Below are 61,681 nucleotides of genomic sequence, written 5' to 3'. Positions count from 1 at the left end.
GACTCGATGTTTTCTCTAAACAAAAAATCATCTTAGTTGAAACTTATTTATAAAATCCAATCAGTATTATGCATATTATTATTAGTATTATAGTTATAATTCAGTTAAAAACAAAGTAAATAATAATAATTCCTTCGAACTACTATTTTATATACTTAGTTTTAGTAAATGAAGTGCTATTCCGCAAGAATTAAGAACGCATCTCACTCGTGAAATGTCGTAACTCACTTACGGTGATACGTACTCTATCCTTTAAATACTGGATGTCGCATATCACTATTTAACGTTTAATAAACGTGTTCCACGGTGATGTTCGAATATATTCTTACATAGTAGCTCTACAGATAGCTGAATGTCAATTTCACTAAATGTAAATCGCTCAACTTGGTTATATTTTTGATTTCACTTAACTTATACATTCAAAACATAAAGCTAAGTAAAAATTATTATACAAGCACGTTTAAAAAATTAAATTATATATCACATCGGTATTTTTACAAGAGTTTTAAATATAATTCGACGGTTGAAATGTAATTTTTACATCACACAAGTCCTATATTAAATTAAACACTTTTAAAAGTAATTAAATTTCCTTTGTAAATATTTATTTTACTTAAATATAGCTCATGTTATAATCAATAATTTAATTTATATTAAAATTCACGCTTATTTCAAAGTCAAGAAATTAAATTCTGTTGTAGAATAGTCATTTCTACACCAAGAACATTCCCTCCAACCTTTTTCGCTTAAATTCAAACTATTATTAATATATAATTAGAATATTTAATTAATTTTAAATTTTAATAATTAATTTTAAAATAAATTGAACGTTTATTAATACTTGTTATGAATTAAATGTAATGAGATCGTCTAACTAGTTTGTAAAATAACTAATTATACAGCTTATAAAAACTTCGCGAAGTATTCTATATCGCTCAATACACACAGATCTTATAAATATTTATTTACATTTAAATAAATATTTTATTACGAAATAAAGAATATGTTTAATTTTAAAAGAAAAATATTTTCGCAACAATGAATTATTTATATGTAGTTTATGTTTTATTATTTGCATTTATTTTTTTACATAACGAAGTATTGTATAATATTTAATTCTTACGTTTTACTTATATTCCTCTTATTTTTTTTTTTTAAGATAAATTATTTGTAAAACAGATAATTATTATTTAATAGATAATATCAATGTAACGGATTAATTAATTAGATTAAATTTATGTTTAGCTTTATTAGTAATTGGGTGTGAACAAGGCGCCATTACCATTTGCGAATCGTTTAATATTAATATTCGTCTATTGGCTGTTAGATTTGGAGAAACGATTGCAATACTTCATTTTTGTTTTGGACAATTGAATAACTTGATATTATAGCTTTTCGATTACGCGAATCTCGATTAAGCGAAAGGTAATGAGCACACTGTTGCTGTTGTTGTAAGTCTGATCCAGTCAAATTGTTGTCATTTCATGGATTTCAATAAAGTTGTCATTGTATAAAGTTTTATATGTCTTTCATTTACAAAATAATATTCCTATATAATATATTCTACATTAACTGTTTACGCCTGCGGCTACACTCGCTTGCGAGTGACGAGAGAGAGGTGCAAGTGTTAGGTACATTTTCCCGGGATGAAAAGTAACATAGTATAATCTATCTCTGTGCTAAATTTTATTTGGATCTGTTCAGCCGTTCTGGCGTGACATCCATACATACAAATGTCGCGTTTATAAAGTTAGTAAGTAAATTGTAAATTAATCGTAATTTTTCATATTATTATTTATTAAACTCGTCATTATAAACTTGGTGGTAGGGCTTTGTGCAAGCCCGTCTGGGTAGGTACCACCCACTCATCAGATATTCTACCGCCAAATAACGATACTCTGTATTGTTGTGTTCCGGTTAGAAGGGTGAGTGAGCCAGTGTAATCACAGGCACAAGGGACATAACATCTTAGTTCCCAAGGTTGGTGGCGCATAGGTGATGTAAGGAATGGTTAATATTTCTTACAGCGCCTTTGTCTACGGGCCGTGGTGACCACTTACCATCAGGTGGCCCATATGCTCGTACGCCAATCAATGCCATAAAAAAAAAAAAATTACCTCTACCAAATGAAACAGAATCGAGAAGAAAAGTCGTTCAACAAAGTATTTTTCTGTTTAATAGGTATTTTATTTAAGTACTAGTAACGAGCACTTTGAAACGCAATTACAAGCCATACTAAATTTTATAATTTTATTTATCAATAACCCCGGCAGCATGTTAGTCTTTTTTTAAGCAGCGATAAATGTTAATAATCACCGCGATCAATAATACGCGAGAAAAATATAAAATTCCAATAATAATACACTTTGCAACCAATTTATTTAATACTTAAATCAAAACCGCGACATATAAGATTATTGATGACTAGTGTGTCTCCCGCGAAACTTCGCGTTTATTTAAAATATTTTTTAGGAATATCGAAATCTTATCTACATTCGGCGCCAAAACGATGAAAACTTATTTAACTGAAATCTTTAATGTCAAATAGTATACAATATTTTAGCTAGAATAGGTTTCATTGATTGAATTTTTCGATAACAATTTACTTTAATTTTGTTTACGTTTTTAATTTTTTTTATATATAGCCGTGGTACTACCGCTCTCTAAAATTAATTATTTTTTAAATCGTAGCAATTTAGTAAATTGCAATTAATTGCATTGCATTCTTAAGAATCGTCATTAATTTTCTGCACATCTACGGCTGGTGCTCTTCAATATGAGACCATAACCGATTTTTTATGTGCAGCGATCGTCCCATAATCACTGGGACAAAAATCGGCTTACGCTATTAATATATAAGGATTAATATTGATGGATCTAAATATATTATCATTAGCAAACCTTACATTTCAAATGTCACTGATCATGATTATTAATATTATATCTACTATTCTTCAGATAACTCGTTCGAAAACTATTTGATTGTTAGAATCAAAATAAACTAAGCGATGTTGACATTTGCTTATCGATAGCATTATTTAAACTAATGTAAAATAAATAGATTGATATTTTGTTGAAACTATTTTTTATACATTATGACGATTTATGGAAAACTATGTTTATAGATACGAGATACTTCAGGAGATTAGACATAATCTCACGAGCTTATCTTAAGATTGTACTGCATTATACTCTATCAAATAATTTTCATAGTAATATTAGCTACTGTCTTCGATAAAAGATTTATTTACTCTTTAAGTAAAGTATATGTTATGTCCACTTTTAAACGCACGATGTAAGGTCGACTTACGAATTAGATAAAATATTTTTATCTCCGAATGCACCAATACCTTGTCGCGTAGGTAATATTTAAAAAAAAAGCGTGCGATCGTCTGTCACAGAGGCATAAGTTTACTTTTTGGCGCGAAGTTTGGGTGTCATTCCATATCGTTTTTGGTGTTTATTATTATTTATTTTAAGTAATTCACGTTGTTGTTGACTGTAATTTGTAATTATGAAGTCAGATATTTATTATTATAATCTTTATAAAAGTAATTTTCTATCTGCTCGCTGTGCATACACACCGTCTTCACCACGCCAATTCATATATTTCATTTTCCCGCGCTTCGCGATGTGTCACACACTCGAGATGACAGATGGATCAATGCACAGATAATATATATTTATAAAAAATATATTTTTTCTACTAATTAATATGTTATTGTAGACCTGTGTACACTACACAATATGTATGTATAGATGGACGTCACTCTTAAGACGACTTCAAAGAGGATTAATTCTTTGACGTGAAATACCTACATATGTGGTGGTGCGCTTTAGGGTAAGACGATCTCATGTGCCGTGACGGCAAGCGATATGACTCAAACTTTCTTATGTGTGCGTGGCCCGTATACTATATACTTCGTTGTTATATTTAAATAATAATTAAAAAATACATAATATTTTAATTTATTGGTCATATTTAATTAACTAAATTCTATATAGATATGATTATAACTATCGATAGCTATGTTACACACATGCTTATATTATAGTTTATATGTATATAATTAGAAGTATAATTACGTTGAACGATTCTTAACGATTGTTAATGATTTTTTTAATTAATAGTTAAGATCTTAAAGGTGTTATTTGAATTTGGAGAACCAAATCTGTAACATATTGAAATTAATGAGTAAGCCTTAATCTGTATTACTGCTAGTTAAATTATAATCAAATTACAAAATTAATCGAATTATTGATCGTGGAAAGTAAGAAAACGTAATGCGCCACTTATTGTCTGTATATCACACGGTATCTTCTACGATTATAAAGTTGTTTTGATAATTATAAAATATTACTGAATAGTCTATACTTGGAGGAGATTTCCATATTTTTAGGATGCGATTAAAAATCCTAAGGAGGCGACTGATGTTGGAAACCATCACCGCTTATTGTGTGAATGTTACGCGATATTTATGTCAAACGTAAGACAATCCTGATTTTTTTTATGTAATAAGCTGTAGCTTAAAGAAATCCACCTAAAGGGGTAAAAAATCAGTGTAATACTTGGGAATAGGTGCGTCTAATCACACTTTTTTTATATTTATTAACATAAGAATTGATAACATTAAGTGCTTAAATATATACAAATATAAATTAAAAATAGCTACTGTATAAATTTTGACCGCGTGCAATGGTGGCAAGAATGTTAGCAGCATTTCCCCGTTGAATCGCAATTCCGATCCTCTGGGCTAAAAACGAACCAGCCCTCCTGTCACCAATGGAGGCAATAATGCGAGGTGTTATACTTTTGATGAAGCTTTTTGCACCATTACTCCAAGGGCCAAGTGTTGTATGAACCAAGTGTGTAGAGATTTTAGTGCAAACATTTGGTACCGATATGCAATCCGTCACTACCGGAGATAATTCAGGTGCAGGATCAACGGCTTCACATGATTTCCAAGGCATGAGAATGTAAACACTACCACATCACTATTACTGAGAATATCTTGACAGAATATTGAACCGGGATTTCAATCCAGGATCTCTGACAGGACATTAGACTCGGAGTAATGCTCGATCGGGTAAAGATTTTTTTTTGTAAGATTGAATGAGGAAGGTAAGTGGACGAACAAATGGGGCACCTAATAGAAGTGGTCACTCACCCTTAAAACCGGAACACAAGAATACTAAGTATTGCTGTTTATAATAAATGATAAGTGAGTAATAACTACACAGACGGGCATTTATAAAGCCTACTACCACCTCTTTCAAAATTACTCCTTCAATGACGACAACCAAAGACGCCATTTTGAATTGTAGGCACCTAGTACCAAGGTGATTTACTGGCTATTAGTGATTGCTTAGGAAAACAAGTTTTCATTGTGTGGTTTGTTTCGGAAAACATCCTATTATGTGCGAACCTTAAAAGTACGATAATTAATTGAATCCATAATATTTTCTTTTTTTAACAGTTATTCAAAATAAATTACGTGTTTTACATTTTTTTTACATTAGCAGCCTGTAAATTTCCCACTGCTGGGCTAAGGCCTCTTGTCCCTTTGAGGAGAAGGTTTGGAGCATATTCCACCACGCTGCTCCAATGCGGGTTGGTGGAATACACATTTGGCAGAATAGACACATGCAGGTTTCCTCACGATGTTTTCCTTCACCGCCGAGCACGAGATGAATTATAAACACAAATTAAGCACATGATATTCAGTGGTGCTTGCCTGGGTTTGAACCCGAAATCATCGGTTAAGATGCACGCGTTCTAACCACTGGGCCATCTCGGCTCTTTTTACTATAACATTTCCGTATAACATACGTTATAAAGTACAAAAATACGAAATAAATTATTTATATTTAATAAAACAAAAATCTTGTAAGAATGGTAGATACAATTGAAATCTCAAATCGATAAAAATTCCCCTGAAAAAATGACAAGTTTCAACTGCACGTTAAATAACAAGGATATCTCAGTCAACCTCGAAACAGAAATAGCAGCCCTAGTTATTAGAAGTACATTAGCTATCTGTCACCAAGGCATTTGATTGCGCGAGCATAGTGTGTTTTTACGTCATAATTACATACGAATTAATCCTTTGATCTTTTAATTACGCGTCATATAGTCATATAAAATAATATATCGAATAAGGTCACTTAAATAAACGTAAACAATTAAAATGAGTAGCATTATATAAATAGCGTTATTTTCAGTTTATCATGAATTTTTTTAACTTATTACTTTAATCTTTATTGTAATTGGTCGATATCAGGTGCAATAGGCGACCAATGGGTGTTTAGGAATTGGTTGGATTAGTTAATCTGACTTTAACCAGAATCTCCGTACCTAATGTCTTGCATTTCTTTATAAGGTTGCAATATATACCCAGTAGTAGTGTTTATTTTGTATTGATACAATACCAATAATATTATTAGATCCCATGAGTAACAGACTGTCAATAAAGTCGAAGTGACGTTTTGCAGCCCGGCCTTAGCCTGCGCAGGCTCTACTAACCCTGGCTTACATGTAAAATGGTCCATATATACTTATGACGAAAAAATTTGGAAATGGACATGTCTGAGGTTCCCCGCTATTTAAGAACACAAAACGCGCTAATAAAATCTAATCATTATTGTAGAGCCATGAATTTCGTGATTTCCAAAGCGTTGACGGTTTAAGGAGTGCTATTACGTGCCATTCTAAAATCATTTTTAAACTATAACAAGAACAGAATACCAACTCATAAATGTTGTATATATTCGTAGTTATGCGTCTTATGGCCGTTTGATTATATGGCTCACATAATAACTTGCTTATAACTTCTAGGCATCTGGTTTTATGTCGTAATTATACAACACCTGTTTGAATGATTGCGTGATTAATCTTCATTAGTGAGACCAGATAGATACTAGATCAGACATTGTTTTGTTATACTTAAAGTATTATCTAAATATAAGCAACTTCCGTCGTCTAATGGCCAGTATATAAGCACTTCGGACGAATAAAAATATATTGAATTTTCCGTTGATCATATTTAGACGCAACACTGAGTTTCGAATTAAGTAGTGCTTATTTTTACAGCAGTACATCACATAATATTGTTGTTCTGACACCTCAAATTTAAATTTAAACTAGATCACTGTGATTTCTTCATTTTAATAAATTAAAAATTTAAAAAATTTAGGACTGTCAACGCACAGCCGAAACTAGTCAGTCTAGAAAGCTAAAATTTGGCCCATATTGTTATTGTTATCATAAAATCTAAGGGAGGAAAATGGAAATTTGCTTAAATCGAGACGAACAGCTAATGTGAGGTATTTCTTTTAAATATTTTCAATCGTCGCAAGTTTTTATTATACAAAAGATGGATTGAAAGAAAAGCGTCATCTTGTTATTTAAAATATTTTTATATAATAACTTTGGTTACACATTCACAGATTTTTTACTTTGAGCTTCATCAGCGTCATTGAGCAGTGGCGCCGAACCACACAGACGCAAGTTCTCCGTGTAGGGAATGATACCAACGCACACTCCCGCAATTATCACCCACACACCGCCGACGTAGAAAGTAATATCCCAGCTGTTCGTTAAATCAAAAAGAAGACCTGAAAAGTTAAAACGAAGAAAATTAATTTTCATGACCTGAAGAAATTCATTTCCTAGTATCTATTAAAAATATTTGCAATACGATTGTTATGTTGAAATGCTTCTGTCACTTTGGTCACTTTGACAAATTCAACGACGCCTTAAAGGCTATTGGATTTACAATAAATATTAAAAGGGGGTATATTTAGGATTAAATATTGTTTTTTTTTTTGTTGTTATTAATTTGAAATTAGAAAGCAGACAATTTGCTTAAATAATATAATGAATAAAGTATTAAAAAAAAGTATTTTCCTGTTGTAACTGCAACTTTTCCATAGTGGAAACTGATACCCCCAAGACCTATAGAAATCTTCGCATTGTAATGAAACTAAACATTACTATGTCATGTGTAATATGTATTAATGTGTAAAGAAAAACTTACCTCCAAGTGGAGGACCAATGAGATGTCCAAGGCCTTGACTTAGCAAGATGAGTCCATAACCAAGGGTGAAATAGTCAATAGGTACCAATTTTATTAAAATCGCTGGCGTGTAAGAATACGAGCTGGCGTAGGAGAGTCCGAATATTGTGGATATCACGGCGAGAGCCCAGTAGTTGGTTATGAAGAGAGGGTACGCGCCGATAGAGATGCCACAGATAAAAAGGCATACCGCAAATGCTTTTGTTACATCCAGCCAAGGTTGGTCACCAGCCCAGCCCAAAACCACCTGCAAGGAGTAAGCCATGTCACGATTTATTTCCGATGTCATCTGTTGTTTTTAGCATTTATGTTTAAGTTGAAAGATATTATATTTGATTTTAATAAATGGTGGTGGCATCTAATATCATGGCGGATGGGTGTCATGGCTCTAATTCCAGAAAAAAATCGTATCGTCTGTCATTTGTATAAAAGTTTGGTGGTTTAAAGTGTTTACTATATATTTTTGCGGATTTTTTTCTATTTTCCAAACTGGTATTAGGTTTAAATTAACGATAATGTTGCGAAATAATATATATTTAATAAGGTCTCAGTGGTTGGAAACACGTGAATCTTAACCAAAGATAAACGGTTAAAGTTTTCAATTGTTTAATTTGCATTAATAATCCTTGACGGTGATGAGAGTTACCGTAAAGAAATCGGAAGGTATTAGGTATGCAAGCCTACAATGGCAATACAATACAAGGTACACAAAGCGGATAGGTGTATACACCTTAAAGCAGTCCGGTGAAATAAGCTCCAAATCATCTTTTCGGAAGGATAGGAAACCTGTCCCGAGTGAGACATTACATATTTAGATTATTATATGGCATATTTATCTATCGAAATTTCAAGCACCTTGCCATTGATTAAGATGACCTCATGACGTCACGGAAGAATCTTGCCTTCAGCCTTATATCGAATCATTATTTTCTTATTTGTTTATATATTTTCGGTTCAAGGTTTCGCTGGCAATTAACACATTTTCTACAAATAATATTACTCTTAATATAGCATCATCATACAAGACAAATATAACAAAAGACTTATTAAATATTTACTGTTGAAAATAGATAAGATATACCTTTGGAAAAATCTCTATCAGATTCAGACGCAAGTCATTGAGATAAAATAGATAAAAAAATTTAATAATATTTTCGTTCTTGTTTGACATTTTTGTAATAACAATGTTATTTGTATGTTTATGTATTTATCATACAAATTGAAAGTAAGTTAGGAACAGTCCATAGATTCGCTTGGTTTACCTTTCTCTTTACTTAAGAAGAAGGTTTATGGAGATTTCATTGCTCATTGGTAGATAATTGACATTATATATTTGTAGCGAAATTTCATCTAACAAGTTACGTTCAAATTTTTTATATTGATGCAATTGTAATTAATTTTACAATTTCATGATATAAATTTAAATACATTTTTTTAGAATCAAATAAATCACGTAGCATCCAGGTGTTCCAATAAAGTCTCTCTCGTAACGTGTCGATTATCAATTGAAGGAAAATCTTTCAAACATTAATAATAATAAAAGAATATACATTTGATATAAAGGATAGATTTACACATGTGTTTTATAGGTCCGCAGCTACAACCATGATTACAAGCTAAGCAGAGTCCCTATTATATTTGGCTTAAAAGCCAAATAAATTACGATTAACAAACTGGTACTCACAATTCCAATCCCACTCGCGATTCCAACAATGCTGATCATCGTGGCTCCGCCATCCATATTCACAGTTGTCATGTAGGACTTCAGGAAGAAGTAAGGAATGATGGCCCACACTGCGAGGATGAGGGACGCCAGATTGAAAATGAGGAAGTGAAACTCGGTGAACATCTTGAAGTCGAAGGTGCTTTTGAGGCCGTCGATTAGTTTATCATACCATCTCTGAAATATACATGTACGTTTACAAAAATATAATTGGATCAGTAACTATAAGCCTACAAATAGTTTGCTGCAGGGAAAAGGTAACCTATCCTTCTCTCCTCTGAAGCAAATTATTTTTCAAGTTTGAAAGGTACAGTAGTAGGTGCCAAAAACTTGGGCGACGTCGATGATTTTCAAGTCTTTGACCATCAGGAGCCCCAAAAAGTCTCTTAAAATATTTTTTTGAGGAGCAGAAGAGTTTGCCCGAGAATTACTCGAACCCAGTTGTTGTGCTTAAGACGGGGCTGACTCTAATGAGGATTTGGTGATACACATGTGGTTGATTTACATTCGACCCATTAAGATTTACTCGCGATGTTTTTCTTCACCCCCGAGCATGAGATGAATAATAAACACAATTTTGACATTGCGCTCAATGAACAATGCAGTTGGTTTATTCAACGTTGATACTCATGCTGTATTTATTGTCTATATTATGAAATACATAACTTTTACCGTTCGCTCACAATATTCAGGCTTTGCTTAGCCTAGATAAGGCTCTATCTACGATACCGTATAATTATACTATATCTTATGATTTTTTATAACTAAAGTTAGAGCTTTCTTTGATGATAATGTTATTATTATTATATTTGAAGGTAGGTGGTAGGTTGTATGGTAAGTTGTGCAAACCCACCTGGACTTACCCATACATTCTACTACCAATCGACAATTTTTGTATTGTTGTGATCCAATTTGACGGATGAGTGAGCCATTGTAACTGTTGTTACACTAGGCACAAGGGACATAACATCTTTGGTGGTGGTGGTAGGGAATGATTAATATTTCGTACAGCGCTAAATTCTATGGGCGTTGGTGACCACTTATCATTAGGTGGCCCATGTCCTGTTCGCATTACATAATTAATATAAAAAAAGAAAAATGATCACTTTGAAATGATCACACATAATTTAAAACAATTTTTGAATAAAATAAATGAATAAAACACATTATATTCATTCAAGTGTGAAAAAGTAATATCAAAAAGTTCACGTTATTGTTGTAGCGATTTCAAGCAAATAATAACATAGATTGTCCAAAAATAAATATATGTTTTGTTTGTTTTTACGGAAATAAGTTATAAGTAATTTTGTATACTGCAGAAACTTTTTAGACTCGAATCATGATAAATTCATACTAATTGCCATTGTTATAATATATTACTAATTTATCCGAAAATATAGCTCGATATATGCGCTCCATAATTTCTGTTCATGTAAAATAATAGATACAATGCAATTGTAATTGTTTTAGTTGATTATCAAATTATTTGAAATATTTCGACGTAATGTATTCTTTCAAAAGTTTAAGATATATGTATTTTTTTTATGATATCGGTAGGCGGACGAGCATATCGGTCACCTGATGGTAAGTGGTCACCACCGCCCATAGACAATGGCTCTGTAAGAAATATTAACCATTCCTTACATCAACAATGCGCCACCAACCTCGGGAACTAAGATGTTATGTCCCTTGTGCTACACTAGCTCACTCACCCTTCAAACCGGAACACAACAATACTGAGTACCGCTGTTTGGCGGTAGAATATCTGATGAGTGGGTGGTACCTATCCAGACGGGCTACAAAACCCTACCACCAAGTAAAATACAAATAATGATCACCAAATAAGATAATGCAATCATATTAGACATAAAACCATTTGCACCGAATGTTACAAATAGAGCTAATCTTAACAATAACATAACCAACCTTATTATCATCAGAACCCGACCACAATGACCAAGTTGAATTCCTATAAATATCAGGTAACGATGAAGCTCGTAGCTTATATCTCGGTATATTCATCATCGCTCCACGATGCATGATCGTATTTTTATATAATGCCATGTCCCTCAAATAATGATGGTCAGTGTTGATTTGTCTCGTTAACCAACCCGGCTGCTGATCAGGTTCGATAGGGATGATAGCCTTGGTCGGCATTGGATTATCTTGTTTTACTTTGGCATCCGTTGTATTTGTAACTACGGGAACGTTCTTTGTCATTTCATTATGATGACCATGTTTTATTTCATCAGCCTTTTTAATATTTTCAGTTTCTGTTGTAACTTTAGGTTTTTTTGCCATCACCGTTAATTTCATTGTAGTTGGTTCCGTTAGTGTATTCGCTATGGAAGGTTCCACGTTTAAATTGACTTCCGATCGTCTTCTTGTGAGTAAATCGGGATAATTTTGTACAATTATGTTGTATAAACGTTTGTTAGTCATTAGTTTTTCGATCACTTCAACTGGAACCTAAAATTAATAACAACATAAGTTATTTATATCATATTACATTTATAGTAACGTATGAGTCATCTATATCTATACTTATATTATAAATGCAAAAGTAACTCCTGTGTTAACTACAGTAAATGCCTGTTTCCTCTACACGCTCAAGCCGCTGAAAAAATTGAGAAAAAAAATGCCTTGGGGGTAAAAATGGTGTGATGGTTTATGTGTCATAGGTAAAGTTTTATATATTCACGCGGGTAAAGTCGCATGTTTAGCTAGTATGTTATATAGGTTTCTAAGTAACTTTAAATAGTGGAATATTTTGTATCAAAAATAACGTACCTGATCACCCGTTTGGATAAATGTTGGCAAATGTAGATCCGAATGTACCCTTTTATAAGACTGTTCAACATTCATCTGTGTTGTTGCCTCTAGCTGTTCAGCCGCGGCTAATGTTGTCGTTAATGTTGCCAAAATATATTCTGGACTTTTACCACTTTTGAGTAAGTCATTAAGTTCATCTGCACTTAGATACAAAGACTCGGCCCCGATTGATTTCAAAGAGACAGAGCCTGCACTTGAAGATTTTCGTGACCTTGTTTTAGCTTGTTTCTTTTCTCTTTTTTCTTTTATTATTATCCAATCTGGATCTCTCATAAGAGCGCCGCACACACATACATTTAAAATCGTACCAGCTAATAACACAATTGTATTTCTCCAATCATACAGCTGTATAAAAAAATCTGTTAACGGTGAATATATTAATGTCCCAAATCCGATGCCACATGAAGCTATAGATACTGCGAGGGTTCTTCTCTTATCGAACCAAAATGCAACCGCAACTACTGAGGTAACATAAAATATTCCCATCGCTAAGCCACTGATAACACCAAGTGTCAAACACAACATTTCGACTGAATTACTTAAAGCAGCCAATAAGAAACCAACAGTCGAAAGTAAAGCGGCAATCATTGTCATAACTCTGCAACCGTACCTGTCGACTAGAGCGCTCATTATCGGTCCAGATATTAAAGGTATCGATATAAACAAGCTTCCAATCAAGGAGGTCTTTGATTGTGATTCATTGAAGTAGTTCGTGAATTCTTCGTGTAGAATACCGAAGGAGTATGCCAAACCGTCCGCACAAGCAGATGTTAGAAACGCAGCGAAAACAACTACCCACCCCCATCCTCCGTCAGGGATAGGTGGCAGTTTATCGGCATCTTCTTCTGAAAATATACTATCGAGGTCTTCCAGTCCTTCAAATTTAACACGCTCTCCGGGAGGCGAGTCGTCCTTAGTGTAATGCGGTACTATCTCTTTATTATTTTCTGACTTAATCGAGTTTATTTTGTGAATGTCCTTCAAATCTTGACCGATGTCTGTATGTGAGTCACCGTTGGACTTATAAGTTTCATTGCCGACCATTTTGTGATGTGTTTAAGTCTATCTTAATAATCTCATAGGCAAAATATTCGAGATCTGTAACAAAAATATATTTATTATAGAAAATACAAACTTTAGTATTAAAGGGCGAATATCCGAAAATAATTATACAATTCCAAAAAAATTAAAATGAATGCTATAGAAATACAAATTATATTTATATCATATCATTTACTTCATTATTAAATTGCATATGTAACGATATTTCTAAAACAATTTAATTTATTTATATTTAGTAAATGATTAATAAATTATTATCCAAAGTGGTTTTTCCAAATACATTTACCATAGTGCAATTAAATATCAATAAAATGTAATATTTATAACACACATATATTATATGCAGAAATACTGATTTCAATAGCATATAACAATAACAATAATATAGCAGCAGTCGCGATTGATTTGCTGGAATTTATTGAACAGTTGCATTTTGTGTCTCCGAAACTCACTATCAGATCCTTACGAAATTCTATAAATTCGAAACAATTTTGGAACAAACCTCTAAGTACTTCTAAACTTTACAAATATATACGGTGCACTGTTTATGTAGTATTTAAAATAATTTTTTTTAGTTAAATTCACGCGATTTCATTGGGCGAGAGCTTCATTAATCTATGATATTCAGTATGGATTTGCGAAAGAATGGCGTTTGAACGTCGACGAAACTGTTATCGGAATTTAGGAAGTAAATTTAAAGTGGAAATAAGTAGTTAAGTGTATTAGTGTTGTATTATAAATTACAAATAAAGATATATTAATGATTAACTCTTAGTAGTGCACAATATAGTTGAGTTATTAGCAAATCGCATGAAATATGTAAATCTAAGGTTTGTTTATCTTTTTTCTTACTTCCATTGGAATAGGCTGTACGCCTTTTTGTTGTTATTATTAAAACACCTTTTATAATACTACAAATGTAAATAATTGTCGATGATTCAGTAAAGATAAAAACAAATCATAAATATTTACTATTTCTTTGTGTTCCACAGACAAAAAAATCCGGTTTACAAAGAAACTAATATCACATTAAAAAAAAACAAAACATTTTTTTTATAAAGTATTGTTTGTCAGAGCGTATAATAAATCACTTGTATACTTAATAAATTAAACAATTCCCTGAAGATAACTAAAAAAATAATAAGTAACTTGGTAAATTCCACGCTAATTAAATAACACCATTAAAATATTAGGTACGTAATGGCTTGTTATGAGTTTCTAGTAAAACTAATAAATATAACAATTTTATCCTTATATCATGAAGTTCGGATTGTAAATTATTCACACAGCTAGCAATATTTGTTGTCATTTCTCGTTATTGGTATGCTATTGATATTCAAGTTATAGCCCTAATACCTGATAAAAGGTCATAATAGCCTTGCCTTACTAAATACACGTCCCTACCAGCACCACCATCACCCCACTATCAAACGCGAAAATATATTTTTTTAAGTATCATAAAAGTCGTTTAACATGTTCAACAAATCTATCTTGCTTGATATAAATAAATAAAAAAAAAATTAAACATATACTATTGTTAGTGTAATGTAGTTATATTACACTCACAAATCAAACTAAACCTCATAACCTATTTCTGAGAAAATATTTCTATGAATTCATTGCAGTACCTTTGCACACGTAGAATTATAACAGTAAAAAAAAAAAAAAACAATGATAAGTACATATTTCTGTCATTGATTGATATCAATTATACATCCATTGCAAACTTAGCCTTTGTTGCAAATCTATAGGATATAAATACAATAGAAGTATATCTAATCACTTATTTAAATAACGACACAGTTCTAACATTAACACAAAATTCGTCTCTAATAACCTTGTGCAGCACTGACAGGACTCATACTCTACTAACACAATTGTCCAGTTGCGATTCGATCAACGTTTGGATTAAAAATTAGTAGAATTATTGGAAATGTTGTTAGGTATTCTATGCGGTCACGATTAATACAATAGAACTTATTTGATTTGATAACTAGATATATATTTCAATAAGTAAAATGAGTTCGTAATATAAAATAATACGTATCTATCAGAGTGCATTAAGTATTAGAAAACACGAGATCAATTATTATTTTAAACTCCTGCTTCGCATCAATATTATCAAAACAATAATTTCACTTACCAGACAATTTAATTCCTAATAATTAGAAATGTAATTTTTTTCATATCACAGTTAATCACAAGTCTTTGAGACTTTATAATATATATTTACTTGTATGTGTTAATTATTATATATTGTGTATGACACATAACGTGCAAGCTTGTACACTTCATGTACGCGCGGTCGTCGCCCAGTTTGATGCTGAATGAAATCGTTTATATAGCATCTTTCAGAGTAATCATTTATAATAATAGAGTGACCATAAATAATGGAAAACATTTTTTAAATCATCGTACATTTGGACTTATTTTCGTCTTCAATTTATTTTTTAAATAAATAAATCTTAGAAAAAACATTAATGAAAATAACACGTTAAATCATCGTAAGTAATTACAAGATTGATATAAATCTATGGATTTAGTATTTGTTGTTTTTCATGTGAACAATTAATATATTTTTTAATATATAATAATCGATTACACTAAACTTCCTCTGTCCACTTTAATTTTACTTCCAAAGTCCTGATAATAGCTTCGTTGAAGTTTAAAACGACATCTTTTTACGATCCATAAAAAATATCATAGATTATGCAAGCTCTCGATACTATTGCGTCAATTCGATGTCAAATGTTGTTTATTTACATTTTGTCCTTGTGCTTAGAATACGCTATAGTTCATGTCTAAGTTTGTAATTCTGTAAAATCATTTCATAACACGTCTCTATGTATAATAATAAAGGATATCTTCGAATTTAAAATCATTGTAGTCAGGACACATTGCCTTTTATATTTATCGGTCATAGTTACGATTTTCCTGTCGCTTATCAGTTATTAACAACATTAATACAACACATTTACTTTCCTGATCGTGCTCAATTCAATGTGAGTATAATAGCCAAATGTCAAAGAACTTTTATGAAAAAAGTTCTGTTTTACGTAACATTTTTAAGACTATAAACAAAATAATGTCCCGAATTTTAAAACGAATGTATTGTCACCTGCATCTTCACAATCGCATTTACTAAAAATAGAAGACAATAACAGTGGAAATGCAAGAGTCGTAGAGAGATAATAGAAGCTGTGATGAGCAGACTGAAATATCTGGATCCTGTGCTCTGTCATTAGAGCAACTGAAACAATAGATTGCTCAAGAACACATCAAATTAATAATAATAATGTTTCTATTTTATTAGCAATGTCATCGGTGTATTTACTGAATAAAAATTAAGTTAGCATAGTGTGAATTCTGTTATAGATTTTTTCACTCACGAAGGCGCGCCCCGTTACGTCGAATTTTATTATCGGCGTGCACTAGTACGAGTGAGTGACGCACGTGCATACTATATGTCTTATTTATTTATTTATTTTTATTTAAATACTTTATTGACCACAAAGTAAATGGGACAAAAGGCGGACTTGATGCCTGAAGGCATTCTGTGCCAGTCAACCTTTAGGTCAAACAGAAAACCATGAAGGCGGTAGTTAAAAATGAATTAACAATATATAACAATATGTGCACTTACTTATATAAAACTACATTAAAAAAAACATAAACATACATATCCATATAGTATTTACAAAATAAATATTGATCTATACTGTCTATCGTAAATATATATATATTTACGATTTATATAATATTACATAACAATAATAGTGCATAACAGAAGTCATGAGAGCTAGCCTCTTAAAGACTTAACTTAGGCGCTTAAAGAGTAAAAACAAAGAATTCAAATTAGATCATATAATATCTATTTAATTGGATATAATATTATCTATAGATCTATTTACACAGATATTTGTTAAGTCAATTATTTTAAAAAATAATTAATTTAACCGGAATGGCGCGTTCCTGGGAAAATAGGTGTATTCAACATAAGTGATTGTCGAAATAAATACAAGAAAAAAAAAAAATACCGCTAAGGCGCAAAGGAACAATTCGCATAACATATAATTAGGTTTAAAGTCTTTAAGTGTCAGTTTCCAAAAGCACCATATTTATAGTACGTTATTGTGAAGGTTAACCTTACTCGTAATACAATGGGATTGAAAACCACGACCGCAGAGTAACGCCAGTAGAGAGTTTCATTTAGGTGTAGGACCAACGGGGTGTACGCGTTTTGTATTGTATGTTTATTACATATAATCTTCATTATAAATTACAAGATTAAATCATGCTATTGAGAATTCCTTGGCGAAAAAACTCAAAATATAGGTATAATATGAGTTGAATCTCGATTTTAATCGTTAGCTTTACTAGACCAGCGAAAAAGTTACAAAATCCAAACAAGAATATAGGTAGTTTTGAAGGTCGTAAACTAGAAATTCGTCAACATATGTAAATAAATATAATTATCTCTAAGGTTATGTGATTTAATTTTATTAAAATAACAACAACACCTTCAATTGTTTAGTTTATTGCTTTCTGTACGAAGTAAGAACTCACTTCGTTTGTTTATTTCTCACTCGTGAAATGTTGAAACCGACATACGGTGATTATATAGGTTATAATTATTATACAAGTTTCCTCATATTGTTTTCGGACATTTACGATCGAGTTTTGCCGTGAGTTTCGAGTTTGTTCTTTCAGAATGATGTTACAGGATCCAGGTAACATCATCTGACAAGATAATAAAAAGCGATAAATTAGACATTGTTTACTTACATAAGGATTATTTACATCAAGGCCTTAACTATATACAAATTCAATTATTGTACCGGAATACACTATGGAATCTGAGTTCCAGTTTTAGGGTTTAGTTTAATGTAATTTGTGTCTTAAGGTATTATTGTTGTATGATATAAATATTTCCTATATTTCCAATATGTATGCGGGGAAAACTAAAATGTAAAAATAAATATTAGTAATAAGATAAATTCTATCTAAAGAAATCTCTTTATTTGAATATCAAAATCCCTATCAAGTGGATCGATCGATCAATTTAAACCAATGAATATGAGTGTCTTGTACTCAGCTAATCGGCCGAATTTTCACGTGTCCAATGAAGTTTTGCTGACATTACTTTTATATTTAAGGTTTATTATAAATCTAGAAAGTTTCTATGGTATAATGTCCATGTCATTCAACAATGTAACATGACGATTCCAAAGTGCTTTTATGAGCCTACTGGATTTGATTGTCTGGAACTCCTGTTCAGATTATAATTGTTTTATTTTTATTTTTATAGTCCATTTATTGAGGAAGCTTAAAGACTGACCGACTTCACGCTATCACTAACCAAACTAAAACCCTTTGTTTAGTTAGAGTTATTAATTACAAGTAGTAAGTTACTACTTACGCTGTAGTTTTTCGACCTATGACTTTACAATCCCTTTTCAACCGTAGGTTGTGGCCCGGCCCGGCGGTTTTTCCGAACCGATACGACTTGGGAACCTTCAAAAAAACAGCGTACTCCTTCCTAAAAGGCCGGCAACGCACTTGCAACCCTCCTGGTGTTGCAGATGTCCATGGGCGGTGGTAATCACTTTCCATCAGGTGAGCCTCCTGCTCGTTTGTCCTCTATAACATAAAAAAAAAAACTTTTATAAGCCCCTACTACAATATATCCAAAAATCAGCCTTCTCGGTTCATTTGCATTTCTCGGCCTGTTATTTGTGTATAATGACGACTGTGGTTATTATATTTAAATGAGAAAAACAAAGTTATTCATCAAAAATCAAAATAAACTTTATTTATGATCTTTTACAAGCAAATATTTTATAGAATTGTATTAAACGTAAATACACTGGTTCGGAATGTAGATTCTACTGAAAAGAAACGGCAAGACACTAATGAGTTTCTTGTCGTATTTTATATGTAGACGATGATTATCACTAATTCTGCCAAAGTGATCAATGTCACTGTAATTATTACATAAAATTGTGTGTGACGCAACTGTAACTATTTCTATGTTGCTAAAAAAAATCTCGAAGGGAGTCTCTAACTCCAATATTATAAATAGACCGGGCTGCTCTTTTTTGTAAACAGATTAACTATCTGTAGCGTTACCCCATAGTAATATGCCATAAGACATAACACTATGATAAAGACCAAAATACACTAGACGCGGTAATGTCGAATACATCGCTTGGATCGAAAAAAAACTTTTATAATATTAAAAATTACAGTGATATCATAATAAGCTAGTCTTTCATCTAAGCTAGTTTAACTGTCTGGAAGGTATTTTAGTTAAGACCTTCCAGACAGTTAAAAAATAAAATTTAATTATTCAATAAAAATTCAATTTAGTATTAGTTAAAATAGATTAATGAGCCGAGATGGACCAGTGGTTAGAACGCGTGCATCTTTACCGATGATTTCGGGTTCAAACCCAGGCAAGCACCACTGAATTTTATGTGCTTAATTTGTGCTTATAATTTATCTCGTGCACGGCGGTGAAGAAAAACATCTTGAGGAAACCTGCATGTGTCTAATTTCAATCAAATTCTGCCACATGTGAATTCCACCAAACGACATTGGAGCAGCTCGGTGGAATTTGCTTCGAACCTTCTCCTTAGCCCAGCAATGGGAAATTTACAGGCTGCTAATGTTATAGATAAATGTTACTAATTACTTCATTATTATTGTTAGTTAAAGTACAAACTTAAAAACCAATAACCTAAATCAGTTATACCTACCTACCTATAAAGAACAGTGCAACTTGAACGCTACTTGGTGCTGCTTTTTAGCAATATAACAAGTACTAAAAAGTATGGAAATTGTCTATGTTTAATATCAATGCATTTGCTTAGTCAGTAGTACTATTCGAATATCGTATCTATAATATTTGCCAATACGCCAGAAGGCTATGTTAGAGGTGTACGCCATTGCCGTTGGTTCAGTAATCAAAATTATATTTACCTACTTGGAGCTTTGGGCTTTGTGCAAGCGCCCGTCTTGGTAGGTACCACCCTCTATTTAGATATTCTGCCGCCAAGCAACAATACTTGGTATTGTTGTGTTCCGGTTTGAAGGGTGAGTGAGCCAGTGTAACTACAGGCACAAGGGATATAACATCTTAATTTCTAAGATTGGTGGTGCATTGGCGAAGTAAGGGATGGTTAATATTTCTGAAAGCGCCAATGTCTATGGGCGGTGGTGACCACTTAACACCAGGTGGACCATTTGCCGGACCGCCTACAGATTACATAAAAATTAAAAAATAAGTATATCGTGTAATTATTAGTTAAGCAAGACAATGAGTTCATAGCAGTACCAATATCCTGCTCACGAGCCCTTTCACAGAGTTCATCCAAGTCGTGTGTCTGCAAACAATAGACTGGTCAAATACCTTTGGCCGCGTGTATATCTTGGTGCACTCCAAAAATATACATAAGAATAACAGACAACATCAGGAATGGAAAATATATTAAAATGGACATATTAATTTGAAACAATTATTGAAATACCAATGTACGTAAACTTATATAAAAATTAATACATATTATATAATATAAATAAGTAGATAAATAATTATAAGTTTTATATTTTGTTTGACAACAAAACTTTGAGGAACCTTCATGATATAGATAGTCCGAATTAAAATTTTTGTTATCTGGCAACACAGATGATGCATTTGCTTTTCTGACAGGTAAAGGCCCGATTGTTATCTGACAGGGGAACAAATAGACTCATCTTCAGATCTTGTCCACGTATATCGTTCTTTGGCCGACCATTTACGCGTGAGAGTTTTATATACAGCGTGTTCTGTAAATAAGACGTAAAATGTAATGAAAAGGATAATAATTATTCATGTTGTCTAATTAATATCCTAACTGTTAATTAATGGTGGGGAATTTTTGAGTATACTATTTATATTTGCTTAAACAAAAAATAATTTAATGAATATATTTACTGCAAGCATAAAAAAGGAGCTTATATTAAAATGTTCAACCGTAATAAGATAAGATGTATGTTAGTTGATCTAGGAAATGATATAATATTTAGCCATATTAAATGTGAATTAATTATTACAATTCGGCGAAACGCGTTAAATTATTTAGCTAAGCTATTTTTAAATTAAAATTGATTTTATAAATTGCAGGAAATGCATTTTAAAGAGAAAAACTCAATTGGGTTTCATTTTTAAAATATTTTATACATACAAAACAAAAGTCTATCTGTAGTCAATGTCAGCATGTCATATTTATCTTCTTATAACAAAGCCTAGATGGTCCAGTGGTTTGCGTTGGTGGTGATGGACGCTTTGAACCTCAGCCAAGGATTAAGGATTCAAACCCGATTAATTGAGTTATCTTATGCTTAATTTGTATTTAAAATTTAACTTGTCTTGTCAGCAAAATAAATCACCATTCAAGTTGTCGAATTTCTCTATATTTAAATATTTCTCTATATCTCTATCTATATATCTATAAAATTTCCTGCGTCAATTAGTTTTAGAAATTTGCCAAAGTTCGGTGTAGTTATTGATACTAAATGAACGTAGTCAACATATAAAATTGGAATAAAAAACTTTTCTGTGCGAAATCTTTTTTATCATCATCATCTTCATCTTCCTGCCCTTATCCCAATTTTAATGTGGGGTTGGCGCTGCATGTCTTCTTCCATACTTCTCTGTCTGACGTCATCTCACAAGTAACATTCTTTCCAGCGATATTGTCCTTCACACAATCCATCCATCGTTTCTTTGGACGTCCGGTCGTTCCCCTAACTCTATATTCATCCACGTCCAAGTTCAAGACCTTTCTTACAACATCTATAATTCAATCTTTTTATTTATACAATTATTTAATTCAAAAAGTAAATGTAAATAATGTGCATTTCACTACTGAGTGCTAGACATTTGCTTAACTCACTGGAGATATTCGGCATAAACCTTACTCTACATCTACATAGACTTCTGGCGTACTGCCGAATATAATAGAAGTCAAATATAAATAAAAAACGATTAAAATTTAGACATAGACATAGTCATTTTATTTTTTTAAATCATGCAAGGAGACTAAAATAAAAAAATATACATTAAGATAAGATACACCAAAGGGAACATGTAGATACAACAATAAAAAAGTATAAACACACACAGCCTCACTCATAAACATTGGCTGGTTTTTAGTTAAACACTAATATCTCTATATTTGTAATCATTGATTTCGAATGGAAAAAGTTTACAAACCGGAACACAACAATAATTAGTTGCTGTTTGGCAGTAGAATATGAGTATGTGGTACCCACCCAAACGGACGTGCACAAAGCCCTACCACCAAGTAAACCTCTTGCAAGGATTGAATTGCGATTCAACGGGGAAATGCTCGGTCAAGATTTATACAGTAACTATTTTTAATTCATACTTGTATATATCTAAAGTCTTAAATTTAATAGTTATTGTATAGAATATAGAAGATTGTCTATGTCCATTGCAGTGAGCGTTGTCTTTGACAGGCATTTACTTATAGCTGTTTATGCAAGGAAGATAATTTCAAATTACTATAAATCATAGTGACAGACACGTCTGTATAAGATAAAGAATTGTTTTTTTTTAAATACATTTAGGTGATGTACCTAGAACCTATCTGTCGCTGCAAAACATAGATATTCCACGCGATAGTGTCAGATTTAACACACTTTTCTCTGATTAAAAACTGCTATCTCTTCCTGGTAACGTAAAAACATTTCCATTTATCATATTATATCCTTTTTCTCTTATGATTAACATAGTAACTTAAGATTACATAATAACGGATTGATAATTAAACTTTAAGACAATAATGGGTAAAAAGACGAGCTCTGATGGTGCAGTGATTAGAAGACGTGTTCTTCTTGTTCGTTTAAATTGCTTGCGGGTTTAACCAGGCACTAGTGATTTATAACGTATCTACTTTGTTTTATAGCTCATCTCGTTTTTGACTTGGTGGTTGTACAAGCCCGCCTGGGTAGGTACCACCCACTCATCAGATATTTCACCGCCGAGCAGTAATAGGCAGTATTGTTGTGTTCCGGTTTGAAGGGTGAGTGAGTATAACTACAAGCATAAGGGACATAACATTTTAGTTCCCAAGGTTAGTGGCGCATTGGCGATGTGAGGAATGGTAAATATTTATTACAGTGCCATTGTCTATGGATGGTACTGAACACTTACCATCACGTGGCCCATTTGCTCGTTCAACCTATATCAAATAAAAAAATTCTCGTGCTCTTCGATGAAGGAAAACATTTATTTTGGCTCAGCGCAATTTGTTTTGTAACGGCGAGAAAAATCATGTGGCAGTGTTCTTTAACTAGCTGATTTGCGAATGGTTTTGTTAGTCCGTTTTTTTGTTAAATTTATAATTAGGTAATCTTGACGGACTAATTATTTAACTTAATTCTTATATATATATATATTGATATAAGCTGTGAAGGTTTCCAGCTATAGTTACTATGTCATCGGTCCATCTTTTGGGTAGCCCTGGCCTTTCTTTTCATCTTTTCAGGTACATAGTGTACCTGTTACTATATACCCAGATTAAAATATATATTGAAAAAAAAACAACATACACTAGACGTATAAAATACGTACGTATAATGACGCCTTTATGCGTTGGTAAACAAATAATTTTAGTTCAAATATAATATAATAATAGTTTTATTTCTATTAATTTGTAAAGAACCTTTTTAATTTGGTCGGTATATATATCATTAAATCCTTAATAAAGAAAACTTGTATGTAATAGTAAGGTATTACGTTCTATGTAAATATTGTACTTGTATTCATCATAAGACCGTCTTCTTGGTTTAGTGGCTAGCTTATTGGGCTTTAGATGCCAGGACGGGTTCAAATCGCAGGTCGGAATCCTTGGAGGTTAAGCCATGGTAGTCTCGGATGACCACTCTTATAAAATTATTACATTGACAGAATGTAATAATTTGATAACAGTGCACCAGGGCCAGAAAGGAATGGGCTAGTGGCTCCAAAGCAGTTAAAAAAAATGGAAAATTGTTGAAGCTAAATAACCTATTCAAATAAACCTTCGTAATAAAACAAAAAACATCGAAATAATGACTAATATCACGTTGTGGTAAATTTATTATTATTTAGGAAGTCAGGCTTTGGGGTACATGACCACACATTCCTGTGTGGTCAGCTGAACCAGGGCCGGATATCATTATTAAATACAATGACATTTAGATATAGACAAGTTTACCAATTTTTAATTATATGACATATTCCTAACAAATATCTCTTGCGAAATTAGGTAGCTCTTAAAATTACTTACAGTAGGCGAAGTTAGGTCAGGAGGTATTTGCTTATTGTATATCTTGCAATGAACATACTATACCTAACTGGAGTGCAGAACTCTTCCAACCCTCATAAGTTGTTATTAAGATTTAAAATTGAAAACTACTTTCATATTGACAATAAATATATTTAATTAAAAATTAATATAATGTTAAACGTATTATTTTATTTGCATTTCATAACTTTCAATTTTTTTTTTAAATCTTAACGACTTTTATTAATCTGTGGGTTGATACATTTCCATTCAACATGGTTCAATTGCGAAGTATATTTACGCTGTCAATTGAGTAATTAGTTCCAATTAATAAATGGGTCACATTTTTGCCGTGAGTGGCATAAGAGTGTAAGAGCATTAAAAATATATATAAATAGAGTGTTTTTAATTTATTACGAAGCAACAATCGTCCGTGTTGATTAATACGAAATGTTTAATCTTCTCTGAAATTGATATGTCTCTCTATTACTTCTACTATCATTTTAAAATTGAATATCGATATTTGCAAGTTACCAAAACCACTGCCATTATTCTCATTTTGCACGTTTGCACGGAGTAAAATTCGAAAAAATATTTATATTAATATTATTAATATAAATATTGGATTATAAGGAAATTGGCGCTGTAAGAAATATTAACCATTCTCTACCATTACACAATATTAAGTACTATGAATTGATGTTTGGCGGTAAAATATCTGATGAGTGGGTGATACCTACCCAGAAGGACTTGCACAAATCCCTACCAACAAAACTTATAGAGATTTATATATATATACTTATAAATAAATATATATAAGTTTTGGTGCTACTTTTGGCATAAGGTGATTATAATGACTAAAATATGTCGGGCTATATTAAAATTTAGCAAAAACATAGCCGTGGGAATCCTTTGTCTCCTTGAATTGTTTGTTAGCTGACCAGCTGCAAGGCCGCTGAGCATAGTCGCCACAAGAAATTGTCTAGTATTTAATTAGACAATTTCTATTTATATATTTATTTCCGGTAACATTGCATATTTTGGGAGTGGTTAAATTTTTGAAAAGGCACGGTACCATCTGCTAATGTTATTTCGTGAGGTGACAAGGCTTAAGGGAATTTAAATGTTTCGCGGGTAGTAGTCTCACCATCCTCGATATTATAGGCCATCGATATGTCATTCGACTGGTTTTTGTTTGGACTGGGGACTCTTGTATAATCAGATTGTCGTTTTCATTGACAATCTAATTACTAGAAGATTCTATTGCCCTTAAACACATCAATTTTAAAGTCAAAGCCCAAGTCTCTCTCGAAATTCTCAGAGGCAGAATGTAGTCTATGAACTATATCTAGTGTATCGTTCAGAATGATTTCAACACAGTTTTGATGATATATCTTAATTTATATTAATGTTTTAGAGTCAAAAGATATATTTAAGAAAAATCCTTGTCAGATATATAAACACGAATGTCAAATCTAAATTACTCGTTGAAATATTTGTAAAAGGCATCATTTTTTATCTACATAAATTTTCTCTACTGATAAGCATCTATTTGATACATAAATATTGATTTTACCCTTTCATATTATTATGTCAGAGTAACATTAAATATTTACTTCAGTCTTATTTTAAAATTTGTGAATAGTCCTTTAAAATATATATGTCGTCGGGTACATTTTTACAGACCTATAGAACCTCTATAACTTGTATAGCTTTCATATGTACCTACTTACCTAATACTCAGTAATCGTTGAGGCAACGTTCGAAAAAACATATGCATATGGTCGTTGTTAGTCCAAAATATATTCATTTAAATTCCTTTTATTTCAAGGAAAATATACAACTATTCCCACTTGGAAGGTGCCATTTATTGGTGAAAGATTTTTTGTAACCGCACCTAATTTTGGAGAATGTTAATCTGCAAAATTTACCTACCTCTAATCATAAATTCAAATATTTATTAGGTATATTAATTTAGAGGTATAGAATAACATTGTATAGAAAATACCTTATTTATCATCGTCATCAATACCTTATTTTTTTAACGTGCGATTAATTGGTTCACTAAAAGTATTTTATTTTACTATATTTAGTTTTTATTTTGACTTATCTATGATTTGTTGCAAAGTGGTTTGGTGTATTTGAAAAAAAGGGATGTTACAATTATTTCTATACTTAGATATTATCTTTATCTAAAATTGATATAATGACCATGCTTCATCGAAAAAATACAAGACAAAGATATCGCTTTAAGTACTTTTAATAAATTATTTTAAAATAAAGTAATTTAGCTTTTTAAATTTTTTACTTTACTTTTTACTAATATTAAAAAAATAAATATAGGGAAATATTTGATTAGGAGTACATAAATTGCCGCAAAATATATTTAATATTCTTGTTGAAAAAAGTTATCTGCTTACTAGGCATTGGATTTAAGCTAATTTTAAAAATGTCATCGATTTTTACTGTTTGCTTGACTTTATATTCAACGACTTGTCTATAAGCTTCAAAAATGCGCAATCAGCTACGTTCACTTCTGTCTAAAATAATAAAAAATTAATGTACTCAAAAGTACACAATCACTAGCATGTACTAACAACACTGGTACCGAGAAGAGTAAACTCAGCATATTTTTATTCGTACAGGCAACACTTATTTTGTAATGACTTGCCATATATACGTTTTAATATATATATTTTTATATTTATTTCAATACTTTTGAGGCATTTTTGTAAAATATACTTACATCGTATTTAAACTGAAGGTCGTGTTCAAAAAAATTCAATTCAAGTATTAAAAAAGCTAATTGTATTAGTCACAATTTAACTTTTTTGCACATCGAAACACTGTAGTATAACGTCAATTTCGTCAACTCAAGCTGCGTTTGCCATAATTGTATATTACTTTTTAGTGAATAAAAAATAATCGAAAAACGCAATCTAAATGGCTGATAAACCGCCAGAAGATGGATACATATCCGTAGTTGATGAAGAACCAGTATTTTTTGAGCTACTTAAGTGGGATTCGTCTCAATCGCAAAAGCAACATGAGCCTCGGAGTTTAGAAAAAGCAAAAAGTCCAGAGAAAAGCGTGCCGAAGCCTAAAGACGACTCGGATCCGTTTGATTTGAGTGATAGCGCTTTTATAGACTCCTACCGACTTTCAAAAGATCTGGCGCGAAGCCTTTGTGAGGAATTAAAACCTGTTATGCCGGAATCTACAAAATCTATTGAATTCTCAGTAGAGAGTAAGGTACTAAGCATTTTAATTCTATTTTTGTTTATTTTTTTTGTAGTGTATTAGTAATATATAAATGTGATAAGATTTCTTTATTTCTTTATTTCATAAATTTTATTTATATGATTATATATATAATATATAAAAAATATTTAAGTAATTATTTTTAACATGATTTTGTTTGTCAAAAGAAGAAAGTTTAAATCTATATGATTTAAACTTAAAATAGTGACCTTAACAAGATAATAATTGGACATTGTACAGAAATGTACCAAACATAAACCTATAGAATTGCTTAAAGTTGTTAATATTTAATAGAGAAACAATTTTATATCTTTTTCATTCTACTTTCAAATTTCTTTTTTTTAAATCATAATAAATTTTATTTAAGTAGGTTCTTGGAAGTAGTTTTATATCACCTCCAGGCTATTTCAAATAACAAAAATATATTTATGGCTATTGTATATTGTGTAAAAGAATAATTGTAAAATGACATTTATAAAAATACCTGCAATGTTTTGTTTCACCAGTTCTCCTCAGGTCCGAAGTGTTTATTTCTGAACCACTGGTAGATATTTAACTATCAATAAGCAAGTGTAACTCTGCTATATTCAAGATTTTGACTTTTGGTTGATTATTAAATATAAAGGCATTATTATATATGAGTAAGTGCTACTACCTTTTTTAAAAAAAAATCTTAACAATTATTTGTTTTTCGTAGGTTATGGCGACACTCTCTTTCTATGCAACGGGCAAATACCAAAAGTCAATAGGCGGTAGAACAGACCCCAACATAACACAGTACTTTGTATCAACGGCAGTGATACAAGTAACAGAGGCCATGAACCATCCCACAATTGTTAAAAAATATATACATTTTCCTCACTTGAGGAATGAAAGAGAAGTTGTTAAAAATGGGTAACTTTGATTAATAATGTTCTAAACTAATATTAAAAATGCGAAACTAACTCCGTCTGTTTATCTGTTGCTCGAAACTACTAAACCGGAATGAAATTTGGTATAAAGCAAGCTTGAACTTCAAGGAACGACTTTTTTATGTTTAATACCTAATGAGCAACTCCTAACATGAGTAGAGCCACATTCAACAACTAGTTACTTATTGTTTAATGAAAATATTGAGTAATATTTAACATTACTGTTGAAGCAAAAGTTATTCAAAGCTGTTTAACTAACTATTTTATATTGAAGTAAAAATAACATATGCCTTTATACCATTTAAAATAACATTCTGAGATCCAATTCTTAAACCATTAACTTTCTTCTAGTTTTTACATGAAATATGGTATACCCAATGTGGTTGGTTGCGTGGACTGCATGCACGTACCAATTGCAAGACCGGATGATGATCAGAAGAAACATTTCAACAAATCATATCATTCCAAGAAAGTTCAAATTGTAAGTTATAGAATTTTAGTAAGCCTTTAAGTATATAATAGGACTATGACCATTCAGTAAAAGCCTTTAATCTTAAAACTAATCTTAAAACTATCACGAGCTACCTGTATATATTATAATAGTGTGTAGGTAACTTTTCCTCAAGAGGTTTTTGCCAGGTAGTAGGACATTTACAGTATATAATTCGTTTATTGATAGCAAACAATATATTGTCCTAAACGTAACTTGGTCTGCAGATCAGCGACAGCAACATGAACATAACGAGCGTGGACGCGAGCCCGGGCGGCGCGCTGTCGCACGACGCGGCGCTGGCGCGGCACGCCGTGCGCATCGACCTGCAGAGCCTCAACCACGCCCGAGAGCTAGTCTGGCTGCTTGGTGAGTCGTTACGTTCTCCAGACATAACAAATGTTTCCTCGTATCACCAGTACTTCGGTACGTTAATTGGACTTGCAAGTGGCTTAAATTAAATTAAACTAAAAAAAAATATTACTTCCTTTTTTCAATACTTTTAGTATTTATTTCAGACAAAGTTATAAGAGTTAACAACTAAACATAATCAAAAAAAATTATAAACCCTATTGCTTTTGCTAACACTACAAACATGCATCACTTGACAGCATAATGTGTTTCTTTTTGGAAGTATTTATCCAAAGTTTTAGAACCTTTCTAGTTATATAATATTATCATTTAATTCATTAAATTGTATCATCATTTTGTAATAACAACTATTGTATTAAAATTGAAAAAATATTTTGCATTATCCACATACCTGCATTGCATCCACCAACCCGCATTGGAGCAGCGTGGTGGAATATGCTCCAAAGCCTTCTACTCAAAGGGAGATTAGGCCTTAGCCCAGCCGTGGGCAATTTACAGGCTGATAATGTAAACTATTGAATTTCTAGGTGGTGCTCATTACTCCCAGAAGCCATACATAATGGTACCAGTACCGAAAATAACAAAAAAATCTCCCGTGTCGCCTGAGAAATATTACACAAACATGCATGCCCAAGCTCATAGTGTTGTAACGGAAACAATTAAACAATTAAAATCTCGATGGAAATGTCTACAAGCAACATGTAATAAACAATTTGATCCTCCAACAGTAGCAATGATGGTCGTAGCCTGCTGTGTTCTACATAATATATGTAATTCACACGGATTGCCCGTCGTGCAGATGACCCAGACAGAAGAAAGATTGGAGGCAATGAAACAAAGAGTCGCCAACACTCCAATATCTCGGAAACAAGTTGAAGACCCAAGTGGTGTACAAGCGAGAGCTTTGTTGATTGAACGTCTGTGGAATGAAAGGAGAGTAACACCGGAATCTTGCTCAAACACTAAGAAGAGAATGTCAAAAAAGGATAGGATATTAGAATCTCATCAGCCTCATCACCATCCCCACCAAATGGCGCCACCCCAGAGCTTGCATGAAGATCCTAAAAGGCCCAGGCTGGTTATGAATAACCCATATGGTTTAGGCGTCGGAGTGGCTCCCGGGTGGGGACACTATCCTCAACATTAATCAAAAATATACTTCACCAGTATTATATTTGGATCTGTAAATAGAATTATTGAATAAAAAAGTATATTTTAAGAATTACCAATATTTTGAAATGACATTTAAGGAAATATATTTGAATAAATTTATTTGTAAATATAATTGTTTTATTTATTATTAATGTGCTAACGCTCTTTATCACAGTGACGTCACCCGGGTCTGGTGACTGATTTGATAACAGGTAATAAGCTCTCCGCTCTGATAGGACCCTAATCAAGTCTATCATACTACAGTAGTCAATGACCTGATTAAAAGTCAAAAAGTGGATATAGCAATGTTAGAAAAATTATGCTTGCATAACAATCTTAAAATATTTTTTATGATATATTTGTAGTAAGATTAGTGTAGATTAAAATAAAATACTTTGTTTATGATATATTTATATAATGACAACTTTATCTATAAGGAGTACAGCTTATAACTAAGCGTAGTGATCCGTTTTAAAAACAATAGAGTGCTTTACAAATTCGTCTACTTCACATTTATTTATTAATAAAATAAGAAAATATTTAATATAGTGTAGTGGTGAATATGTTATTATTAAATCGCACATTGTAGAATAAATTATTAGCCATTTTTATTTTAAATATAAATTGTTGCCATCTCATAATATTTAAGATATCTACTTAAAGTACAACAATATGTAAATTTTTAAAAAATTAAAAATAACAATGAAGATCTTATTCGGGGCCAATTTATATAAATGTATTAAAATTCAATATTTTCGACACACTCCTAATATATTGGCTAATTAAAAATATACAATGTGACATAAATTTTATTTAGTCTCTAGCGAAGGCCTGTGCGATTTGATTGGCTAACATCGAAGCGATCGCCATATTGGAACAATTGGCAGTGACCATACAAGATTCGTCGTCTATTTTCACAGATAACAAAACTAAATCTTGCGATGACATCATTCGACCGGCGAACCTGAAATTTAATATTAATATTTTAAAATATATTTTTTTTAGTATTTCTTCCAAAAGATTCTCAATTAATCGGATATAGGAGGTGTTAGACTCTTGTGTTACCGAGACACACAAGCACGAGAGGCCGTCAATGTTTTGCCTTTTTTTCCGGTCGACACTACGATAGCCGTCATATCGAACTATCAGTATATACATATACATAGTATCTGTGTTTGAGCATATACTTGTGCACTTAACACCTGATCTATAAACATATATCATAATATATGTATCTAGTATTGTATAGTAAGCGGCACGCGTCGTGTGCACAAGCTCGACCTGCGCAGTAGTACATTTTTAGGTCTCTTTGGAGGAACGAAGGAGCTGGGGATGCTGTGGATGCTGAGGCTGCACGCGATTGGCCCTTCAGTCGATACATGTCTACTGGACTCTCACTTGTCATTCGGCTGCTGTAATTTCACCGAAAAAGAACTTGGTCCCACTACTGACCATCTGTAGAAGAGCGGATTAATCCTGCTTGGCCTGCTGGTCAAGCCGGGTACGGGTCTTGGGGTGTTCCTTCTTGCCCAGGCGTTTCCACATCGGTAGCTTGGAGCTACCGTGTCAATGAGTTTTGACCCAGTGGGACCTGACCCAGTGGGTCAGGGTCTAATTGGCCCAGTGGTGTGCGCCCGTCCGTGCTCACGACTCATGCCGGCTATTATAACTCGTCGCTAGGTGGCACCTCAAATTCTTTACAGCGTTAGTAAGATTCCAGGTTTTGCTATATAGTATTATACCTCCGAAACCTTATATTTACCTCAGAAAGTTCCCAGTAGCCGTTACGGCGGCCACGTTGGCCGTCTCGAACACTCGCTTGCACACGGCTTGCTCGTTTTCCAGTTTCGCAGCTTGCTTATTACACTGACCAAGGAAAACATCGCACTTAATTTATATTGTCATATAGATACCGAATTTAATAGTTTTGTAAGTACGCGACATTAACAATCCCTTCCATCGGTAACGTTCGAACCAGCCTTGGTTACAATGGCTGACTCACCTATCAAACCGGATCAAAACGATAGTAAGTATTGTTGTGTGGTGATAATAAGTGGGTGTATACTAGTGGCTAACATGTGTTTATGTGCGCGTGTGTACCTCGGTCATGCCCCGCAGCCCCTTGTGCTCCCGGTCCCAGCGCGCACTCGACATGCTGACGGCGCGCATCAACTCCCCCACCGGCGGAGTGATCGACGCATTCACCTCACCTGGCAGCGGAGAACACAATAATTATTACTGTATATAGTAGGCGATAACCGAAAAAATATGTAAAATATAAACACAAGTTTTTAATGAGACCAATCCTGCAATGAATCGGTTCCACAAATGGTTCCATCTCCTAGATCACTCACCCAACGAACTCATGACGGTGAATTCGACAGGCTGTATGGTGTCCGCGAAGTCCACGCCGAGCGTGCCCGTGACGCTGGCGCCGCCGCCCAGGCGTGGGATCGCCGCGAACTCGTGGACAGCGCGCGCTCCTGTTAGCGTCTGCGGAGAATATTCCACTTTAGGATGTCGTCTCGTGCGAGCGGGGGTGCGGGGGGCGGCCGGCTCACCTTCCGGCTGACGCGGATGTTGTCGATGTCGTCGGGCGTGTGGTTGGTGAAGGTGAGCTCGACGGCGCACATCTTGTGCGAGTAGAGGTGCGGCGCGCGCGTCCAGCGCCGCGAGACGCTCAGCCCGCGTGACGTCACGCGCGGCACGACCTCGGTGCGCGTGGGCGGCGCCAGCGCCGGGCCCACCGGCGTGATGCCGTCCGCTGGAACGATCGGGTGATACCAGCAGAGCTTCGCGTAGCTGTATGTTTGATCTAGGCTGGAGGGCATCTATTAGGTGAGACCTAATAGTTGCAGTCCTTTCCCTTCCGGTCTAGATCCCGATTTATATATGTATGTGTCTGAGCGCTGCCGATATCGATATTTAGCGTTTGGAATATAAATGGCTATTTAGGAAGAATCTACTGCACCTTGTGATTCCTAAAATTATAAGCTGAGTTGATAAAATATTTACCATTCCGAGGTGGTGCTAACTTCGGTAAAGTATAAGATTGTTTTAATAAATACTAACCGTCTTCAATTCCAGCAGGTGGAACCGTTGGAGGGGATAAGAATCCCCCACAAGTGGGCGTCATGGTCGGCAAAGAACTGGCAACTTCGTCCAGTTCCAAAAGTAATTCTAAGTTCGACTTCTCATTCTTCTTATCCTTTGCCTCTGATTTTGGTGTTTCCTAATGAAATACACACAGCAAATCTTTCTTGTTCTGGATACATTTACATTTTTAATTGGTATTTAAAACAACGTATAATTGGTATGTAAAAGTGCTGTTAACTAGTGAAATCTTTGTCCACCTGTTGGAATTAAACTTTTATAGAAGTAGTTTAATTCCAATATCATAAATCTCCAAGACAAATGCCTACACAGCGGCCACACCTTCCTCGAAAATTTCATGTTTATTTTACCAAGAAATATTAAAACTACAAATGTTTGCTTGAGACAAAGCATACCTCAAAGTGCAGCCATCGCAATTTCAGCTTTTAATGTTTTGACTTGTATTGTATTAAAGTATAAGCTTCTGCCCTTACTTTTCTTTTTTTTTTATCGTTTGATAATTAAAAAAATTATTATTATTATGGCTTTACATTTTGAGCGTTCAATTGTATCTTTTCTATTTACGATACCTTTTGATCTTCTTTCTTGTTATTGTCTTCACTGCTCTCCGAATTCGCCGTCTCACTCTCCGAGTTCGACGACGTGTCGCTATCAGACTCAGAGTCCGATGAGTCCGAATTGGATGATCTGTCGAACGAAAAGTGTATAGCCCAAAGAGGCTGACCGGATTCTCATGACAGATATATGCCACGGGAAAACGTACCCTATGTCTTATAAATAGGATACATTTTTAATAACATCGATTTCATTTACGTTAAGTGGATCAAGCTTGCTATCTACCGAATATCTACTATCTACTAGAGTAACTGCTGAGTTTCTTGAGTTTCTTGCCGGTTCTTCTGTGTGGAATCTACATTCCGAACCAGTGGTAGCTTTACTTTAAACAGTTTGTTAAATGACGATTCAAAGGTGCGTGTAAAAGCCTATTTGAATAAAGTATAATTTGATTTGATACAAATTCTATAATGGTATTTATATCAACCTAAATATTCAAGGTCGATTATAAATATTTTTTAAATGTTACGATGACGTTATTATTATTAATTGGAGTAACTTACTTGTAATTGTTCGTTTCTTTAGGTTTATTCTCTTTCTTCTCAGCATCGTTTGATTTTTCCCTAAAGAAATAAGAAAAGCTTTAGCTGACGGCAATAACGAAACTCTGTCTAACCGCTCGGCTCAAAGGTAATACTTACTCATCAGAAGAATCCTCCGAACTGCTAGAATCGGTCGAGGTTGATGACGAGGATCCTGAGCCGTCGCTGTCTGGCTCCGAGTAGAAGCTTTTGTTCTTCTAAAATTTAAAATTAAATTATAACTAAAGTTCAAAGAACCTCTCCTCTTTAAATATTGTTCCACAGCGCTGTTGAAGTCTGATGGTATTGGATTATGGCTTAACTACATTCGACATGTGGTTAAGCAGCTGCATCGGAGGAGCGCTAGACTAAAGTTCTTATGAGATGATAAAGCCTAAGCCGAGTTGAACATTTACAGGCTATTGCTTACATTAAGGTAAAAGTATAAAACACCCTTTTAAATATTTGAAAAATCAACCAAATGTAGTTTCCGTGACTTTTTGGGGGTAAAGCAATCAGTCTTCGGCCTATAAGCTGTATTTATCCAAAGAAAACTATATCGATCAGTTAATTTGTTGCTGCGTGAAGGGGTTTTTAAAGAGAACAATATGTTAAAGGAATTCATTGCTAGTGATGGAAATACTCGCTAATTGACACTCATTTTATTTGCCTCAGTATCCCATAACCATAGGAAAAAATCCTCACCTGCCCCTCCTCAACTACAGGAGTACTAATTGGCATAGCAATTTCACGAAGCTCTGCTGCAATGGTCTCCCGAGGAGCTGAAGGCAGGGGCCGGTACCCGTTAGCAGCCGATCCGATGTACTGGGAGAGAGAGCCTACCGTGTACTGGTCTCGTTCTAGAATTAATAATTAATACTTTTTATTAGTTACATTGGTGGTACACGTTTACCACTGCTATTTGATAAAATAGTAACCAGAGAGGCTTGAAAAAGACCAATTGAATTACTCATTGAAGATAGTATCTCCAACACTGATTTCGGCCAAGCTGATCTTTCTTATGGGGGACCAATCAGCTGCAAAGGACTGGAAGAATTTCAGGCGCTGGACTTAACGCACTTTCTGAGGATCGAGAGTGAATGCTCTACAAAATGTACAAACTTGGGGCTGCTACTTGGGAGAAAAACTCGATAACTTTTTATTTGCCTGACCTGGAAATGAGCCCCGGATCTCGAGCTCAGCAGGCTTAAAAGCCGCGCAACGACATTACTAACGAATGTGCTCTCTATATCTATAGCAAGTACAGCTCACCTTTGTAATTACAGTGCACGGTAGGTTTCGGTTTATCCGGACAGAATATGTGCTTGGCGTACTGGCTGAGCAGGCCGGCGTGCTCCGGCTCCACGAAGCGGCGTAGCATGCGCGCCCGGTCGCGCACGTCGTAGCTCGCGTCGTAGCGCGCCAGCGCCAGCACGTACTTGCACATGGGCAGCGTGTCCGGCTGCGTCAGCGACAGCTTCACCGCCAGCGACAGCAGCTGGAGCTTCACCAGCTCGTCCTGTGAGATGACGAAGCACGCATGCAGTTCACGTGCGATTGCGTAGCGACGACCGATAGGAAAAATATGACTCCACGTCCATCAATGATATCTCACCTGATCGGCGAAGTTAGACGCCATGTGCGCCAGTATGGCCGCGGCCCGCGGGTGCTTCGCCCCGTGCTCCGCCACGAGCCACACCGCCGCCGCGCGGGCGTTGCCGGCCAGCCTGCAGGCGGACATCGGAAATGAAACAAGCGCGAGGAACACGAATGAGTACGAACAAGCGCCTCCCGCGACCTGTCGGAGCGCAGCAGCTTGGCGGCGCGCGAGACGGCGGCGCGGGCGGACGCGGCGCCGCCGCCCACCACGCGCTTCACCACCACCACGGCCTCGCACACGGCCCACTCTGGAACGGGACGCCGCTGTTGATCGGTGTCGCCGCTCGGAGGCGGCGGCGAAACCGATTCGCATAATCATTAAAACTCGTAAGCGTCACCATCTTTGCTCGACAGCAGATGCAGCAGTCCGTTGAGGCACGTCTCGGTCTCGGTGTGGATGGCCACGGCGAGCCTGCCTATGGCCTGTATGGTGGCGGCCACGAACGCCTTGTCGTTGGAGGTGACGTAGGTCTGATACTCGCGGAGCACGACCGGCGCGCTGGCCTCCGTCGACAGGTTGGTGAGGATCTCCAGCTTCAGGAGCTTGATGTGGGTCGGGTCGGAGTTCCGGACGAAGAACGATTTCAGGAACGGTTCGAAGATTGACTGTGATAAGACTTGAGGTCATTATTGTTTCAATAATTTGGAATAAGTTAAGACTAGTATTGGAATATATGTACTCCTATAAGTTCTCATCGATTAGAATATAAGCAAGATTTTCTGTTAAATTTTGTCAATATTTTTATGCCCTTTATACACAATCATTGAATACGACGATTTATTTATGGCCTCTAATAAAACATGTTCAAATAACAACAATATTTTATCTGCGGTTGTATATTATGAATAATCAGTTATGTATGGCGTGTAAATGAAAGATTCTTACCCGCCTAGTGACCGTGAGGGAGGCTATGGAGTTCAGTACCACACTCTGTACTTCGATTGGTGCTCGCAACAAACGAACCATGGCTTTCGCTACCGGCTGCAATTCTTGAACTGTATAACATAAAACAAATTAAACAACGGATTTTACATTTGCTTAAGCCAATAAGCAAATGAGAATCTAAATTGTGTTGGGACTGTTTTACTATTGGTCGGTTAATGTATCGTGTATATTCTCCAATACAATTAATTCTAGACGACGAGAACTGTTTTTGAATCGTGTTGTGTAGAAATGTTTCAATCCAAACACAAATAAAATTACTTGGATTTAAAAACAATCGTTCTATTTTGGTGATGATTTTTACATTCACCGTTAAATACTATTGTAAATATTAAAACTTTATTTTTATTTATGTTGATTGACAAGGTTCAATGAACAAGGTTCAATTAATTTTCATCCAGTTTATCTATGTGAGATTAGTTACTCGACTATATCAATTACAAGTCCGTCTGGGTAGGTACCACCCACATCAGATATTCTACCGCCAAACAGCAGTACTCAGTATTGTTGTGTTCCGGTTTGAAGGGTGAGTGAGCCAGTGTAACTACAGGCACAAGGGACGTAACATCTTAGTTTCCAAGGTTGATGGGGCATTGGTGATGTAAGGAATGGTTATTATTTCTTACAACGCCATCGTCTATGGGCGGCGGTGACCACTTACCATCAGGTGGTCCATTTGCACATCCTCATACCGATATCATAAAAAAATTTACAAATCTTATGGAGATTAGAAAAAGATTACGAAGACGTGTGTGTGTACGTACGTAGTAAGCGGTACAAAATGTGGAGATATTTTTTGTATGATATGTAAAATTTGTTCAGAAACATCATCGATAGTCAAAAATATTCTTGAAATTTGAGCTATATACTTGTAAGGTTAAGGCTGTATATTAAGTGTGCACGCAAAACAAATGCAGTCTCCAGTCCCCGAGGCTCAACGTAAACCGAGTGAGAAAGAGAGAGGAAGAAAGAGAAAGCGTAACACTGTACGTACCGGGCCCGCAGTGGTAGAAGAGCTGCGCGACGGCCATGACGACGCCGGCGTTGCGGCTCTGCAGCAGCGGCTTGGCGGCGCGCAGCAGCAGCCGCAGGTCGGCGTCCACGCCCGCGCCGCCCGCGCCGCCCGCGCCCCCGCCCGCCGCGCCGCCCGCGCTGCCCTCGCTGTCCGACTCGTAGAACGGCTTGTCGCTCTCGCTCGAGTAGCTCTGCGAGGAGCACCACGGGTTGTGTAATCGGACTCGCCAGGTCTCCCGCAGGACTACGAGCTATTACATACTATCTTGGGCAAAAACGAGTTAGCCCCGTAGTTTTAGAGTAACCTCCAAAAATATAATACAGGTCATGATTTCCTCTGTTGACCAAATTGGTGATGCGGTTACTATTCCTGATCTATCCTTACAATTTTTTTATCCTATATTTCCTGGATTACGTGGAAGACATAATTATGTAGTTGCTATTGAGTACTAACATCATTATTCGGATTCGGGAAGCAGGTCTTGGCGTAGACAGTCAATACATTCAGCAATGTCAGCTGACCCCATTCGTCCACGTCGGCCAGCAGGGAGCAGAGTTTCCTACACAGATAAAAAATAAAATTTATCCTTATACTGTAATAACTTTTTTTTAAATAAATACCGTGTGTCTAATAGTACCTGTAACTTCTATGAATTAGGCTCATGCGATCTCCACAAACTTCGGTGAAGGCCATGGCTGCTGACCCGACTACTAAAGGTGCTTTATCAGACAACAGTTTGTCAATAATCGCGACGAGCTCTTCTTTCTGATCTGGATCTAGACTGGAAAACAAGAATAATATGCTAAAAAAATCTCTAAATAAAATACACAACAATTGAAATCAAACCTATCTGGTGCTACTGATTTTGCCTCCTCCAAAAAATTTAGAGACCCTGGGGGTACATTTTGTCCCAGTTTAGCTCCATCTTATGGTAGCGATATAGCTTCCCAAAAAATTTAAATTAAGAGACCCTCTGGGAGTACATTTATTTTCTCAGACTTGACCATTACCGACAAGGTGTTTTTGCCCTGCAGTCTAGGTTAAGACAGGTCTGATTGTAATATTAAGACGAGACTCACTTTCAAAGTTGTGCAAGTGGAAAATAATCGACGAAGAATGAGATACTAATATGTGCTGCACTAGTTTTAAGAAGAGCAACACATCAATCGATATAATCTGGATGACTTTTATAGAACAAGTAGCTCATGACTAATATACACTAAAGTCAACCAGATCAGGTATAAGCTCAGAGTGATAAGTTAATGGGTAGAAAAATGCTTGATCTGAGGACTTATTTTTATGTGTTTGTACGTTTTTATTGCCAGGTCACATTATAATCTAACCAGTAGGACACTTAAGGGCCTCAATTGTTGGTTGGTTGGACGGTTAAGCTTAACCTTGTGCACACATTATACCATGGAAGAGCAGGTCCATCTGACAAGTACTATTTTTATACTAGGAGCATCTTTTATTATTCTGTTTAAGCATTTTTTTTTTATTTCACTTTGCCATCAAATTTACCTGTAAAGCTTAGGAATGGCGTGAGCAGCTGTCTTCCTCACATATGGACTCATGTCACTGGCCGAGTCTCGTATTGCTAGCATTACAATGGGAACAATCATTGGTACACGAATCGACGACAGAACTCGGAGAGCACTCGCTCTAATCAATTGATTTGGATCCTGGAATAGAACAAATATATAATTCCTACAGTTAAACATTTATGGGTAGTGTCAGCATTATAAGGTATGAATCATCCAGTACAGATAGACTAAAAAAGAAATAAATCTTATGTGACTTTGTAGATTTTTTATCAGTTTTATTTGATAGAGCTAAATAAGTTTGTGTCTTATGCCATTATTTTTTAATAAATCTTTTATAATATTTATTATATTATTTAACTAGATATGAGTTCTTATTTCAAGTTGGTCATACTAAGTCAAACATTTTTTCTGGTTTTTATTTTAAACTCTTGCACCGGAGTATGAGTGATTTTAGTCTCTATATTTTCATTTTTAAGTGGAGCTATTAAATGCATAGTTTTGTTCTGATTACCAATTGCCATATGCTATAAACTAATTTATTTTTACCAGCAGCTATATTAAAATAAATGGTGTTTAAATAAAAAAAAATCCAAATTATTAGTGCCTAAGTATGTTAAAATTCTAATAATAATAATCTTAGATGAAAAACATAAAAACTGCATACCTTCAGGGCCCGTTGGAATGTACTGATGGATAATAAAGCAAGATCCTGCTGCTCTTCAGCATAACGCACAAGATACACATACACCAGCTTCTTAACTTCTATATTTTTTGAAACTACATTCTTAACAACGGCAGGAAATCTGAAATTTATTTTTAAAATTTTACTTTCGAGGCAGTGTAATTATTCCTTTTGCCTATGAAACATTGTAAAAAATATAAACCACTTTGCAATACAGCCAGTGAATGGACCATGAAACCTTATAAGAAATAAATTCACATAAATTATTTGCATTTGTAATTAACTTTTTTAGTGATGATTTTTAAGCAAATCATTAGCTAAAGCTTAATTTCATAGTTTAGCTGTCATGGTTTACAAGTCATGTATACTGAGGTAAGTAAAATATATGCCTCAGTAACATTAAATCTCTGAATTTGGTTTATAGGATTTTATCAATTATGCTCTGCCTTTCTACCATTCTTTTTTCTTTATTGTAATAAAATAAAATAGACAAAGAATTTAAAATTTAAAAAATATGAAGAATTATGATTGAAATACTTACAGATCTGATGCATCTCGTCCTTTAGCAATCATTCCAATGATTCTCTTCATAGCCTCCAGCTTTAAAGAATCTTTAGACCCATCCAGCATTAGTTTTAGGTCTTCATTCCTGAAGTGATTAAAATTCAAATTTAATGGGTATGTTTTGGAAACAAACAACATTTCAATTCAACCCGAAAATTATTCCAATAGTCAAAAAAAGAAAGTTTTGGTTACTCTTAAAGGTGAAACTGATTAAAGAAAATAACTAAAATCAATTGTGGAGAAGAAGATGAAGAGAATTATAACATAACACTTGTTATTATTTGTACTACTTCATTCAAGTTATTAGGATGAAATAACTTACTTTTTATAATCTGGTTGAAAGAAAGCTCCTGAGGCCGGATCACTAGCGGGATATTCCACTTCACCTTGGACAACTTTGTCATTGTTATAAGAAGAGGTGCTTGTCATTTTAAATTTTCAAAAACGAATGCTTACAATGAATTGTTACAAAACTTAATAATATTATTTTACTCCGCCACTTCGAAATCGAAAGTCGATTGTTGTCTATTGACGTTATGACGTTTAGGTTGTCACTATCAAAAGTTCAAAACTACGTTTCGTTATCATATACAGTACATTTAATACAATCATGTAAGTGATAAGAGGCAAACTACTGAAATACCTATATTATTTCATGAATTACAAAAAAAGTATTGCCAACTTAAGTTACGTTTAATTTACAAAATCTAACTCTAGCTGTTATATTCTTACTAGCGGCGTTGCCCTCTTGCGAGGAAGACAGGTACTAGGTTGGTTAGGGCGTATGCTTTAATTTAGGGTATGAGCTAACTCTGCTCGCAATTTAATTCTAACCTAAAATATAAGTTTAGCCATTTTTAAGCTTAGAATATACATTACATAAATAAAAAAGTAATAATCTTTTTCATTAATAATATTAGTAGGACGGAATAATATTTATCTATTAAACAAGAAAGGTACCGCAGAATTCGAACTATGAGTACCTTCGCTTTTTTTTATAATAATCGTGTCTCGTACGTGTCTATTCGAAGCATTCCAAGGGAAATAGCTTTAGGGATGTAGAGATTTTCCCATGTAACGACAACGGCACGGTCTACTTGTAGAAGAAATAAGATTAGGGTTGTCACTTTCAAAATATGAATGAAAAATATTTTGTTGAACGGCGATTGATACTATTTTTATTTAGTATTTTTAATCTATTTTACCTAAGTAACTTTTTTAAGTAAAGGAAAGTAAGAAGATACGTTTGTATTTACTAAATATCTTCCTATAGCTTATTTTAATCGAAGAAGGTGCAAAACTAAAACAAACCTTAGATTTACGTATTTCATGCGATTTGCTATATTTTAAATAATAAAAGTTATAGATAAATAAATATTTATTCATAATACAACATTGTAATAATACACTTCGGTCGTTATATCCATTTTAATTCCAAAGTTTCAATAACAGCTTCGTTGTTATGCGAAACGCGACGCTTATTTTTCTTGGAATATGCAATACATACGAATGGGATTTATAATAATGAGTTCTTCTTTTTTTTACATATTTGTTTAGGCGGACGTCAAAATAGGCTGATGGCAAGTAACCATTCCTTATTTATTATTCACCAATGGGTCGCCAACCTTGGGAACTAAGATGGCATATCCATTTTGCCTGTAGTAACATAGGTTCATGTATCCTTCAAGTCATCAGATAATTAGTCCACATTAAACCCGGAACGAATTTGAATTGTGATAACATAAAATTAAATACAAAATATGGATACTTAAATACAGTAGAATCTCGATTTATTAATTATGTTTATTAATTAAATAATTAAAAAATCTTTAACATTTTATATTCTGTAAAAATAGAATATATCTTTTATTCGTCCATGTTGATATTCATACACGTATAAAAATACTTATAATTTCCATTATAAGTATTTTTATAGAAAAAAATGAAATTGCCAGATCTAGCAGCCAATTAGATATTCTTGTATTTTTTGTAAATCGGATTCATATTTTTTTAAATTATGAATAAGAAAAAATACTTCTTATTCTTACTATTAGACTAATAAAAATCAAATAATTTGTCAGAAAATAGCATTCTTACCTAAGCTTAAGTTATGTCATATCATAATGTGTTATTTTTTCTTTACATAGTAATTATTATGAAGGCCTTTTTGGGGTACCCTAAGACTACGCCTACGCCATAGATTGATCTTCTAATAATAAGTAATAGCTAGCCAGTATTCAGCGTAAGTCTAGCCTCATGACATATAATAAACATAATTTTTTTGAATATTTTTCCTTTTATTTATTGCATATTATTCTTGCTGTATTTAAAGAACTATATAACATACGAGCTTCAAACTTCGCCTTATACCGGCAAACTAAACATTATATAAGTAGAATTAGTTAAACCATAAACTTTCCGTAGAATAAACGAAACGAAACCATCAACAGAATAGATGAATGTTTAAATAGACGTGTCATTTCAGTAATTACAGGTATCTTGTGTTACGGAACTTTTAGTGCGCAAGTCTCACTAGCACGTGGCAAATTTTGTACAAACGCGCTATTGACGCTCATAGTCGTCAATTAAAATTACCCATCGTTACCGTATCTTTCATGTTGTACGGTAATTGAGGAAAATTATGTAACATCAAAAATAAACAAGAGCATGTATTCTCAACAATATGTATATCAAGATTTACCAACTGTTATGAGCGTTTCAGATTAAGTAAGAAATAAATAAATAATTAGACAATTACAAACAAGGCTTACACTATGTATTGTATGTTTTAATCAATTCTGTAAAAACAATAATTTAATTTAAGTTATTTTTGAATTGTGTTGATAACATTGATATTAAATAAGAGGGTACTTTGACTTTTCTGTTCAATATTGTGAGTCACGTGATTTGTAGTGAGGCTTATATAAGTGATGGAAGCTCGGTACAGAACACTTTTACTTTTACTTTACACTTTACTCTTCCTGGAGCAGCAAGGTGCTAACATTTAAGGTACGATATAATTTTGTGATATAGTATAATTGTTATTGCTTGTTAAATTATTGATGAATATATGAATTGTGTTTTTGCAATTATCAATATACAAAGTTAGTATTATATATAAAAAGTTAGTATAATTGTATTTAACTAACATGACTGTATTTTGGATATTGAAAAAGAGTAACTACTGAGTTTCTTGCCGGTTCTTCCCGGTAGAATCTACATTCCGAACCAGTGGTAGCTTTACTTTAAATAGTTTGTTAAATGACGATTCAAAAGTGCTTGTAAAAGCCTACTTGAATAAAGTATATTTTGATTAAGGTAATTGGTTTTATTGTAATTATTATAATTGATACAATATTACGTTTACTACAGCTTTTATAATGGCTAAATAAATATTTGTGTTTCATATATAATCTTTTATTGTCTTATAACCTTAAAATGTAATAAAACAATAAAGAAATAGAAATTATTCTTAAAATATCCTGACATAATGTATTAAGTCTCTATAAACAAATCTAATAAGCGCGTGGGTAGCAAAATGCCGCCGGTATACGATCTCTTTCTTATATTCGCGGAACGAGCTATTTAATATCGGGAACAATCTCGGAATATGTAAAAGTTTGAGAATCTTACGAACAGTAACAAGGTGTATTTTAATTGGTCTCTTGTTTTTTCATCATAAATAGATTGAGGTCATAAAGACAATTTTATGTATTTTTAACCAAATGCCCATTGAACGCTGTTATAACATTTGTAAACACGATGACGTTCTTTCGACGGTTCTCCTCGGGTCAGAGTATTTTTGTAGTTTTTTTAATTTAATTCACATTATATCCTTTCGGAAAATGGAGTTGAAGAACTTTAGGATCGTGCGCGCTCATTGGTCAAATAAAAAAAGCGTGCGTTTCCCCGGCGTCCTGTTACGCACATTCGTTTATTTTCGGATTACAGCAAAGAAGATGTTAAATATAAAAATCTTATTAGTAAAGTATATAACTTGGTTTCAGGATATATATCTCAGAAGAAATTAAATAGCTGTAATTGATTTAAACAATTATGTCTTTTTTTAAAGAGTTACAGCTCATTGAGTTTCTTGCCGATTCTCGACAAAATTAGGGAATAAGTTATCTATATTCTAAATTTCATACAAATCTTTCCTGTCCACCAATTTTTACGCGATTGAGTTACAAACATCCAAACATACAAAATTCTACATTTACAATATGAGTACATATACAAAATGACTATGTCGAATATTATGATTTTATGTAATCTAAAGTAAGGCTCGGGATTAACTGTGCTATGATATAAGCCCTAAGTGTTCCAATAGGCAAATGCCTTCTCGGTTGCTTGGATATGAGGTTTGGAGCTGTTTCCATCACACTAATCCACTGTGTGTTGGTAAATTAATGTGTGGTAGAGTTTGACGAGCACATCTCATACACAAGATTAATGAATAACACAAATTATGTGTATGAAAACCAAGTGGTAGCTCCAGTAGACGCTGAAAGGCACCTAAATTAATGTTGTTTACACCTTTAAAGACGTATCACTTTGTATGTTACCCAATAGATATTAATTTTAAGTGCTTAGTGAGAAGTTGATGGTGTAACTTTTCCAATAAATAAATAAATAAAATGAATAAATAAATACACAAGCTAATATATTTACAGAAGAACGCGCTAAAGTTTCAAATATTTTAACAACTTATCCGCGATAATAAATGTTGCAATAGGAAGTATACGAAATATCTACTAAGGAATGTTAGCGAAAGATTTGTACAGGTTGCGAAACATTGTTGACTTCGAAAATTGCACAAAGTTTCTTCTAAAGGTGCTCTCACTCGAGATGTTTAAATACTTCGATCTTTCAATATTTTTCCATTATGGTTTCATGACAAAATCAAGATGTATACTACGTATGAATGCAAAATACAAATTGAAGCAAGATTTAGGAATTGGTTTAGATTGATGATATTTTACACAAATTACTTATTAAACAAAAGGCGCATGGAAAATTATGAAAATTAAAAGCGAGTTTAAAATCAAAAGCGAATTCATGTTCCAAGTGATGTGTGCAGTAATTAACAATTCGATGATATGTTAATTATTAATAATTGAAGGGACAACAACTTCAGACGTATTAACAAAAGGACATGTCGTTTCGCACTAACGGAATTTTGTATCAGCCTTTTCTTTTATACTCAAAGATGTATGCGATACTTATTATACATTTAAAAGTACAATAACGACATAACATCAAAGATTCCAATATATTTTGTATAATTTATATCAAGATCTCAACTAGGGATGCATCCATTGCATGATTATAATCGATTCTTAATTATATATATTCTTAAAACATATTAATCGCTTATGTACAATTAGGACTTTGGACAGCCCTAATCTCTGCCATGTCTATCAACTGGCAAATATCAATCTATGCACTTTCTCTCGTCCTTATTTTAATTCAGGTATTAAATAGATGCTCTTTAGCTTTTATCCATTTTTTGGCAACATATTATTAAATCACATTCAATAATACGAAATAACAAAAAGTAACACTTACTTACGTAATAATAAATATGAAAAACTGCTTATAATCTTAGTTTTAATCTTGAAATATATGTATTTCAAATACATATTTTCTCTGACGTGTCCGTCTATGAATATAATTTTATGAGCTGTCATTTACAAGACAAAAGTGATTTTCCTTCGTTGTTGTTTGTGTAGCGAACAATATATCAATTCAGAACATTGTCCTTACCTGTGTGAGCTCTCCTTTATACAACGTTTGAGCAGTCTGTTGGATGTTAGTGCTTTTATTAATATAAAACTTCACTAGAGTATTGCTATTGTCGAAATATTTAACTTCATGCATTCAAAGGAAGTCGAATTGGTTTGCGTATCATAACCTTTATAAGATCTCTGAGCCCGTTCTTGTATTATTAAACGTGTTCTTGTGTTACAAAGTAGCTCAGAGTAGAGTGTTCTAGAACATTATACGTTGAGATATGAACAATAGTTTCATTTGTGAAATGTATATTTTCTTTTATACATGGAAAGAGATTCAGCTATAGATAGATACCATATACCGGTCATAAAAAAATAATAATCGAAAAACCCAAAAACTTAAATTGTAATGCTGTCTGGAAATAAAAAGATGTAGGCAAACTTAACTAACAAAAATTATACATTTTGACTAGTATAGGATTGGAGACTGTGTCTAATGCTGTAGTTTTCAAGAAACCTAGCCCTTGTTACCACGTGTGTTAACAGATTTTCCCATTAAAAACAGTCAAAGCAAGTCAAAATTATTTGTGCCGATGCCGTTTTAAGACCGAATTTGTTTTTCGAAACCTTCTAATATATTGGAAAGAATAATAATTTCGTTTAATCTGTAGTTATGAACATCATCCCTACCCTCTTCCTATGTAGGGTAGGGTTCCGTATCCAATAGGGTGAAAACGGAATCCTATTACAATAATACAACAAACGCGATTTTTTGCTCGATATCAATAAATGGTAACAGGTAGGCACTTGAAATATTCGCAGAATATTCAGTTTTATTTAACTATTAAATTATTTTTTTTAGGATTCCGTGTCGTGTTGTGTATCTACTGTTGTTTACCTAGTTAAAGGTATGGAACCCTTCGTGCGCGAGTTTTGTTAAGTGTTATTATATCTGTTTCAAAGCTGCTACGACGAATTCTTCTTGAACTATAATTGAGTTAACATATTATTGATTCTATTATTGTTGGAGAGTGAGGTTCATAGGAAATCCTCCATATTTCTTTACACTATAAAACAATCATTAATTTCACCTTTTGTTAACAATCTACTGAATGCCATATACCATTTCTGACCGTTTTGTTCTAAGTTAGATAGTTCTAAGACATCAGTGTATTAGATTGAGAGCCAGTGATCGGCAGACTTACGGTATAGTAGCAAACTCCATATTACTGCCACGTATACTGCTTCACCTGCTGTTGGCGAAATGGAGGTTCACTATTCCCGTCGAGGGTTCCTTTGAGCGTGCCAAGGAGTCGAAAAGTATAAAAATTGACTTTCAAAACGTGATCGCAGCATGTCTGCCATTTTGATATCTTAAAATATATTAGAAAAAAATATAGAAAAAATTAATGGCAGACACTTATTCCGGTTCCTACTATATTTTTTATAATTTCAAAGTTACCTAAATTTGATACAAATTTGCGTTATTTCAGCAAAGCCTATATTTATATATAATATTTATATTATTATTATATACATATATTTACAAAAGCAGACACATAGGTCGGTTCTAAGGTGCAGGCAGACCACATAATACTTTCTTAGCTGTCCTAATGAAGGTGCTTTATTTTGATTCCCGCACTCTTAATTTCGCGAAGACTATTTATTTATTTATTTAAATGCTTTATTGACCACCATAAAGTTAATGGGACAAAAGGCGGACTTAATGCCTGAAGGCATTCTCTGCCAGTCAACCTTTAGGTCAAACAGAAAAACCATGAAGGCGGTAATCAAATGAATTAAAAATTAATTAACAATATATAACAATATATGCACATACTTATATAAAACTACATAAAAAAAAACATATACATACATATCCATATAGCAACTAGTGTTTCAGCATAGCTGCAATTTATGTGTATTATTTATATTATTATATATATATACATATATGAGCCGAGATGGCCCAGTGGTTAGAACGCGTGCATCTTAACCGATGATTTCGGGTTCAAACCCAGGCAGGCACCACTGAATTTTCATGTGCTTAATTTGTGTTCATAATTCATCTCGTGCTCGGCGGTGAAGGAAAACATCGTGAGGAAATCTGCATGTGTCTAATTTCAACGAAATGCTGCCACATGTGTATTCCACCAACCCGCATTGGAGCAGCGTGGTGGAATATGCTCCATACCTTCTCCTCAACGGGAGAGGAGGCCTTAGCCCAGCAGTGGGAAATTTACAGGCTGATTATGTTATGTATGTTATGTACATATATTTACAAAAGTAGACACAAAGATCGGTTCTAAGAGTGTGAGAATGTAATATTAATTAATAAAAAACATATTTTGATGTGTATCTTTTAAATCAAATAGTAAGCATCGTCTCACAACACGTGCCCTTCAATTCCCGATGATGTTTCGTGATCGTGAATTTCGATTTTATTCTTACAGAATCGTTCCACATGGGCGCGTTCGTGCTTATTTATAATATTAAAATAATAATAATTTGTTAATAATTATTTATAGCGTTTCTGTGAGTATTCATGCGAATAAATCTATACGATTCGGTTGATATTAGTAATTTCTTGTTCACGTTTACTATATAATTAATTAATAAAGGATTTGGTGCGTGTTTGATTGTATAATAAGATAATTAATTAGCGGAAACCCTTATTAAATGATAATATTATCAATCAATTGTAAGGAATAAAGCCGTTATATAACAAAACTTACGATAATATTAGGAACTACTCCTTCGCTCTCCTCACTGTCTTGGTATCACGAATTAGTTTTAAAAGGATGAATAAGACGTAAGAAACTTTATTGTCATGCAAACAAAGAGAAAATGAATTGAGGACACGGATAGAACGGCGTGCATTGAAATCAGCGAATTTTGCACTAACTTTTGTCATAGTTCCCTCGCTGAACTGTATGTGTGTTTGAAACTATACGAAAGAGTTAACGTCACCGCTTTTGCTTGCTCAAACCGAAACTCTTTCAACTTCAGAACGGTCTGAACAGTTTCCCACTACGGGCGCTCTACTTCAGTAACAGTAAATTGTAGAAATTATGTTCTCAGACCAAACTTTTGTAAGCCAGGGTGCATCTGAGTAGGTTCTTTCCAACAGACACAACATTACTAAGCATTGTTGCTTTGACGTCCAAACAGCAATACTTAGTAATACTCTGAGAATATGAATATATGAAAATACATATGATGTTTGGTAGATACCTAGATGTCCGAAAATCCACAAAATCCACAACAGCGCGATTTTTAAGACATTTTCTGCCTCGCACACCACTCTGTGGAACCAGCTTTCGCCGGCGGTTTTTCCGAACCGATACGACTTGGGAACCTTCAAGAAAAGAGCGTACTCTTTCCTGAAAGGCCGGCAACGCACCTGCAAGCCCCCCGGTGTTGCAGATGTCCATGGGCGGTGGTAGTCACTTTCCATCAGGTGAGCCTCCTGCTTGTTTGCCACCTCTAATATAAAAAAAAAAAAACCTACTAAGATGGACTTGTGCAAAGCTCTACCACTAAGAACGTGTGCCGCGGGCACCCTGGCTCAGTCCTGGTGTCCCAATAAATTAATTTTACCACTTTATAATATTAGTATTGATACATATCACAACACATTAAAAGTCAATAAATGTAGCACACTGCTGGCAAGTTCAGTCGGGCTTCAAAATGGAGTCGAGGAGATAGCTTAGAGCATAATACACTACTCTGGCGGAGTTCCATCCGCCTTGTGCATATTTTATCTGAAGATTAATCTAAGGTATCAAAATAAAATGTCATCAATTTCAGACTGAAGTGGTAGAGGGCTGGTAACGGATGTTTATCGAAAGACCGCTAGCTGTTGCAGCAGTCATAGAGTGGTGACCATGGCTTGGAAAACGCAGCGTTGGGCGCCCACGATGGATCCGTAACCCGGAAACCCGAACGGAAACGTAACGGAAATCAAATAACTACGCAACTTAACAATTAAGCACTTATCTCAGAAAATTAATTGCTTGAGCGGATTTGAAAGCACGATCTTGGCTCATTATCCACTTGTTCCAACAATTGAACTGTGTCTTATTTCAGATTTATAATAATATAATACACTATTATTTAATAGTAAATAAATTTATTTCTTATCTGTTATCATTTATTTCATTTTTTAAGACCGCTCGAATTGAAAATATTCGTGTGAAGTAAAAGTCAAATAATACTTTAACTCTGAAATAAGTACACTTTGTTATTACGGACAGTGTATTTGAAATAATCTTGACATGAAGAGGGCAATGCCAATGGCAGCACCTCAGAGGGATATCTTTTTGATAACTTAGGTTAACAATTGTCTAATTTACACGTCGAAATTATGAAGTCATTGTAAAAATTTTTGCTAGAGTGATTTTTTTCTTGGTTTTCTTGGAATAAATTTAACAGCCTATATTGAATATTCTTTTAATTAAAAATATTATTATCATAGTGTATTTATCTTCGTATGAAATAACAAGGAGCAGTAAATAAGTATTTTTTTTATTATTATTTGATAATTCTTTAAAAGTGAACCTCATTTTATTTTTTATTATGTAACATTAGGATAATATTTCTGTGAAATTGCACTAAATTCTTATCTCAACCGTGGCTATGCCATGTACTTTAATCCAGTGGGCTCTTACAGGCACTTCTGAATCGTCACTACAAGATTATATTAAAATTAAAAAAACGACTTAAACGCGCACGCTTATACGTTCATACGCATTATTTAGAAACCGAAATTTCAAGTTTTTGAAGTGATAACTTCTTATGGGGGGTAAACCGCTTCGTTACGTAATGCGTTACGGCGCCAGTTTGTCTGGCTTCCTTTTCTCTTATAAATTCTTTGTTACAATTCTTGAATATGTACATTAGAATTTTGTGTATGTACATACACACAAATTGTTTTATATATATATTAATATATTTTATAATCAATAAAAGATTTTATTAACAACTTTTCCTTACATTATCATATTAAAATACATAAAATTCATGTAATAAACTAAGTTCTTCTCAAGTTAAATTATTTCAATATCAAATAGTTCAACGTTGATTAGTTTAAGTTTTCACTTCTATCGGGCACCACGAGACGCACACGTATTTTTTTTGTTTTGCTAACCTAACCTTATTTTTATCGGTCACGGCACAATGCTTGTGTAATCCTGTCAGCAAAAGCATTGTCTTTTTTATATATTATATTATATAGGTAGGCGGACGAGCACACGGGTCACCTGATAGTAAGCGGTCACCACTGGCCATAGACAATGGCGATGTAAGAAATATTAATCATTCCATACCTCTAATGCGTATGTCGCTTGTGCCTGTAGTTACACTGGCACACTCACCCATCAAACCGGAACACAACCATATTGAGTACTGTTGTTTGCCGGTAGATTATATGATGAGTGGGTGGTGGCAGAAAGCCCTACCACCAAGAAAATGTCTGCAATTAATCGACTATTAGATTCTACCTTGCTGTGAGGTTTGATAATTGCCTTGGAGAATATCAGAGTATGAGTGCTTTGATTCTCGGATAGCTTGTTGAACAAGGCTACGTTAACTGTAGAAGAGGTAGAACTGCAAAAGCTTGGTCAGATTTTTTGTCTTTGGCCGAAGTATATTTGTATCTGCAAGCCACAAAATCGTTATATATTTAACAAACTCTAAAGTTGTCTGGATGCTTACACGAGCACAAGGCGCATTTGGCAGGCGCGCTTCTATCTTTCTTTTGACGGTCCGAACTTTTATGTCCTCCACATTTGACGCACCTATATGATCTCATGCAGTTAACTTTCAAGTGACCGTATTGTTGGCAACTTTGGCATTGGACAATATGTTTCGATTTCTGAGGATCTTCAAATTCTCTTATATCTATCTTCAAAATCTTCAAGTTTCTGGCTGTATTCTATTGAGTGGCAAAAGCGAGGTTTGCCTCATTTTCATATTTTGGTTTGGCTTGAAGATAAAATCCGTCCAGAAGAAAATGACCAAATAATTTCTGCCGAAATTCCGGATCCACTAACTGACTCAGAATTGTTTGATATTACCAGTCACGTGATCCACGGAGCGTGCGGTGCTTTTAACATGCAATCACCATGCATGGAAGAAGGAAGGTGTACGAAACGTTGCCCGAAACCCTTTACCAATAATACTATTTCGGATATCGATGGTTATCCATTGTATCACCGCAGATACCCTGAGAATGGTGGTCACTTATTTACAATGCGAATGTCGAATTCTACAAATGAAGTTTAAATTGATAATCAGTGGGTAGTTCCATACTCACCATTGCTGTCAAAAGCGTATATGGCACTTATTAATGTCGAGTATTGCAGTTCCGTCAAATTCATTAAGTACATTTGTAAATATGTTAATAAAGGTAGTGATTTGGCCGTATTTGAAGTACATTTATAAGCAGCAGCGAAGCTATCTGGCATATTTTCAGTTTTCCCATAAACGAAAGAGAACTTTCTGTCCAGCATCTTGCAGTACAACTTGAAAACGGTCAACGAGTGTATTTTACCGAAGACAATATTCTTCAAAGAGCATTTGAGACATCGAAAACGACACTAACTGAATTTTAAATGAAATTAAATGTCAAAAATCTAATGTATACATACTTTTAAATTTTGGCGAAACGTTTTATTTTCAATCTCATATGAATGAATCTATTTTAATTTTTTTAGAAAATATTAATTTTAGTGTAGCAAAGGTTTAGTAAAAAATTTATTCAATGTATTATAATTACTGAGTCACAGCAACTGGCTGGGTCAGCTAGTAGTAAATAAAATAATAATTGTATGAGAATGTTCTGCAATTATTTATAAAGGTAACACAATTACTGTTTTGGGGGGATTGCTGTTGGTCGACGCCTGACGGGAATAACTGATCGTGAGATAATTGATCTGTAATCGACGCCGAGGGTTGAAAATTATTAAAGTACTAATATCGCAATTAAAAACAAGGGCTGGTGGTAGAGAACTGAAAATTTAGTAAAATACTAAATGTATTTAGGTTTAATACTGTATCAGATATATTTTTTTTAATTGATAAAAAAATATTTTTGGGAAGGACCATCCTTATCAGTTAGGGGTATAGAAAATAGTTTATATCATATTCTCAAATCTACCACATATGAATCGAATAATAATAAATTAAATTTTAATAGAATAAATCAACAATATTACAGTTTACAAAGTTTTAAAATGAATCAACAATAATGTTGAATATAATTGTGTAATAATAATTAAGATTTATAGGAAAGAAACGAAATAGCGCAAGGTTATGTTAATTGAATACATTCTCTTACGAATGAGTATCTGTAAATTATTTTATGTCATATACATGGTATATGGCATATACATGGTATATGACATATACATAGTATATGACAGTGAGGGTTGCTCTGTTCCCAGATGATTGTATCGTCATTGTAAAATGTTAAACAAAATAACTAATTAAAAAGTCATTTAAATTTTGTGAGTTTGTTCGTCACTTTAAAAACCTTTGCTATCGGAGACTCGTTCCAGTTTTTACAAGTGCTTTGTTAACTTTTTCGAATTTTATTTTGTTAAATCCCTTTTTGAAAAATAAACGGAATTGAAACTTCAGTGGATGTTCGTATTGATTTAAAATGGTAGCTGTGTATATTAACAACCACGTTGGTCCAAAGGTAAACCGGATATTACCACGACTTAATGAATAAAAACATATGAGTGTTGCACTAAATAAATGTTTTTTAATGAATTGCACTCGTGCGAAACCGAGGCTGGGCGATATTATTTTCACATAACTGACTGCATTTGCAAGGGAGCAGCTATGTCATAATTATATTAAAAGTTAATAAGGCTTTTATCTCTGGATATTAAAATTCAGAAGAAAATGTATTCGCAAACACACTTGCGTGCCGTTTTATCTTCTGCACAGTTTCGGTTTTAAAAATAAAATATTATTACATTTCAAAAGGAAATGTAAAATTACGCAGAAGTAAACCTTATGTTGATAAAGATTAGTGATATATTCCTATGAAGAACCGTTATAATGGAAAATAATACTTAGAACCTTGGTGACGGCTTAAGATATTAGATGCTATAAACAAAGCCTGTCTTTCAAGAAAACAATGAGCGTTTCTTGACGACAAACTTTTTAGTAAATATATTTAGAAAAAATAAAAATAAGAGGTATCGACGGATACCCAGTTGGTTTCTTTCTCAATTAGTTCCATTCAATACTCTAATTAAAATAAATCGTAAGTTAAAAATATCAATCAATGTACAAGTTGCGGCGAAATCGTACCATAATCCTTAGGATTATGGACTGGACTTAGGTCCAGGAGGATCAATCTGCGTCAGGCTTAGACCATTTATATGTCTAGATAGAGTGTTACGCTTGACACTTTGTTTTACACTTGATTTTAAATAAACATGGTTATTTTTATTACTATAAGTATTTGAAACGTGATGTTTACCGTGTTTTTTATTCTTATGTGCTGGAGCTCGATATTTCGACATTATCTACGAATGAGTCTCGTGAACAAGACATTCGTCATATCCCGTTTCAAATACTTATAGTCATACTACTTTATTGTTCGCTACTATTTTCTTCAACACGTTCTCAGCTTTGACAGTCTATCTAGACATAACAATCAAATGTGTCAGACTAGTTCTTTACCTTTCATACGAGTAAAAATAAAAACACAGAAGGTAAACGTATTTTCTAATAAAACAGTGATAACAGTTGATTAGAAAATACCTTTATAAACATACCCACGCACTACATTCCTTGGAAAAGTTTCCTCTTCTATTAAAATTTTTGGGCTCATTCCGCTACGCTGATCAACTGTTGGTGGAAGGATAACCAAGTACGGGAGTCTATATAGTTTATCAAGTTCTTGTGTGATGAGTGCTTTATTTGTATCAAAGCGATTTAATCGAAACGAGAACCGTTGTAATCTATCACCGAGTTTCATTTATACATTTAATTTAACTTTAGTTAATGAGATCGTATTGAATTTAAATACAAGTGAATTTAAACTTGAACCAGAGAACTAGAAGAATAATTATATTGAAGGATAACGTAGGACGTAAATATTTTACGTCTTTGGATTTCGTATTATTAAAAAATGATCGTTATAAAAATAGAAGCTAGATTTGAAAATATATATTCTATGACAAATGAAACACACAAAAATTAAATGTAACTATGGAAAAAAACGCGCTCAGAAAAGTACGAAACAAGAAAATATTTTTGCCTGAAGCTCTTCAGTATTTATTTTTTAATAAATAGACAGCTTATAAATACATTTTAAATTGATTTAAAATAATAAGCAATGTAAAAAAACTTACTTATTTACTTAACTTACTTACTTAATACAAATTTAAAATAAAATTTAGATACATAAACAGTTCAGTAGCTAAGTTACAATTTAAATTAAACTTTCATTCAATGTTCACTTTTAAAGACTTTTAAAAAATTATAAACGATTAAAAATATATACTTATCTACATTTATATATAGGAGTATATAGATTATATTATATTATATTCAGTATACGTTATTTTTCAATTCAAAGAATATTCAATAAAGGTTCTTAAATGGATTTCAAGAAATCCATCTATTCTTTAAGCAAAATATCTCTCTAACAAAAGAATCACAATTACTTCATAATTTCGACGTGTAAATTATACAATTGTTAACCTAAGACGTCAAAAAGAAATCCCTTTGAGGTGCTGTCATTAGCCCTCTTCAATTCAAGATTGTTTCAAATACTCTGTCCGTAATAATAAAGTGTATTTTAGGGCTAAAGTATTATTTGACTTTTAATTCAAAATCATATTTTCAATCCGATCGGTCTTAAAAATCAAATAAATGATAATGGAGAAGAATAAATTTATTTAGCACGAAATAACAATGTATTATATTATTATATAACTAAAATAACTTAAGCGAGTTAAGTTATGTGGTTCAATAGTTGAAACAAGTGGATTATGAGCGCGATGGTATGTCTTCATTGCGACGACGGAGCCATGGACACGGCTGAGCATACGCGCGCAGAGTGCCCAGCCTGGGCGGAGCCTCGCGCAGCCCTGTTCACGGCTATTGGATGTGACATCTCGCTTCCGGCCGTAACACCCTGGCGCGCCTTTCGTGGCGAGGCGCCCCTTTACAGCGACGGCTGCTGGCAGGGCCGCGGAGGTGAGCCACTCGCGTTCCCGTAGCCCTGTCCATCATCTCTTTACAACAGCGAATTCGTTTCTTTGCTTGCAGTCGATATGATAATTATATCAGTATAATAAAGGATTTAATAGTGAAGCATTTGGCATCAATATCAATGGCGAGTACATCCCTCACTTTCGATCTGCCGATGTCATAGTAGTCATGGCTGAGACCTTGAAAGACCTCGGCACTATGCTCGATGAACTCAGTAGTCTCAACATGTAGGTTTACAAACGAACATACACAAAACGAAAATTATGTCGAATGTCCATGTTGAACCCGCTTAAGTAAAAGTTGTAGACTGTGCATTCGACGTTGTAGACGATTAAATTGACCTAGGACAGACCATCCAAGTAGGCAAGTCCAACTTCGAGAAAGAGGTCAATCGCCGAATCCAACTAGGCTGGGCATTGTTTGGTGAGACATCATATAATATAACATCTTCATGACTCAAATACCACAGTGTCTCAAGTTGAAAGTCTTCGACCAGTGTCTATTGACTAACGGAACAGAGATGTGGTCGCTTAATAAGCACCTCTTAAGAAGTCTCAAAGTAACGCAACGAGCTATGCTCGAAGTTTTCCTATGAGACCGAATCCGAAATGACGAAATTTGTAGGCGAACCAAAAATCGACATAGCCTCTCTAATACAATTCCTGTTCTTGTATTGGGATCTAAACTGTCTATAGAAATCGTAGTTAGTATTCATGTTGACTTCCAGAGAGGTTATATTATATACGTATATAATTGTATTTAACTAAATTAACTTTTAATTTTAGATGTTGAAAATGAGTAGCTACTGAGTTTCTGTCGGTTCTCCTCGCTAGAATCTACATTTCAAACCGGTGGTAACTTCACTTAATATAGTTTGTAAAATAACAATTCAAGAGTGCTTGTAAAAGCCAACTTGAATAAAGTATATTTTGATTGTGGAGAAAATTGAGATAATTTGTGGCATTGATTATATTTATTTTTTATTTTAGAGAGCCGAGATGGCGCAGTGGTTAGAACGCGTGCATCTTAACCGATGATTTCGGGTTCAAACCCAGGCAGGCACCACTGAATTTCCATGTGCTTAATTTGTGTTTATAATTCATCTCGTGCTCGGCGGTGAAGGAAAACATCGTGAGGAAACCTGCATGTGTGTAATTTCAACGAAATTCTGCCACATATGGTATTCCACCAACCCGCATTGGAGCAGCGTGGTGGAATATGCTCCATACCCTTCTCCTCAACGGGAGAGGAGGCCTTAGCCCAGCAGTGGGAAATTTACAGGCTGATTATGTTATGTTATGTTATTGATTATATTATGTGAGTCTACGTAATGTGTTACTATTATGAAAGTTTTTGGGTAACTATTTAATTTGCCAATTGTATCCCTACATTTGCAAAGAAAAGTTTCTGTAATTATCACGCCATTTTCAAACTATTTGGGGAGCACAATTCGTGATGATTTTGTTGTTACAAAGATTATTGCTTAGCTTCCAAATTTTCTTTGGCTTCTTTGTATGTACAAAGAAGCCAAAGAAAATATGTATTATGAATTGTCCATAAAAATATTTATCTTTTGTATTTTTAATTGTTTAGAACAAATTATTTATTTTAGTTTTAAAATCTATTTGTAGTTGATAGCTATTAGGATTTTGTTTAAACCTACTCCACAATAAATTTTCGTTAACGTCTACTATTATTTTTTTGTTAATCCTTTCTTTTTGCGTTTGGATATTTTTTATAGCATATTTTTATTGTAGTGTGTATGACTTTTTAAAACCAAAACATATAATTTCAAGTTATTCGATGAGAATAACTTGAAATTATATGTTTTGGTTTTTACATCTATTCATTCAACTAATTTATATAGTTTTTGGAAGTCAATAGCTTCATAGAGTGTTTTTAAGTTCTTCTTAGAACAGTATCTATCTTTAGAACGTTATGCAAACGATCTTGATTCCCTGAACTAACAAAACTATAATAATAAATAAATTAAAAGAAAAAACTAACCTATTTCAAAAAAGGTTTTATTTAAATGCTCTAAAAAGAAGAAAATAAAATATTCCTTAAAAGTATCAACTTATAACCTCATTATACACAATATCAATTGTGGAGCTTATCTTGTATTGTCATTCAAACCAAACGTGCATACAAAATTTCAGCTCAATCGGTTGAAGCTATCTGTTTCAAAATTGAGTAGGAAGATTCAACCCGAACAAAAATACATACATTGCAAGTTAAATAAAAGCTTTTAAAATAAAAAAGAGTTGCAGAATTAAGGCAAAAAAAATATTTGATCGTAAAACATTGTCCGATGTTTCGCATCATGAATTAAATAAATGCTATAGCATTTGGGGATACCCAAAAGGTGGTATACTAATTGGTGAAATGAAACTATAGCTTGCAAATAATTTAAGATCTTCACATATTCTCCGCAGTCGGTTAAAAACGTTACCTATTTTAGTCGCATATATCTTTGTAATCCGAGTTATCGGTATAGATCCGTCTTCTTTATTTCAGCCTTGCCACGATCGTCAATATAAATTTACATTCGAATAATATCGCATAACACTAAAGAAAACCGACTTGAAAACCTTCTTTTTTAATTTAAATGAAAAAAAAAAGATTACCTACTTAACGTTAATGGTAAAATAATAATTAAACTATACGTAATACTAAAATATCAAAATATCTGCTCCTATTTTCATGTGCGTCTGTGTGGGTGAGTATGTATACATGTATTATAAAAATACGTACCTATACATGCGCGTGTATTTTTCGCCTCGTTACCAACCAATTTCACGCGTAAATGAAAATGAAAACAATTATTTTTAAACATATTTCGTTTATAATTTATTTTTATAATGTTTTTCATAAAAATAATCAGGTAGTAACAATATATAAAATTGTTATTATATGATATCCATTAAATTAACACTCTTAAAAAGTAAAAATGATCAAAAATATCTCAGTCTGAATTGATAAATAATTATAGGAACCTAATATGAGTACTTATTTATGACGATAATTGCCATTTTGTCAGGTCGTTTACGTCTTTTGTAATCTGGAGTGTCGAAATTAAGGTGGTCCTGTCTAAATAGATTTATATCGCTTACTGTCACAAGCACCGACTTTACCTTAACGTTATATATTATAATGTTTTTTATCTACGTGATAGTGGTACCCACTTATTTTAAAGGTTATTACAACACTAATGAGTTCTTAGTTGATTACACCTTGGGAATGAGACGGTCGCCTCCAGGCTGATTCAAATTAAGGAAACATATTTATAGTTATTGAATGAAGTATATATTTGTAAAAAAAAATCCGCTGTGTTTCTTTCACCGAATCTTCTCAGGTCCGTGATGTTAATTTCCGAACCTGTGGTAGATTATTGACTATCAATAAGCAAGTGTAACACTTCTATATTGAATATAGATTTTTGACTTTGACCGTGACTTTAATATTTTCTTTCGTTGTGTGGTTGAGTGAACCAGTTTATTCTGTTACGGCCTTTTCTGATTATCTTAATCACACAAACTGCACAACACTCTATGTTTTGGTGACACGTCGAGGTTGTAAGTGAAGTGTTGCTTATTATTTTTAACGATGCCAATATTTATGGGTAACCGCTAGTATATAATGGTAACCGCGCACCATCAAAAACCAGGCCCAGTTACCAGGCGACCTTGCTGTCTTAAATACAGAAAATATACCTAAACTTTTGATTTTAATGTTTTGTCATTTAACATTGCAATCAAAAATTGTTTCATCTAGTCTCACATAGCTGTAGAATTGTATTTCAAAACAATGCGACGTACATTTTAATAATATATTCAGGAATG

At 33.7% G+C, this 61,681-nt stretch overlaps 3 protein-coding genes across 3 annotated transcripts; 1 reads left to right on the top strand and 2 right to left on the bottom strand.

The window, feature by feature from the left end:
- Nucleotides 1–7,397: 7,397 nt before the first annotated feature.
- Nucleotides 7,398–16,008, bottom strand: LOC113402192 (uncharacterized). The gene is made up of 6 exons (XM_026642376.2): nt 15,836–16,008; nt 12,589–13,728; nt 11,725–12,267; nt 9,760–9,975; nt 8,037–8,322; nt 7,398–7,614 (listed from the first exon to the last, which is right to left on the bottom strand). The coding sequence occupies exons 2-6, from the start codon at nt 13,672–13,674 to the stop codon at nt 7,433–7,435; spliced, it is 2,313 nt and encodes a 770-aa protein (XP_026498161.2). The 5' UTR covers nt 13,675–13,728; nt 15,836–16,008; the 3' UTR covers nt 7,398–7,432.
- An 11,869-nt stretch (nt 16,009–27,877) lies between these two features.
- Nucleotides 27,878–31,344, top strand: LOC113402201 (putative nuclease HARBI1). The gene is made up of 5 exons (XM_026642386.2): nt 27,878–28,277; nt 28,984–29,180; nt 29,549–29,678; nt 29,915–30,056; nt 30,587–31,344. Exons 1-5 carry the CDS (start codon nt 27,969–27,971, stop codon nt 31,204–31,206), a joined length of 1,398 nt encoding a protein of 465 aa, XP_026498171.2. The 5' UTR covers nt 27,878–27,968; the 3' UTR covers nt 31,207–31,344.
- Nucleotides 31,345–31,759: 415 nt separating this feature from the next.
- LOC113402191 (AP-3 complex subunit beta-2) lies at nt 31,760–42,416 on the bottom strand. The gene is made up of 22 exons (XM_026642375.2): nt 42,191–42,416; nt 41,846–41,953; nt 41,287–41,425; nt 40,600–40,760; nt 39,716–39,859; nt 39,532–39,637; nt 39,058–39,268; nt 38,007–38,116; nt 37,459–37,726; nt 37,260–37,368; nt 37,077–37,188; nt 36,734–36,980; nt 36,167–36,321; nt 35,582–35,679; nt 35,444–35,503; nt 34,895–35,012; nt 34,284–34,443; nt 33,773–33,975; nt 33,566–33,704; nt 33,312–33,421; nt 32,974–33,077; nt 31,760–32,175 (listed from the first exon to the last, which is right to left on the bottom strand). Exons 1-22 carry the CDS (start codon nt 42,295–42,297, stop codon nt 32,025–32,027), a joined length of 3,120 nt encoding a protein of 1,039 aa, XP_026498160.2. The 5' UTR covers nt 42,298–42,416; the 3' UTR covers nt 31,760–32,024.
- Between the last annotated feature and the right edge of the window lie 19,265 nt (nt 42,417–61,681).

Source organism: Vanessa tameamea, chromosome 14, assembly GCF_037043105.1.
Source record: "Vanessa tameamea isolate UH-Manoa-2023 chromosome 14, ilVanTame1 primary haplotype, whole genome shotgun sequence".
Lineage (NCBI taxonomy): Eukaryota > Metazoa > Arthropoda > Insecta > Lepidoptera > Nymphalidae > Vanessa > Vanessa tameamea.
The sequence above is the reverse complement of the archived record's forward strand: the minus strand, read 5'-3'. Positions and strand labels throughout refer to the sequence as shown.

Bases quoted from the DNA above. Each gene is read 5' to 3' on its own strand.
- LOC113402192 (XM_026642376.2), bottom strand. From the start codon at position 13,674: ATGGTCGGCAATGAAACTTATAAGTCCAACGGTGACTCACATACAGAC. The intron at 8,323-9,759 runs GTGAGTACCAGT...TACTCCTTGCAG, and splicing joins TCGCGAGTGGGATTGGAATT to GTGGTTTTGGGCTGGGCTGG. The intron at 7,615-8,036 runs GTAAGTTTTTCT...TTAACTTTTCAG, and splicing joins CATTGGTCCTCCACTTGGAG to GTCTTCTTTTTGATTTAACG.
- LOC113402201 (XM_026642386.2), top strand. From the start codon at position 27,969: ATGGCTGATAAACCGCCAGAAGATGGATACATATCCGTAGTTGATGAA. The intron at 28,278-28,983 runs GTACTAAGCATT...TGTTTTTCGTAG, and splicing joins AATTCTCAGTAGAGAGTAAG to GTTATGGCGACACTCTCTTT. The intron at 29,181-29,548 runs GTAACTTTGATT...ACTTTCTTCTAG, and splicing joins AGAGAAGTTGTTAAAAATGG to TTTTTACATGAAATATGGTA.
- LOC113402191 (XM_026642375.2), bottom strand. From the start codon at position 42,297: ATGACAAGCACCTCTTCTTATAACAATGACAAAGTTGTCCAAGGTGAA. The intron at 37,189-37,259 runs GTCGCGGGAGGC...GTCCGCCTGCAG, and splicing joins AAGCTGCTGCGCTCCGACAG to GCTGGCCGGCAACGCCCGCG. The intron at 35,504-35,581 runs GTAAGTATTACC...TTATTTCTTTAG, and splicing joins TCGGAGGATTCTTCTGATGA to GGAAAAATCAAACGATGCTG.